The sequence below is a fragment of the Xenopus laevis genome, chromosome 7S (genome assembly GCF_017654675.1).
Source record: "Xenopus laevis strain J_2021 chromosome 7S, Xenopus_laevis_v10.1, whole genome shotgun sequence".
NCBI classification, from domain to species: domain Eukaryota; kingdom Metazoa; phylum Chordata; class Amphibia; order Anura; family Pipidae; genus Xenopus; species Xenopus laevis.
In genome coordinates, this window is record NC_054384.1 from 111,843,671 (window position 1) to 111,897,545 (window position 53,875).

Consider the following 53,875-nt stretch of genomic DNA (forward strand, 5'->3'; position numbering starts at 1 on the left):
TGGGAGTTTTACTTTGAAAGCAGCGAGTAAGTTGCAGGTAAAACTTAGTCCCTGTGTAAAATGTATAATGAAGCAATAGAATTCTTAATGAATCAGATAAAATTGAGCATAGGACTGGCCAGATATGGGATGAGTTTATTATTAAATATATAATACACAAAAGCCATGAATATCCTGTAAATTATATCCTTATAAACGGTGAGTAGTGATGTCATCAGTTATAAACGGTGAGTAGTGATGTCATTTCTGTCACATGACTCACTAAAATTTGTGTATTATAATAAATAAAGTACCCCCAGTTGTTAAATATGAGGATATTAGAAGTTACCTCGGAGTTCCATGACCTGTATAAAAACACTCGGCCTTCGGCCTCGTGTTTTTATATGGTCATGAAACTCCTCGGTAACTTCTAATATCCTTATATTTTACAAGAGGGGGTACTTTATTCACTATATATTATATATTCAATATATTGCAATATATGGACAAACAATCCCTGTTTTGTTTAAAGGGTAAGTCATTTTTCAGTAGCAGTAGCACAAAATGTCTCTGTCTTAAATATATTGATAATGGGTTGAGTGCAGAGGAATCTTGTATTTGTATATATATATATAGACAATGATGAAGGAACTGCTTATGAAATCCCACCCTGAATGAAACAGAAGACCCCTGCCAACTTCACCAACACCCTTTTGGGTTGACAGAACTTTATGTTATGTTGCCGAAAGAGAACGTGAACATGTCAGATAGAGGTGCGGAAGCCTGATACAGAGACGTAAGCCACTGACATACAAAAGATGGGGCTGCATTGAATCCAGTAATGAGAGAACACAATGCATATAGTCCAATGCTTCTTCTATTAAAAAACATAAAAACTCTATGGCACATCCTATAAGTGAAATGTGACTTGTTAACCACACAGTGGTGCTGTTGTACCAATGGCAATTCTGTTTTTCATTGTTATTATCTCTTCATCTTCTATTACACTGTGTTGTATTAGACCAGCGCTGTCCAACTTCTGTGGTACCGAGGGCCGGAATTTTTCTGGCCTACATGATGGAGGGCCGATAATGGAAGTCAGTGTTGACCACTCCCTGTTTTTAAACCACACCCAATTTAAACCACACCCATGTTACCACAAGGCCATGTATACATTAAAGGTGGTAGCACACCAAAAGACCAAATGATTACTGCTCACTGTTGGGATATCATATACTGTATGTGAAAAAAGTTAATATTAAAGGAATTGTTCAGTATAAAAATAAAAACTGGGTAAATAAATAGGCTGTGCAAAATAAAAAATGTGTTCAATATAGTTAGTTAGGCAAAAATGTAAAGTAAAAAGGCTGGAGTGAGCGGATGTGTAACATAATAGCCAGAACACTACTTCCTGCTTTTCAGCTCTCTTGGTTTCCTTTGATTGGTTACCAGGCAGTAACCAATTAGAGACTTAATGGGGGGCCACATGGGACATATCTGTTGCTTTTGAATCTGAGCTGAATGCTGAGGATCAATTACAAACTCACTGAACAGTTATGTCCCATGTGGCCCCCCTTATAGTCACTGACTAACTCAGAGTTAGAGAGCTGAAAAGCAGGAAGTAGTGTTCTGGCTATTATGTTACACATCCACTCACTCCAGCCTTTATACATTACATTTTTTGCTAACTGACTATATTAAATACTTTTTTTATTTTGCACAACTTATCTATTTACCCAGTTTTTATTTTTAAATCCATATGCCTCCTCCCCTGTGGATAACACAGTACCTAACAATAATTTTCAAATGCTAACAAACCCCCAGAACAAATAACAGGCTTATGTTCCACAGGCAGAGCAGGGCACACGCAGGCAGAGTATGTGACACACAGGGATCATTGGTGGTGAGAACAGGAGAACAATGTGGCAGTTTCAGTCTGGGTCTCAGGTAGAACAGTACAGGGGCTTTAGGATAGAAACAATAGAGGGGTCTCAGGTAGAACAGTACAGGGGCTTTAGGATATAAACAATAGAGGGGTCTCAGGTAGAACAGTACAGGGGCTTTAGGATATAAACAATAGAGGGGTCTCAGGTGGAACAGTACAGGGGCTTTAGGATATAAACAATAGAGGGGTCTCAGGTAGAACAATACAGGGGCTTTAGGATATAAACAATAGAGGGGTCTCAGGTAGAACCAGTACAGGGGCTTTAGGATAGAAAACAATAGAGGGGTCTCAGGTAGAACAGTACAGGGGCTTTAGGATATAAACAATAGAGGGGTCTCACGGTAGAACAGTACAGGGGCTTTAGGATATAAACAATAGAGGGGTCTCAGGTAGAACAGTACAGGGGCTTTAGGATAGAAACAATAGAGGGGTCTCAGGTAGAACAGTACAGGGGCTTTAGGATATAAACAATAGAGGGGTCTCAGGTAGAACAGTAACAGGGGCTTTAGGATAGAAACAATAGAGGGGTCTCAGGTAGAACAGTACAGGGGCTTTAGGATATAAACAACTAGAGGGGTCTCAGGTAGAACAGTACAGGGGCTTTAGGATGAAACAATAGAGGGGTCTCAGGTAGAACAGTACAGGGCTTTTAGGATATAAACAATAGAGGGGTCCTCAGGATAGAACAGTACAGGGGCTTTAGGATAGAAACAATAGAGGGGTTCAGGGTAGAACAGTACAGGGCTTTAGGATAGAAACAATAGAGGGTCTCAGGTAGAACAGTACAGGGGCTTAGGATAAAACAATAGAGGGGTCTCAGGTAGAACAGTACAGGGCTTTAAGATATAAACAATAGAGGGGTCTCAGGTAGAACAGTACAGGGGGCTTTAGGATAGAAACAATAGAGGGGTCTCAGGTAGAACAGTACAGGGGCTTTAGGAATATAACAATAGAGGGGTCTCAGTGAACAGTACAGGGGCTTTAGGATAAAACAATAGAGGGGTCTCAGGTAGAACAGTACAGGGGCTTTAGATAGAAACAATAGAGGGGTCTCAGGTAGAACAGTACAGGGGGCTTTAGGATAGAACAATAGAGGGGTCTCAGGTAGAACAGTACAGGGCTTTAGGATATAACAATAGAGGGTCTCAGGTAGAACAGTACAGGGCTTTAGGATAGTAACAATAGAGGGGTCTCAGTAGAACAGTACAGGGGCTTTAGGGATTAAACAATAGAGGGGTCCTCAGGTAGAACAGTACAGGGGCTTTAGGATATAAACATAGAGGGTCTCAGGTAGACAGTACAGGGGCTTTAGGATATAAACAATAGAGGGTCTCAGGTAGAACATACAGGGCTTTAGGATAGAACCAATAGAGGGGTCTCAGGTAGAACAGTACAGGGGCTTTAGGATATAAACAATAGAGGGGTCTCAGGTAGAACAGTACAGGGGCTTTAGGATAAAACAATAGAGGGGTCTCAGGTAGAACAGTACAGGGGCTTTAGGATATAAACAATAGAGGGGTCTCAGGTAGAACAGTACAGGGGCTTTAAGGATATAAACAATAGAGGGGTCTCAGGTAGAACAGTAACAGGGGCTTTAGGATATAAACAATAGAGGGGTCTCAGGTAGAACAGTACAGGGGCTTTAGGATATAAAACAATAGAGGGGTCTCAGGTAGAACAGTACAGGGGCTTTAGGATAGAAACAATAGAGGGGTCTCAGGTAGAACAGTACAGGGGCTTTAGGATATAAACAATAGAGGGGTCTCAGGTGAAACAGTACAGGGGCTTTAGGATAGAAACAATAGAGGGGTCTCAGGTAGAACAGTACAGGGGCTTTAGGATAGAAACAATAGAGGGGTCTCAGGTAGAAAGTACAGGGGCTTTAGGATATAAACAATAGAGGGGTCTCAGGTAGAACAGTACAGGGGCTTTAGGATATAAACAATAGAGGGGTCTCAGGTAGAACAGTACAGGGGCTTTAGGATATAAACAATAAGAGGGGTCTCAGGTAGAAACAGTACAGGGGCTAGCGATATAAACAATAGAGGGGCTCAGGTGGAACAGTTACTAGGGGCTTCTTTAGGATAGAACAATAGGAGGGGTCTCAGGTAGAACAGTACAGGGGGCTTTAGGATAGAAACAATAGAAGGGAGGTCTCAGGTAGGAACAGTACAGGGGCTTAGGATATAAACAATAGAGGGGTCTTCAGTGTTAGATCAGATACAGGGCTTTTAGGATATAAACAATAGAGGGTCTGCAGTTAGAACAGTACAGGGGCTTTAGGCATAGAAAACCAATAGGAGGCGTTCTCAGGTAGAAACAGTAACAGCGCGGCTTTAGGATATAAACAATAGAGGGCCGTCATCAGGTTAGAACAAGTACAGGGGCTTTAGGGATATAAACACAGAGGGGTCTCAGGTAAGAACAGTACAGGGGCTTTAGGATATAAACAATAAAGAGGGTCTCAGGTAGAACAGTACAGGCGGCTTTAGGATTTAGAAAAACAAATAGAGGGTCTCAGGTAGAACAGTTTACAGGGCTTTGGATATCAAACAATTAGAGGGGTCTCCGGAGAACAGTACAGGGTGCTTTAGGATAGAAACAAAGAGGCGGTCTCAGGTTAGACAATACAGGGGCTTAGTATATAAACAATAGAGGCGGCTCCAGGTAGAAAATCAGTACAGGCGGCTTAGGATTATAAAAACACTAGAGGGGTCTGCACGGTTAGAACAGTACAGGGGGGCTTTGGATAAAACAATTAAGAGGCGGGGTCTGCAGGTCATAGAAACAGTACGGGGCTTTAGGATATAACAATAGAGGGGTCTCAGGTTAGCACACAGTACTAGCGGTGCTTTCAGGATAGAAACACTAGAGGGGTCTCAGGTAGAACGTTACCAGGGGCTTCTAGGATAGAAAACAAATAGAGGGGCTCAGGCTAGAACAGTACAGGGGCTTTAGGAATATAAACACTAGAGGGGTCTCAGGGTAGAAACAGCTACAGGGGCTTTAGGATAGAAAACAATAGAGGGGTCTCAGCGTAAGAACAAGTACAGGGGGCTTTAGGATTATAAACCAATAGCAGGGGTCTCACCGCGTAGACAGTACAGGGCCTTAGGATATAAACCAATAGGAGGGGTCTCAGGTAGAACAGTACAGGGCTTTAGGGATATAAACACGTAGAGGGGTCTCAGGTAGAAACAGACTACAGGGGCTTTTAGGATATAAAAATAGAGGCGGTCTCAGGGTAGAACAAACAGGGGCTTTAGAGATAGAAACCAACTAGAGGGTCTTCAGGCTAGAAACAGTACAGGGGCTTTAGGGGTGAGAACAATAGAGGTGTCACAAGTTTGAACAATACAGGGGAATTACAGTCTGAATTTGACAATGTAGGGGCCAGTTAATCTCTGTAGTGATACCTTTTAAATCTTAAACATGGTAAACAGACACAGCAGGCAGACTTTCATGTTGGGGGTCACACAAGAGGGGGTCACCAGTTGGACAGCCCTGTATTAGATGACCCAGCATGCCACTATGACCCCAGGCAAGCAGTGTGGGGCAGATCTGTAGTAGGGTCAGTAATGAGGACAATAATCTGTTTGGGCCCAGTGATATTGTTCTGTTGAGCTGGACTCTGAGTACATAATATGCCCAGATACTTGAGCTACTGTCTCATCTTTTTGTGGGGATATTTTTGGAGGAATATAATGTTAGTTTTTATTTCCACACTGTGGATATTAGGGTGATTAGGGATATTAGGGGTACTAGGGTTAATAATTATATTAGGGTTATAAGGGATATTGAAATTGATTAGGGTTATTAGGATGATAATGGATATTAGGGGTACTAAGGTTATTAGTGATAGGGTTATAAGGGATATTGAGATTGATTAAGGTTATTACGGATATTAAGGTTGATTGAGGATATAAGAGTTATTAGGATGTGTTGTTATTGTTTCTAGCAGAATCTCGCTAGTTCAGGGGTGCCCAAAAGGTAGATGGGATGTACCATTAGACCTTTAGCTGGTCTAAATCACCCTCCTGTTTCATGATTTTCATTCAGATATTTATTATGTTACGTTTACATAAGAAATAGTTGTTTAGTAAATATAACAATATACATTTTCCCAATAATCAGTATTTAAGTAATATTTTCCATGGAATATAATGCTGACTATGCTTTTATGTCAGTAGATCATAATGGGACAACATCACTAAAAGAAGACCCCACATTAGTAAAGTATGGGCCCTCCTGCTCTAGTTATTAGACCTACTAAGCCCCCCCCTTTTCTCATGCCATTATGGCTATGTAGGGTGTCAATGACGTCATAGAGTTTATAGTGTATAGGAATGTCAGACTAGAGGAGGGCAGGGGTATATAGTGTATAGGAATGTCAGACTAGAGGAGGGCAGGGGTATATAGTGTATAGGAATGTCAGACTAGAGGAGGGCAGGGGTATATAGTTTATAGGAATGTCAGACTAGAGGAGGGCAGGGGTATATAGTGTATAGGAATGTCAGACTAGAGGAGGGCAGGGGTATATAGTGTATAGGAATGTCAGACTAGAGGAGGGCAGGGGTATATAGTGTATAGGAATGCAGACTAGAGGAGGGCAGGGGTATATAGTGTATAGGAATGTCAGACTAGAGGAGGGCAGGGGTATATAGTGTATAGGAATGTCAGACTAGAGGAGGGCAGGGGTATATAGTGTATAGGAATGTCAGACTAGAGGAGGGCAGGGGTATATAGTGTATAGGAATGTCAGACTAGAGGAGGGCAGGGGTATATAGTGTATAGGAATGTCAGACTAGAGGAGGGCAGGGGTATATAGTGTATAGGAATGTCAGACTAGAGGAGGGCAGGGGTATATAGTGTATAGGAATGTCAGACTAGAGGAGGGTCATCACAGCCGATCTCTCATATTAACAACTCTTGCTCCTTCTACCACCTGTCACATTTGCCCAACTAAACCCCAACCCTGATGCACTAGTGTAACTCGGAACCTCAGAATATGTAGTAGATCAGCTGAATGACGGTGGAGAAAGTCACAAACTGATCCTCTCCTTCTTCTTCTTCTTCTCCTGCTTCAATAGCTAAAGAACTGCAATTGTCTTCTTTAATAGAGTAGAACTAAACCCTAAAAATGAACGTGGCCAAAAATGTCCTATTTTCTATAGTGAACTTATTGCACGAGGCTAAAGTTTGAGCTTGTCAATAGCAGCAATGATCCAGGACTTCAAACTTGTCACAGGGGGTCACCATCTTGGAAAGTGTCTGTGACACTCACATGCTCAGTGGGCTCTGATTGGCTGTTGAGAAGCTAAGCTTAGGGCTCGTCACTAATTATCCAGCAGCAGAAAATGACCTTCCCTGGCTGTAATATAAGCTGATGCTACAGGTTTGCTGATTATTCAATTCTGATGCTAATTGCACTGGTTTCTGTGCTGCCATGTAGTAATTATGTGTATTAATTACTAATCAGCCTTATATTGTGACATTTCTATTCTATGTGTACTGTATATTGTGAGTGGCTCCCTAAGCTCAGTAAGTGACAGCAGCACAGAGCATGTGAATCAGTGAATCAGCAGAAAAGAAGATGGGGAGCTACTGGGGCATCTTTGGAGACACAGATCTTTACTGCTAAAGGGCTGTGGTTGCCTTGGGCTGGTACAGAAGCACAAACATTTCTAGCTACTTCTTCAGTTAGGCTTTAGTTCTCCTCTCTATCCTTTAAACAGCAGCGACTGTTTGTTACATTTAACTCACTCCTATGCCCCATCCACCCATTAATATAACTGCCCAAGATCTTGCTCATAGACTGAGCATCTTATGTGACAACAATCTCAGACTAACTTGCAGTCCATTCACATCCATGTTACACTCATTCACCCCCACAACACTAGATGAAGTTAAACTTCTAACCTGCTCAAACCCCCACAACCTGCTCCCTTGACCCCATACTCTTTCACCTCCTTTATCCAATCTCTGATACACTCTCTCCTGCACTTACCCACCTATCACTCTCTACTGGTACATTCCATCATTATACTAATAAAGCACTAATCACTCCTATCCTCTAAAAACCTTCCCTTGATCCCAGCTCTCCCCCAACTATTGTTCAGTTTCCCTTTTTCCATTCATATCCAAATTGCTGGAAAGTCTTGTTTACCAACGCCTGATCCAGCATCACAACTTGGGTTGCCACCTTTTTTGGAAAAAAATACTGGCCTTCCTATATATTTAGATTTTTTCCCTATTAATAACATTGAGTTAAAGTATCATTTTTACTGGTCAGGCCGGTAAAATACTGGCCAGGGGGAAACCCTAATCACAACTCCCTCCTCGACCCCCTGCAATCTGACTTCTGCCCAACACACTCAACTGAAACTGAACTCACCAAAGTAACCAATGATCTTCTACTGGCAAAGTCTAAAGATCACTATTCCATACTCACCCTTCTACATCTCTCTGCAGAGACCACCCATTCCCCCTAGTCATTCTATATTCAGCTGATATTCACTGCTCTTTCATGGTTTACATCTTATCTGTCTGACTGTTCCTTTAAAGTTTCCTTCTCTATCTCTACTTCTACTACGTTCCCTCTCTCTGTTGGAGTTCCTCAAGGCTCTGTTCAAGCCCCCCTGCTGTTCTCGCTCTATACTACTTGTAGGAAAATGTATTCAGTCGTTTGGACTTCAGTATCACCTTTATGTGGATGACACCCAACTCTACTTGTCTACTCCCGACCTCTCCTTCTGTCATTTCCCAAGTTACAGACTGTCTCTCTGCTGTCTCCTTCTGGATGTCTCGGTGCCACCTGAAACTGAATCTTTCTAAAAATAACTTGTTATATTTGCTCCAAGATCTTCCCCTGTCCCTCAGATATCACTCACAGTAAACAACACCACCTTTCATTCCACCACACAGGCTGCCTAGGAGTTATAGTAGACTCACATCTGTCTTTTTCTCCACACATTTAAACACTTACAAATTCTTGTCGTATTCAACTGCACAACATTGGCCCAATACGACCCTATCTCAGTCCAGACTCAACCAAAACACTTATTCAGTCTCTTTTCATCTCCCGCCTTGATTACTGCAACTTACTCCTCACAGGTATTCCAACAACTCGCCTTTCACAACTCCAGTCTGATCTAAATGTGGCCGCTAGACTCATTCATCTATCTCACCGCTCAACATCAGCTGCTGCTCCCATATGTCCCTTCACTGGCTCCCAATCTCCTCTAGAATCAAATTCAAATTACTCACACTTACACTTAAGGCCCATCACAATGAAGCCCCTCCCTATATTTCATCTCTGATCTCAAAATTCACTCAACCTTCGCTCTGACCTTCCCTCTCTTCTCCTCTCATCACTTCTGCCCATTCTCATCTACAAGACTTCTCTCTCGTCACTTCTGCCCATTCTCATCTACAAGACTTCTCTCTCATCACTTCTGCCCATTCTCATCTACAAGACTTCTCTCTCATCACTTCTGCCCATTCTCATCTACAAGACTTCTCTGATCACTTCTGCCCATTCTCATCTACAAGACTTCTCCTCTCATCACTTCTGCCCATTCTCATCTACAAGACTTCTCCTCTCATCACTTCTGCCCATTCTCATCTACAAGACTTCTCTCTCATCACTTCTGCCCATTCTCATCTACAAGACTTCTCTCTCATCACTTCTGCCCATTCTCATCTACAAGACTTCTCCTCTCATCACTTCTGGCCATTCTCGTCTACAAGACTTCTCTCTCATCACTTCTGCCCATTCTCTTCTACAAGACTTCTCTCTCATCACTTCTGCCCATTCTCATCTACAAGACTTCTCTCTCATCACTTCTGCCCATTCTCATCTACCAAGAACTTCTCCCCTCTCATCACTCTGGCCATTTCGTCTACAAGACTTTCTCTTCTCATCACTGCTGCCATTCTCATCTACAAGACTTCTCTCTCATCCACTTCTGCCCATTCTCATCTACAAGACTTCTCTCTCATCACTTCTGCCCATTCTCATCTACCAAGACTTTCTCTCTCATCACTTCTGCACATTCTACCTACAAGACTTCTCCTCATCACTTCTGCCATTTCTCGTCTACAAGACTTCTCCTTCTTCATCACTTCTGCCCATTCTCCATCTACAAGACTTCTCTCTCATCACTTCTGCCCATTCTCATCTAACAAGACTTCTCTCACTCTGCCCATCTCATCTAACAAGACTTCTCTCTTCAATCACTTCTGCCCATTCTCACCTACAAGACTTCTATCTCATCAACTTCTGCCCATTCTCTCTACAAGGACTTCTCTCTCATCACTTCTGCCCATTCTCGTCTACAAGACTTCTCTCTCATCACTGATCTGCCCATTCTCTTCTACAGACTTCTCTTCTCATCACTTCTGCCCATTCTCATCTACAAGACTTCTCTCTCATCACTTCTGCCCATTCTCATCTTACCAAGACTTCTCCTCTCACACTTCTGCGCCATTCTCGTCTAAGAACTTCTCTCTCATCACTTCTGCCCATTCTCTTTCTACAAGACTTCTCTCTGCATCACTTCTGCCCATTCTCATCTACAAGACTTCTCTCTCATCACTTCTGCCCATTCTCCATCTACAAGACTTCTTCTCTCATCACTTCTGGCCATTCTCGTCTACAAGACTCTCTCTCATCACTCTGCCCGATTCTCATCTACAAGACTTCTCTCTCATCACTTCTGCCCATTCTCATCTACAAGACTTTCTCTCTCATCACTTTCTGCCCATTCTTTCATCTACAAGACTTCTCTCTCATCACTTCTGGCCATCTCATCTACAAGACTTCTCTCTCATCACTTCTGCCATTCTCGTTCTACAAGACTTCTCCTCTCATCACTGTCTGCCCATTCTCATCTACAAGACTTCTCTTCTCATCACTTCTGCCCATTCTCAGTCTAACAAGACTTCTCTCTCATCATCTGCCCATTCTCATCTACAAGACTGCTCTTCTCAGTTCCACTTTCTGCACCATCTTCACCTACAAGACTTCTCTCTCATCACTTTCTGGACCATTCTCGTCTACAAGACTTCTCCTCTCATCACTTCTGCCCATTCTTCATCTACAAAGACTTTCTTCTCTCATCACTTCTGCCCCATTCTCATCTACAAGATTCTCTTCTCATCACTTCTGCCCATTTCCCTCTTACAAGGACTTTCTCCTCTCATCACTTCTGCCCAATTCTCATCTACAAGACTTCTCTCTCATCCTTCTGCCCATCTTCAGCCGTACAAGACTTCTGATCTCATCACTTCTGCCCATTCTCTCTACAAGACTTCTCTCTCATTCACTTCTGCCCATTCTCCGTCTACAAGACTTCTCTCTCATCACTTCTGCCCATTTCATCTACAAGACTTCTCTTTCTCATCACTTCTGCCCATTCTCACTCTACAAGGACTTCTCCTCCATCACTTGCTGCCCATTCTACGTCTACAAGACTTCTCTCCTCATCACTTTGCTCATTCTCAGTCTACAAGACTTCTCTGATCACTTCTGCCCATTTCCTCATCTACCAGACTTTCTCCTCTCATTCACTTTTCTGCCCATTCCATCTACAAGACTTCTCCTCTTCATCACTTCTGCCCCATTCTCGTCTACAAGACACTTCTCTCTCATCACTTCGGCCCATTCTCATCTACAAGACTTCTCTCTCATTACTTCTGTCCATTCTCATCTACAAGATTCTCTCTTCATCAGCTTCCTGGCCCATCTCCACCTACAAGACTTCTTCTCTCCATCACTTCTGCCATTCTATCTACAAGACTTCTCTCTCATCACTTCTGCCCATTTCATCTACAAGACTTCTCTCGTGTCATCACTTCTGCCCATATCTCATACACAAGACTTCTCCTCTCAGTCAACTCTGCCCATTCTTCATCTACAAACTTCTCTCTCATCACTTCTGCCCATTCTCATCTGACAAAGACTTCTCCTCTCATCCACTTCTGCCCATTCTCATTCTACAAGACTTTCTCTCCATCACTTCTGCACATTCTCACCTACAAGACTTCTCTCTCATCACTTCTGCCCATTCTCATCACAAGACTTCTCCTCTCATCACTTCTGCCCATTCTCGTCTACAAGATTCTCTCTCATCACTTTCTGCTCATCTCATCTACAAGACTTCTCTGATCAACTTCTGCCCCATTCTCATTCTACCAGACTTCTCCTCTCCATCACTTCTGCCCATTCTTCATCTACAAGACTTCTCCTCTCATTCACTTCTGCCCATTCTCGTAACAAGACTTCGTCTCTCATCACTTCTGCCCATTCTCATCTACAAAGACTTCTCTCTCAATCACTTCTGCCCATCCATCTACAAGACTTCTCTCTCATCACGTCTGCCCATTCTCATCTATAGACTTCTCTCTCATCACTTCTAGCCCATTCTGTCTACAACTTTCTCTCTCATCCACTTCTGCCCATCTCATCTACAAATTCTCTCTCATCACTTCTGCCCATTCTCATCTACAAGACTTCTCTCTCATCACTTCTGCCATTCTCATCTACAAGACTTTTCTCTCTCAATCACTTCTGCCCATCTATCTACAAGACTTCTCTTCTCATCACTTCTGCCCATTTCTATCTACAAGACTGCTCTCTCATACTTCGCCCATTCTCGTCTACAAAGACTCTCTCTCATCACTTCGTGCCGCATTCTCATCGACAAGACTTCTCTCTCATCACTTGTCCCATTCTCATCTACAAGACTTCTCTTCTCATTCACTTCTGCCCATTCTCATCTACAAGACTTCTCCTCTCATCACTTTCTGCCCATTCTTCGTCTCAAAAAGGACTTCCCTCTCCATCACTTCTGCCGATTCTCGTCTACAAGACTTCTCTCTCATCACTTCTGCCCATTCTCATCTACAAGGACTTCTCTCTCATCACTTCTACCCATTCTCATCTTACAAGACTTCTCCTCTCATCACTTCTGCCCATTCTCGTCTACGAAGACTTCTGCTTCATCACTTCTGCCCATTCTCATCTACAAGACTTCTCGTTCTCATCACTCTGCCCATCTCATCTACAAGGACTTCTCTCTCATCACTTCTGCCCATCTCACCTTGACAAGACTCTCTCTCATCCACTTCTCCCATTTCTCATCTACAAGACTTCTCTCTCATCACTTTCTGGCCCATTCTCGTCTACAAGACTTCTCTCTCATCACTTCTGCCCATTCTCAACCTACAAGACTCTGCCCATTCTCACCTACAAAAAACTTCTCTCCATCACTTCTGCCCATCTCATCTACAGACTTCTCTCTTCATCACTTCTACCCATTCTCATCTACAAGACTTCTTCCTCTTCATCACTTCTCTTCCGTCTAACAGACTTCTCTCTCATCACTTCTGCCCATTCTCATCTACAAGACTTCTCCTCATCACTTCTACCCATTCTCATCTACAAGACTTCTCCTCTCATCACTTTCTGCCCATTCTCATCTACAAGACTCTCTCTCATCACTTCTGCCCATTCCATCTACAAGACACCACTTCTGCCCATTCTCTCTACAAGACTTCTCTTCTCATCACTCTCACCCATTTCTCATCAATACAAGACTTCTTCCTCTCATCACTTCTGCCCATTCTCATCTACAAGACTTCTCTCTCAATCACTTCCTACCATTCTCATCTACAAGACTTTCTCTCATCACTTCTACCCATTTCTCATCTAACAGACTTCTCCTCATCCACTTCTGCCCATTCTCCTCTTACAAGACTTCTCTCTCTCACTCTGCCCATTCTCATCTACAAGACATCACTTCTGACTTCTGGCACCTACAAGGCCCATTCTCCCTACAAGACTTTCTCTGGGCTTCTGTTTTTCTCTGGAACTCTCTGCCTCCAGCTGTCAGTCTGTCTCCTTCTTTCCAAACTTTCCAGTGCTCCTTAAAGACCCGCCTGTTAAGGGAAAAGTATTAAATGTACCTTAATTAATTAATCATTGCTGTGTCATTAATCAAATATATGTTTCTAAAATCCTAATGTCTCAATTGTACCCTAACCTCTATTGTACTCTGTAACCTTGTTTGTTATTCATTATAAACTAAGCAAATAAATCTGCCCATTCGGGGGCAAGTTCCGCCCAGTTCTCCCACACCTTCAGGCGGTTTAGGAACATTGATCCGGTGGCTCCAGAAATACAAGTTCCAGACAAACACTTGTCACACTTAGTGGGAATTATTCAGATAGTTGTTATTATTATTAATATTATTATTATACAGTAGTTATGCCATTTATACTGGTTCTACTCGCTCAGCTTCATGCCACAGCCTTTGCCTCCCACTTCTGTGGTTGCACATTAACTCCATGACCACAATAAAGGCAGTTTGGGTCAGGGAGTTAATGTGCAAAATAAAATGCGGGAGGAGTAATTTGGCTGCTGAAGATGAAGGTTATTAAGGTCGACATTAGTGACTAATGGGATCCCTCTTTATGTAACACTCACCCTGTACTGGAACATGACGACTGATTCAGAAGTCTTTTCTTATATATCAGACCCGCCAGTCTGCTACAATCAGCACCAGTACACAAAGCAATTAAAGGCTATTTACACCACAGTGATGAAAGAAAAGGTCATTCTAAGCAACTTTCTTTATATTCTTTGCACTGCTGGTGTTGACTCGTGAAATTATGTAGCAGAAGGTAACTGAGTAAGAGAACTGACAGTGTTACAGTGTATCAAGAACCAGATCCAGAGAACAGAAAGGGACAAACAGGCAGCTATTCCCCTGTACTAAGCACAATTAAGCAGGAACAGCCCCCTCAGTTAAATGAAAATATATGTATAATACACATTGATAAATAGACCCGAGTTGTATCCATCTTACATTTCTGAACATATATCCCATAGTTATACCGGTATGGGACCTGTTATCCAGAATGCTTGGGAGCTGGGGTTTTCCAGATAACAGTTCTTTCCATAATTTGGATCTTCATACCTTAAGTCTACTAGAAAGTCATATAAACATGAAATAAAGCCAATAGGCTGGTTTTGCTTCCAATAAGGATTAATTATATCTTAGTTGGGATCAAGTTCAAGCGACTGTTTTATTATTACACAGAATACATACATACAGCTTTCTGTAATTTGGAGCTTTCTGGATAACTGGTTTCCTGATAACAGATCCCATACCTCGACTCCTAAACTAGAAAAGGATAAAGATGAAGGCAGGATCATATGATCTCCCCAGGTGAGGGGCAATATGATAACAATGAACAAACACTGTAGGGTGAAACATGACACAAAGTTGTCTTTTTTTCAGCCCAAATTCACTGTATAACTATGTAAAAACACCGGTTCTGGGCTGTATATCTAACATTTTGGATATATCACTGCAATGAACGCAAGGAATTCACACATTAGAGCTGGAAGGTTTGTGTAGTATTATAATTAGTCTGACAGTCATTTCCTGAATTAATATTCAGCATCAGTGATATTGGGCTATTTGCACCAGATTAGCCATTATTTTCCTCTAGAATCATCCGGATAAAACATTTTATATTTATCTCAGCCCTAATTTTCTGCTGAATGTTCAGAGCAATTTAATTTGAAATTCCATTGGTCTGTGTAATAATTCACTTCTTCCCGTGTAACATGTAACGTGCAGATACAGAGCAATGCTGAGCAAGTAAGTGAATCCAATCTCCCCCAGTACTTACCCAGGTACAGAGCTCTGATTCTCTGTACTTCCTGCTCCTGGGCTGTTCTCTTTCCCATGGTCAGACAGGAACCTCCCCCTGGGTAAGTGAATCCAATCTCCCCCAGTACTTACCCAGGTACAGAGCTCTGATTCTCTGTACTTCCTGCTCCTGGGCTGTTCTCTTTCCCATGGTCAGACAGGAACCTCCCCCTGGGTAAGTGAATCCAATCTCCCCCAGTACTTACCCAGGTACAGAGCTCTGATTCTCTGTACTTCCTGCTTCCTGGGCTGTTCTCTTTCCCATGGTCAGACAGGAACCTCCCCCTGGGTAAGTGAATCCAATCTCCCCCAGTACTTACCCAGGTACAGAGCTCTGATTCTCTGTACTTCCTGCTCCTGGGCTGTTCTCTTCCCATGGTCAGACAGGAACCTCCCCCTGGGTAGTGAATCCAATCTCCCCCAGTACTTACCCAGGTACAGAGCTCTGATTCTCTGTACTTCCTGCTCCTGGGCTGTTCTCTTTCCCATGGTCAGGACAGGAACCTCCCCCTGGGTAAGTGAATCCAATCCCCCCAGTACTTACCCAGGTACAGAGCTCTGATTCTCTGTACTTCCTGTTCCTGGGCTGTTCTCTTTCCCATGGTCAGACAGGAACCTCCCCCTGGGTAAGTGAATCCAATCTCCCCCAGTACTTACCCAGGTACAGAGCTCTGATTCTCTGTACTTCCTGCTCCTGGGCTGTTCTCTTTCCCATGGTCAGACAGGAACCTCCCCCTGGGTAAGTGAATCCAATCTCCCCCAGTACTTACCCAGGTACAGAGCTCTGATTCTCTGTACTTCCTGCTCCTGGGCTGTTCTCTTTCCCATGGTCAGACAGGAACCTCCCCCTGGGTAAGTGAATCCAATCTCCCCAGTACTTACCCAGGTACAGAGCTCTGATTCTCTGTACTTCCTGCTCCTGGGCTGTTCTCTTTCCCATGGTCAGACAGGAACCTCCCCTGGGTAAGTGAATCCAATCTCCCCAGTACTTACCCAGGTACAGAGCTCTGATTCTCTGTACTTCCTGCTCCTGGGCTGTTCTCTTTCCATGGTCAGACAGGAACCTCCCCCTGGGTAAGTGAATCCAATCTCCCCCAGTACTTACCCAGGTACAGAGCTCTGATTCTCTGTACTTCCTGCTCCTGGGCTGTTCTCTTTCCCATGGTCAGACAGGAACCTCCCCCTGGGTAAGTGAATCCAATCTCCCCCAGTACTTACCCAGGTACAGAGCTCTGATTCTCTGTACTTCCTGTTCCTGGGCTGTTCTCTTTCCCATGGTCAGACAGGAACCTCCCCCTGGGGTAAGTGAATCCAATCTCCCCCAGTACTTACCCAGGTACAGAGCTCTGATTCTCTGTACTTCCTGCTCCTGGGCTGTTCTCTTTCCCATGGTCAGACAGGAACCTCCCCCTGGGTAAGTGAATCCAATCTCCCCCAGTACTTACCCAGGTACAGAGCTCTGATTCTCTGTACTTCCTGCTCCTGGGCTGTTCTCTTTCCCATGGTCAGACAGGAACCTCCCCTGGGTAAGTGAATCCAATCTCCCCCAGTACTTACCCAGGTACAGAGCTCTGATTCTCTGTACTTCCTGCCCTGGGCTGCTCTCTTTCCCATGGTCAGACAGGAACCTCCCCCTGGGTAAGTGAATCCAATCTCCCCCAGTACTTACCCAGGTACAGAGCTCTGATTCTCTGTACTTCCTGCTCCTGGGCTGTTCTCTTTCCCATGGTCAGACAGGAACCTCCCCCTGGGTAAGTGAATCCAATCTCCCCCAGTACCTACCCATTTACAGAGCTCTGATTCTCTGTACTTCCTGCTCCTGGGCTGTTCTCTTTCCCATGGTCAGACAGGAACCTCCCCCTGGGTAAGTGAATCCAATCTCCCCCAGTACTTACCCAGGTACAGAGCTCTGATTTTCTGTACTTCCTGCTCCTGGGCTGCTCTCTTTCCCATGGTCAGACAGGAAACCTCCCCCTGGGTAAGTGAATCCAATCTCCCCCAGTACTTACCCAGGTACAGAGCTCTGATTCTCTGTACTTCCTGCTCCTGGGCTGTTCTCTTCCCATGGTCAGACAGGAACCTCCCCCTGGGTAAGTGAATCCAATCTCCCCCAGTACTTACCCAGGTACAGAGCTCTGATTCTCTGTACTTCCTGCTCCTGGGCTGTTCTCTTTCCCATGGTCAGACAGGAACCTCCCCCTGGGTAAGTGAATCCAATCTCCCCCAGTACCTACCCATTTACAGAGCTCTGATTCTCTGTACTTCCTGCTCCTGGCTGTTCTCTTTCCCATGGTCAGACAGGAACCTCCCCCTGGGTAAGTGAATCCAATCTCCCCCAGTACTTACCCAGGTACAGAGCTCTGATTCTCTGTACTTCCTGCTCCTGGGCTGTTCTCTTTCCCATGGTCAGACAGGAACCTCCCCCTGGGTAAGTGAATCCAATCTCCCCCAGTACTTACCCAGGTACAGAGCTCTGATTCTCTGTACTTCCTGCTCCTGGGCTGTTCTCTTTCCCATGGTCAGACAGGAACCTCCCCCTGGGTAAGTGAATCCAATCTCCCCAGTACTTACCCAGGTACAGAGCTCTGATTCTCTGTACTTCCTGCTCCTGGGCTGTTCTCTTTCCCATGGTCAGACAGGAACCTCCCCCTGGGTAAGTGAATCTCCCCCAGTACTTACCCAGGTACAGAGCTCTGATTCTCTGTACTTCCTGCTCCTGGGCTGCTCTCTTTCCCATGGTCAGACAGGAACCTCCCCCTGGTAAGTGAATCCAATCTCCCCAGTACTTACCCAGGTACAGAGCTCTGATTCTCTGTACTTCCTGCTCCTGGGCTGCTCTCTTTCCCATGGTCAGACAGGAACCTCCCCCTGGGTAAGTGAATCCAATCTCCCCCAGTACTTACCCAGGTACAGAGCTCTGATTCTCTGTACTTCCTGCTCCTGGGCTGTTCTCTTCCCATGGTCAGACAGGAAACCTCCCCCTGGGTAAGTGAATCCAATCTCCCCCAGTACTTACCCATTTACAGAGCTCTGATTCTCTGTACTTCCTGCTCCTGGGCTGTTCTCTTTCCCATGGTCAGACAGGAACCTCCCCCTGGGTAAGTGAATCCAATCTCCCCAGTACTTACCCAGGTACAGAGCTCTGATTTTCTGTACTTCCTGCTCCTGGGCTGCTCTCTTTCCCATGGTCAGACAGGAACCTCCCCCTGGGTAAGTGAATCCAATCTCCCCCAGTACTTACCCAGGTTACAGAGCTCTGATTCTCTGTACTTCCTGCTCCTGGGCTGTTCTCTTTCCCATGGTCAGACAGGAACCTCCCCCTGGGTAAGTGAATCCAATCTCCCCCAGTACTTACCCAGGTACAGAGCTCTGATTTTCTGTACTTCCTGCTCCTGGGCTGCTCTCTTTCCCATGGTCAGACAGGAACCTCCCCCTGGGTAAGTGAATCCAATCTCCCCCAGTACCTACCCATTTACAGAGCTCTGATTCTCTGTACTTCCTGCTCCTGGGCTGTTCTCTTTCCCATGGTCAGACAGGAACCTCCCCCTGGGTAAGTGAATCCAATCTCCCCCAGTACTTACCCAGGTACAGAGCTCTGAATTCTCTGTACTTCCTGCTCCTGGGCTGTTCTCTTTCCCATGGTCAGACAGGAACCTCCCCTGGGTAAGTGAATCCAATCTCCCCCAGTACTTACCCAGGTACAGAGCTCTGATTCTCTGTACTTCCTGCTCCTGGGCTGTTCTCTTTCCATGGTCAGACAGGAACCTCCCCCTGGGTAAGTGAATCCAATCTCCCCCAGTACTTACCCAGGTACAGAGCTCTGATTCTCTGTACTTCCTGCTCCTGGGCTGTTCTCTTTCCCATGGTCAGACAGGAACCTCCCCCTGGTAAGTGAATCTCCCCCAGTACTTACCCAGGTACAGAGCTCTGATTCTCTGTACTTCCTGCTCCTGGGCTGCTCTCTTTCCCATGGTCAGACAGGAACCTCCCCCTGGGTAAGTGAATCAATCTCCCCCAGTACTTACCCAGGTACAGAGCTCTGATTCTCTGTACTTCCTGCTCCTGGGCTGTTCTCTTTCCCATGGTCAGACAGGAACCTCCCCCTGGGTAAGTGAATCCAATCTCCCCCAGTACTTACCCATTTACAGAGCTCTGATTCTCTGTACTTCCTGCTCCTGGGCTGTTCTCTTTCCCATGGTCAGACAGGAACCTCCCACATGGTAAGTGAATCTTAGTACTTATCAAGGTACTGAGTGTTGTATTTTATGTTCATGGGCTGCTCTCTTTCCCATAGTCAAGCTGTCTAATCTGAAATGGTATAAACACTATAAAAGTCCCCCCCCCCGACACACAGACACTTTTATGCCAGAAATCACATCACATTCGCATTGTATCGCCAGGTGACTTTTCGCTCTGTCGAAAGGTCGTTACTCCGCAATTCAGTAGAGTGCGGATTTTACTGAACGTTTCCTCTTTTTTGACTTCACCACCTCAGTCCAGACGAAGTGCTAAAAAGAAGCTTCATCTTCCTCAATCTTCTGTCACTTACATCATATCCTGTGAGCCAAAAATGCATTAAAGTTCCAAAACGTTGGCGACTTTTCCTTTTTTTAAGCGGGATTGGCTGCAAAAGTCCCACTTTTTTTTGGGTAACCAGTTTTCCCCAGACATTTCATAACATGTGGAACATTCATTTTACCGTGGGCTCATGTGTAGGGCATTATATTAACTCTCTTGTCTTTATTAAGGTTCCCTGGACATTTGTAATAAAAGTGGTAACTTCAAGCATTTGCACCAATATCTCTAATAAAGACGTGCATACACCTTTAAATTACCCGCCGTATGCAAATTGACCTAAGCGCACGATCACTAGTGAATTTTCGAACGCTAGCGCATCTTCGCTATGAAATGCTCGCACTGCCGAAGTAACGCTAGCGAAAAGTCGCCAGCTTCCAGCGCCCAAGGCTCAACTTCACATATTAGTGAATTAACGAGGTGGTAACGAAATTACGTCTGCGAGGACTTCGAATTGGTCGCTGGCGGCAGTTCGCCTTTTAGTGAATGTGCCCCATTGACTGCATCTAAACGAGTAATAGCTACTGGAAAACGTACAGGCCCCCCATCACTGGAGTTGAACTACAACACTACAAGAAATCTGACAGGTGGAATACTTAGCGGCACTACACCGCTCCCACTACCACATTTTGAGAAAGTCTGGTCGCTATGGGACTCATTGCACCCCTTAATTACATAGAAACCTGTCACCAAATAACAATACGTCCCCAGATTAATATCATAGACTGAGGTCATATAAGTATCTTCCCCTCTCCCCAAATAATCCCCGGACTCAGATGGTGAAAAAAAGTTTTATTTTGCTTATTTATTTTATGTATTTCTTTTAACCTTCTCCTTTTTGTTTCTTTTATTTCTTCTAATCATATTATTCACATCATTTATCATTCTCTCACTGGGACGGGACGTGTAACAATAAGTAGAATTTAATTAGAAGTATCTCCCAGGTCTCTGTTGATTCCTCAGCCTCACTGGGTTGGTAGTTATGTGTCTGTCTGTCTGTCCCTTTCTGATATCTAGTTCTGACTCCAGAAACAATGTAGCTGAAGGCAACTGATTAACAGTCCAGGTAGAGAACTGGTTTCAAAGCAATTACATTTACAAATTACACCTTACAACTGGTTAAATCAAATGGTTAAATCAGACAAAAAACAAAGACCATCTGAAATTATCTCAGAATCCCCCATCTACCAATTAATCAGAGGGATTGTATTCACAAGCTTCTTACTAATTGCAGAAATATCTGAGACAGCTCCGCCCACAATATGCTAATTACACCGTGCCGAAAGGGAATGACTTACTGTAGACTGAGAGAGGCTGAGCCAGTGATACTGCAGGAGGGCAGCAGGAGGGACTCAATATAAAGAGAGACTGAGCCAGTGATACTGCAGGAGGGCAGCAGGAGGGACTCAATATAAAGAGAGACTGAGCCAGTGATACTGCAGGAGGGCAGCAGGAGGACTCAATATAAAGAGAGACTGAGCCAGTGATACTGCAGGAGGGCAGCAGGAGGGACTCAATATAAAGAGAGACTGAGCCAGTGATACTGCAGGAGGGCAGCAGGAGGGACTCAATATAAAGAGAGACTGAGCCAGTGATACTGCAGGAGGGCAGCAGGAGGGACTCAATATAAAGAGAGACTGAGCCAGAGATACTGCAGGAGGGCAGCAGGAGGGACTCGCAGTCCAGACACTGATACTGCAGGAGGGCAGCAGGAGGGTACCAGTCAGCAGGAGGAGATACAGGCACACCGGTCACTATATTGGAATATAGAGGAGAATCATGACCCAGAGATCTGTATCAATCTCCCATCAGGGACCCACCTATGATGTGTGTGTGGTTGGACAAGAGCTGACACTCGATATTTACAGGTAAGTGCCCTCTGTGGTGAGTCAAAATAAAAACTATTCTTTATTCATATTCTGGGGCAAATCAAAACAACAACAAAAAATTCCCATCAGATCCAAAATAAAATTTGGTCTTTGGACTGGCAGCATTAAATGTCAGCTCTTGGCACCAATCCCTTAGAAAACGGACAGGGGGGTGTGAGTTGTGCCCAGTTATGTCAATATTATAGTCTGCAAAATATACAACTGGGAACATATACAGGTATATAGATGATATTATTATGGGGTGGGGGAGACCCCTATAAAAGTTCTAGAGAAGAGTCAATGTGGGTACAATTTGCACCCGTGTGGAATGGCACCAGTATGGACTCTCCATTGTGCAGCTGCAGGTGGGTTCCTAATTGACCCCTAACTGACGAGACAGACTGCAAGCTCTGTGGGTGAGGGTTTGAAACTGAAGAGCAGTTATAGAGTAGAGGTAGATAGGGGTAACACTGTCATATAGATAACTGTCAGTCCCATGGCCAAGCAGATACTTGCTCTTATTATTATGAAAGCAATAGACCAATAAAAGCTAAATTCTGATTGGCTGTTACTGGGCTGTGTGCTCATAAGTTCCCACTGTCACATATAAACCCCAACGGGGCCCATTTAGTAAGTGCCCAGCGAGTGGGGTACAAGTGAATATGTCTGGATGTCTTATTTACACAGGGGCAGAACATCAGCAGAGCCAACAGGTGACCAGTAAGGAGATGCCCTGTGTCTGCCCAATTTACTACCAGTTGTTTCTGCCCAAACACTAACTTCACTGGTGCAACAGAAACTGAATATTACACACAGGGAGGGGCTTATTAACCAGATATAAGTACATTATTCCTTCCTTAACCCTTATAGTGCCAGGGAACCACTCTGTCACAGGAGAACCAATCATATTGTAACGATCCATTGCCTTTACTTCCTTTTCTCTTTTATAAACCTATTCTCTCTTGTCTCTCCAGCTTCTCCTATCTGCTTTTATCCACCTACTGTATTTCTCTCTTCTTACCCTTTCTATTCTCCCCCCCATCCTCCCTCTTCTCTCCCCTTCTATATTTCTCCTCTCCCCCATTTGTCTCTCTACTCCCTAACCCCCTTTCCCTTCTCTCCTTCTGTCTCTCATCCCCTCTCCTTTCCTTTTCTCTCCCAACTGTTTGGCCTTACTCTCCCCCATCCTCCCTCTTCTCTCCCCTTCTATATTTCTCCTCTCCCCCATTTGTCTCTCTACTCCCTAACCCCTTTCCCTTCTCTCCTTCTGTCTCTCATCCCCTCTCCTTTCCTTTATCCCCCAACTGTTTGGCCTTACTCTCCCCCATCCTCCCTCTTCTCTCCCCTTCTATATTTCTCCCCATTTGTCTCTCTACTCCCTGACCCCCTTTCCCTTCTCTCCTTCTGTCTCTCATCCCCTCTCCTTTCCTTTTCTCCCCCAACTGTTTGGCCTTACTCTCCCCATCCTCCCTCTTCTCTCCCCTTCTATATTTCTCCCCATTTGTCTCTCTACTCCCTAACCCCCTTTCCCTTCTCTCCTTCTGTCTCTCATCCCCTCTCCTTTCCTTTTCTCCCCTAACTGTTTGGCCGTACTCTCCCCCATCCTCCCTCTTCTCTCCACTTCTATATTTCTCCTCTCCCCCATTTGTCTCTCTACTCCCTGACCCCCTTTCCCTTCTCTCCTTCTGTCTCTCATCCCCTCTCCTTTCCTTTTCTCCCCCAACTGTTTGGTCTTATTCTCCCCCATCCTCCCTCTTCTCTCCCCTTCTATATTTCTCCTCTCCCCCATTTGTCTCTCTACTGCCTAACCCCCTTTCCCTTCTCTCCTTCTGTCTCTCATCCCCTCTCCTTTCCTTTTCTCCCCCAACTGTTTGGCCTTACTCTCCCCCATCCTCCCTCTTCTCTCCCCTTCTATATTTCTCCCCATTTGTCTCTCTACTCCCTAACCCCCTTTCCCTTCTCTCCTTCTGTCTCTCATCCCCTCTCCTTTCCTTTTCTCCCCCAACTGTTTGGCCTTACTCTCCCCCATCCTCCCTCTTCTCTCCACTTCTATATTTCTCATCCCCCCCATTTGTCTCTCTACTCCCTAACCCCCTTTCCCTTCTCTCCTTCTGTCTCTCATCCCCTCTCCTTTCCTTTTCTCCCCCAACTGTTTGGCCTTACTCTCCCCCATCCTCCCTCTTCTCTCCCCTTCTATATTTCTCCCCATTTGTCTCTCTACTCCCTAACTCCCTTTCCCTTCTCTCCTTCTGTCTCTCATCCCCTCTCCTTTCCTTTTCTCCCCAACTGTTTGGCCTTACTCTCCCCATCCTCCCTCTTCTCTCCCCTTCTATATTTCTCCTCTCCCCCATTTGTCTCTCTACTCCCTAACCCCCTTTCCCTTCTCTCCTTCTGTCTCTCATCCAGTCAGCAGGGTTTGCCAAGTTCCTTTTAGTTTACACAAAAGGTTTATATGGCAGTAAATGTGATGTTACAGTTGGCACAGGTACCAGTAGGGCAGTAAATAAAAACAAATATGAGCAGCTTGAAACTCATTGCCTATTCCTGTGTCACATTGTAATTAGCTCCTTGTTTCCTGACCTTCATTTATCTCTTCCAACTGTTCAGACAATATATACTCACCTCCCCGCCCCTCAGCTCAGTATATAACATACATCAATTGCAGGTTATGCCTGTTTGTTTTATGTACTGCTGAATCTGGTGAGTCTTGTGCAAATGATTGTGTTCCAAATAGTATGGGCTGTTCTCTTACCCACGGTCAGACAGCAACCTACCCTTAGATGAAACAATCCACTCTCCCCCTACCCCAGTACTTACCCAGGTACAGAGCTCTGATTCTCTGTACTTCCTGCTCCTGGGCTGTTCTCTTTCCCATGGTCAGACAGGAACCTCCCCCTGGGTAAGTGAATCCAATCTCCCCCAGTACTTACCCAGGTACAGAGCTGTGATTCTCTGTACTTCCTGCCCCTGGGCTGTTCTCTTTCCCATGGATGTACTGAGGAGTAGCCTGCACCTCGGTAAGTTATGGGGGAGATTAGATTTACTTACCCAGGGGGAGGTTCCTGTCTGACCATGGGAAAGAGAACAGCCCAGGAGCAGGAAGTACAGAGAATCAGAGCTCTGTACCTGGGTAAGTACTGGGGGAGATTGGATTCACTTACCCAGGGGGAGGTTCCTGTCTGACCATGGGAAAGAGAACAGCCCAGGAGCAGGAAGTACAGAGAATCAGAGCTCTGTACCTGGGTAAGTACTGGGGGAGATTGGATTCACTTACCCAGGGGGAGGTTCCTGTCTGACCATGGGAAAGAGAACAGCCCAGGAGCAGGAAGTACAGAGAATCAGAGCTCTGTAGCTGGGTAAGTACTGGGGGAGATTGGATTCACTTACCCAGGGGGAGGTTCCTGTCTGACCATGGGAAAGAGAACAGCCCAGGAGCAGGAAGTACAGAGAATCAGAGCTCTGTAGCTGGGTACATTCATATTAAAGTTATACTCCTCAAGTTATTGTTAAAATAAATTCAATATTATATAAATATAAAAGCATAAACACAAAAAAAAAAAACCTGTATACCCTTCTCCCGTCTGCAGGTCGGTTCCTTCAGGGGCTGAATCCTTTGAGATCTTGCGGACCCCCTTGATAGATATCAGTCTTATCTACAATGAAAATCACATTGAAAAGGCTCAGAAAGGACAGAAAGTGGCACTTTATAAGTCACCCCAGATTGTCATGTCCTGCAGTGAAGCCAGCGATGAGCTGAACGACTCTAAGGTAAAATATGGGGGAGCCCAGGGCTGAGCGTAAGACCCAGTTGTGCTAGTTTGGGGGGGGGGGGTAGAATTGCGATGAAGGAAATATAAAGTCCCAGGAAAAGACAAGACTGTCGTCCTACAGATCATTGGGATCCCTGGGGAGTTCACTTGTGCCTGATTCTCAGCAGGGACCCCATATCTTGTCAAATCTAGGGGTGGTACCTCTGGCTTCATATGTGAGTGTAGTCGTGGGTATTACGGCTTTCACTAGGTTAATACAGGAGTATTTTTTGGGAGGGGTGGGCCCTATCCAGTGCATACACTAATTCTACATATTGCATATATAGCCACTAAGTCATCCAATACACCCAATAGACACACAGTAGGGCAGGACTAGGGGTACACAGAGTAGACACGTGCCTAGGGCACAAAGCTGTGGGGGCACCAGGCATTTCATACCTCCCAACTGTCCCGTTTTTAGAGGGACAGTCCCTCTTTTGACAGCTCAACCCACAGTCCCTCATTTGTGCTTAAAAGTCCAGTTTTTCTCTGCACTGAACAGCCAGAAAACAATGTTTGTAACTTAATTTTCCTTTTGGTAGAGAGCCCAGAACAGCCACAGCTGCAGCTAAGATACTTTTGTAACAATTTTGAGATAAGCAAAGTCATTGTAACACTATAAGATAACAGGTCCCTTGTGCAAACTGTGACTCACAGCTTAAAGGGCAATTCACCTTCATTAGCAAAACTGTAATAAATGGAAAAAAAACAAAACACAGAAATATGTTCAAACTTTCATAACCTGCCAAATTTTGTAAAATGAACATGGTAATTAGGGGGTGTGGCCACACAAATAGGTGTGGTCAAAAAAATTGCCACGCTACTCACACCAACTTTTTTGTCCTTCTTTTTATTTCCAAAATGTTGGGAGGTTTGGGCATTTACCTTCTCTGTCGCTACCCCTAGACCGGTCCCCTGTCTGTTCTATCTGACTATTTGCTCTTCTGTTGTTTAGGGCCCATAGGGGAAAGTACCTGTGGGAAGTGAAGGGAAGTTGCTAAGGAGAACATTCAGGGTTGGACTGGGCCGGTGGGACACCAGGAATAAACCCGGTGGGCTCTGCTGGCCCAGACCTGCTCCCCTGACTAGCGCTGCTCTGTTTGCTCATGGGAGTATTGCACTGCTGTTCGCACGGGGGGCAAAGTTTCAATATAAGGAGGGGGCCCCATGTAACTGCCAAGAGGGCCCTTTGGGTTGCAGACCCAGTGGGCCCCTAATGCTCCAGTCCGACACTGAGGCAACTTCAGTCCTTCAGAGCCTGAATAACAACTTTACTGACTGTTCTATGGAGAGGGTCTCCTCTACTGCCAGTGTAGTTAAGGCAGGGGAGGGAGTAACAAATTGTGCCCCGAATATGTGACGGATTTGAAATTATCTAAATAATTGGAGACTCCCGGTGGTTCATTTGGATTGGAGAAAATCCTATGAAAGGAAAGTATCATTCTGCAAAGGGCACCCGGGTATTTGATCCCCTGCCTGGGCCAATATAAGAAATCCTCCAAGTTGTGGCAATGGATAAGTTGCCCCATAGTGGCAAGTAAGGCTTGAGACAGTGGGGTCTTTTTTGAGGAGATTTGACACTTAGGTCCAGGCTTTATGTGGTAATGGTAGACAGGGTCGGACTGGTGCATCTGGGGCCCACCATGTTCAAAATCTCGGGCGCCCCAGCATGCATGCGTGAAATCCAACCCATCCGTTTTTTTCCCAGTGTCCCGTTGGCCGAGTCCGACCCTGATGGTAGATGGAAGACAGCCCAGATCAGCAAGTTTGAGGTGGAGTAAGTTCTTTAAAGGGATCCTGTCATCAGAAAACATGTTTTTTTTCAAAACACATCAGTTAATAGAGCTGCTCCAGCAGAATTCTGCACTGAAATCCATTTCTCAAAAGAGCAAACAGATTTTTTTATATTCAATTTTGAAATCTGACATGGGGCTAGACATATTGTCAGTTTCCCAGCTGCCCCTGGTCATGTGACTTGTGCCTGCACTTTAGGAGAGAAATGCTTCCTGGCAGGCTGCTGTTTTTCCTTCTCAATGTAACTGAATGTGTCTCAGTGGGACCTGGATTTTACTATTGAGTGTTGTTCTTAGATCTACCAGGCAGCTGTTATCTTGTGTTAGGGAGCTGCTATCTGGTTACCTTCCCATTGTTCTGTTGTTTGGCTGCTGGGGGGAAAGGGAGGGAGGTGATATCAGTCCAACTTGCAGTACAGCAGTAAAGAGTGATTGAAGTTTATCAGAGCACAAGTCACATGACTGGGGGCAGCTGGGAAATTGACAATATGTCTACCCCATGTCAGATTTCAAAATTAAATAAAAAAAAATCTGTTTGCTCTTTTGAGAAATGGATTTCAGTGCAGAATTCTGCTGGAGCAGCACTATTAACTGATTCATTTTGATTTTTTTCCCCCATGACAGTATCCCTTTAAGCTTTCTAATGATCCCACTAATGGCTTGCAGTGCCAAATTGGGATTGTATGGGCCAGGTGCTGTCAATAGCAGGGTGTGGGCCCCTTCAGAAACGAGACTAACCCAGTTGTTATACAGTCTAGTGGGCTGTCAGAATAGAGATCAGGCTGTTACTTAGCTGTTATTTTGTTACTACGTGTCCATGGTATTAAGCATTAGTGGGGTGTCCCAGCATATTAGCAGAAGTGCCCCTCCTGGTGAATAAAAGCGTTGCCAGCAGGTATGGTCTTAAGGTGGGTAGGAGTCTTGGTCCATAGTCCTCAGGCTGTGCCAGTCTGATGGGTGAGAGATGCCCCACCTGATACCTCACACAGGCTAATACTTTCTCTGCCAGTTTATTCTCAAGGCAAGGTAGGAGTCTTGGTCTATAATCCTTAGAATGAGCCGGACCAATGAGTAACAAATTACTTGGGTCCTGGAGGGACTCTATGAGCTCTGAACAGTCCCTTCAACCAGGATTCTGTAAACTGTTTAGGGTCTTTTTTAGTAGCCAGACGTTCCGTACATTGTCTCAAGTGTGAGACTCTATTCTCGGCCTCCTTTGTTCTCTCCCTTATGTTCTGCAGGTCTTGTCGCAGCAATGATGTATCTACTATATCTACTATATCTACTATATCTACTATATCTACTATATCTACTATAAGAGCTTCAAGCTGTGCAGGGGCAGAGGTTCTCCAGTATTGCTCCCAGCACTTGGCTCTGGGCTAGTCAGGTCAGGCTGTAGTGAGAGAGTCATGGCTACTGTCTTTGTCAGCGTCTGTTGGGAGCTGTGTTGCCGTTTTAGACTGTATTTGCCCATAGGTGTAATCCATGAATGGTGTCTCTCGGACTGTAGTGAAGAGCTGCTGAATAAACAGTTAAATAACTCAAAAACCACAAATAAAAAAATGAAAACCAATTGCAAATTCCCTCAAAAAATCCCTCTCTACAAATGTAAAGGTAAACAACCGCTTTAAGTCATGTTCTTCTCTGTTTTCTATAGGTTAAAGTCTATTATTATGGGAAAGAAGATTCTCCCCTTGGCAAGTCACTGCTGTATTTGACCTGTATCCGTAAGTACCAGTAATGGTTGTACCTCATTGTGCTTTCCACCTAAACGTGGTATCCGTGTCCATCAAACAACACTGGGGAAACTACAATAATAAATATTTCTGCAATACTGAGCCAAGTAGGTGCCCCTTCATCACATCATCATCAGAGAATTGGGAGCTGATCGTTGAATTGATCCTCTGTTGGCTCAGTGGCTTCCCTGTGAGTCCTAATTGGTTTCTCGTTTAGATGTGTCGTTGGATGCAGATGTGAACCGGACCGGAGCTGTCAGTCGGGGGTCGAAAGACAAGGTAAATGTGATGGAATGTTGTGGAACTTGCAGGTTGGGGCATTGGGGCCACTACTATTATAATACTATTATATTATTATTATTATATTATATATTATTATTATACTGCACCATAATGGAAGACAGTCATGTATAGGCTACATCCATCCCTAGGGCTCGTGGATGTGGGGCCCGGATGGAAGAGGCGCAATACTGCTTGTTAACTGCGACCAAGATCGTGATGGCAGTGGTGGGACGGACAGCACAGATGTGGGGGGCCCCAATGCAGCAGGTACACATATGATAACATTGTTTCCATTGTCTTACATTAATAAATGCAGGGGTGTAACTACAAAAACAGCAGACTGTGCGGGGGGGGGGGCCCCGGAGTGTAGAAGAATCATTAAGGCCGTAATTAGGGAGCAATTCCAATATATCTTGGTTTAATTGGTCAACTTGGCTCTTTGCATTTGCTCTGCAGCCCAGTAGACCCAGATTTGTAGGAAGGCCACATCTAAATTTTTTGAAAGAGTCTCGCATTGGGTCGGTACACGCAGAATACCCACAAAGTGGTCAGGTTTTGGGCAAAAAGTCCACAATTCCTTGGCCATGTGGGCAGTCAGTGGGTAACCCGGCTGGGGACCCAACAAAGGTGAGGGCTTGAGAACCTCCAACCCACCCTTGTGTCCCCTGGGTCAGAAGGTTAGTTTATCTATTGCAGGTCGGGTCAGGTAGCGGGAACATGCGGTTCAAATTGCAGGTTGTGGGTTCAGGTTGTTGGTTCAGATTGTGGGTACAGGTCGGGTACAGGTTTCAGAAAATGGACCCACGCAGGACTCTATCTGAGGGCACACAGCTCATTAAATTGACTGCACAAAAGCTGCACTAGTAATACTCTTGTCTTTGTTGTGCATGAATAAATGAGCATTAAAGAGAACATTAACTTGCCCCCCTCAAACAGATATAAAAGACATGTCCCCAATGGTCCTGACAGTGAAGGGTCCCAAGAAGATCTTCAAGTTCCACCAAGTGATCCTGCAAATCCCCTCTTCCCAGGCAACCAAAGTGCGAGTCTATCACAAGGGTAAGTATTTGTTGTAAATATTTTATGGCCATGTCTAAAGGGGTCACAAGCCGTAATTGGGGGTTCAAACATAAGCTCAAACATGTTTCATTCATCCCAGGCTCTTTACATGTTACACCAACAGTATAATAACTGGGTGTATATTTATATATTTCACACAATACTACCTGACAAATGAGTCCAAACATGACTGGCCTTGGTAATGGGTTTATTAGATGGGAATATGTGGACACAGTATTGATGGAACCAGTAGGGGAAAACTTATATTGATGAATATAATATTATCTCTCTACTATGTTCCTGTAAGGAGTTCTGGTCATTGTATTCAGTCCATATTCACAGGGGGTAATAGAAAACCCAAACTGGGTCCTGCTAAAGGTGCTTCTCTCTCACGTCAAGTTACCCGTGCCCCTGAAATCCATAATAAATCAGCTGAAGTCACGTGCAGCAGAAAGTGCGATTTTATGACAAATTAGTGGCAGCAGCGGGATTTCTGTCCGAAAATAGTCATTTGGGTCAGACATGACTTTAGTTGTGATTATAAGGGGGTCACACACTCTCACCCACCTGCACACAGGTTAGACTAATGTAACAGCACCCCAAAGACCAACCAACACCTGCGCACCCACACAATACAGACTGCCACCATTCTTACACTAGGGGACAGATTTATCAAGGGTCGAAGTGAATTTGAGGGATTTTTCGAAGTTAAAAAATTCGAAATTCTAAGTCATTTTTTGAATACTTCACCCATCGAATAGGATACTACGACTTCGAATTTACTTCGACTTTGATTCAAAGTAAAAATCGTTCGACTATTCGACCATTCGATAATCGAAGTACTGTCTCTTTAAAAAAACTTCGACTTCAATACTTCGCCAACTCAAACCTGCCAAAGTGCTATATTAAAAGTTTATAACATAAAAGGGAAAAAAATAGAAACAATTACCCAAAGATATCGACTTTTCTGGTCCTTGAGGAAAGGGGAGTCATAAATGGGATGAATTCCCAAGTGAAATTGGTCGTCCAAAGTAAATCCGTATCTTAGCCAGAAGAGCTGACAGTCCCACAGGAATGTAAGGGGGAGTCACCCAGCAAGAAACAATATGGGGGTGGAGTTGTCGTTGTATTGGGGGATATAAAGTGTTACAACGTATCACTGTTACTGAAGGGCCATGACATGAGGAATATAGTCCCCCCATTACTGAAATCCTGGAGCCTGGAATATGGGATTGTGGGTACATGAGCTGTACCCTAAAATGAGTCTTGGGCTGTTTGTTATCTCAGACCTGCAATGAAAAGGCTGTGTAATGATGGAACTTCTTGACTACTAAGTTGCACAGACAGTTTCAATACATTATGAAAAGCTGAGCTGCCTGTGAGCCATGAAAGGGGATATGATACATTAGGGTGTTATTATCACTACCATAATATTGTTTTCTGTTGATTTTAATGTAGGTGAATCTGGTTACCTGCGTGTTTTGGGGGGAGCTAAACTGTCCTATGAAGTCCAGAGAGGGGACAACAGTGAAATGGGATTCTTTGTGGAAGGTCTGGATTTCCCCGATGTTGACTTCCCTGGGCTTGTTCATATCACTGTGTCTCTTCAGAGAATCTCTGATTCAGTAAGTTCACAGATCAGAACATTCCCAGGACTAGGCCAACCTGCAGCCAATCAGAACATTAGAAAATTCCCAGGACTAGACCAACCTGCAGCCAATCAGAACATTAGACCATTCCCATGACTAGACCAGCGTGCAGCCAATCAGAACATTAGACCATTCCCATGACTAGGCCAACCTGCAGCCAATCAGAGCATTATAATATTCCCAGGACTAGACAAACCTGTAGCCAATCAGAACATTAGAACATTCCCAGGATTAGACCAACCTGCAACCAATCAGAGCGTTAGAATATTCCCAGGACTAGACAAACCTGTAGCCAATCAGAACATTAGAATAGTCCCAGGACTAGACAAACCTGTAGACAATCAGAACATTAGACCATTCCCAGGACTAGACCAATCTGCAGCCAATCAGAGCATTAGAACCTTCACAGGACTAGACCTACCTGCAGCCTATCAGAGCATTAGAATATTCCCAGGACTAGACAAACCTGTAGCCAATCAGAACATTAGAACATTCCCAGGATTAGACCAACCTGTAGACAATCAGAACATTAGACCATTCCCAAGACTAGACCAATCTGCAGCCAATCAGAGCATTAGAACCTTCACAGGACTAGACCTACCTGCAGCCAATCAGAGCATTAGAACCATCCCAGGACTAGACCAACCTGCAGCCAATCAGAGCATTAGAATGTTCCCAGAACTAGATTAACCACAGGGGGTGTAACTACAGAGGAAGCAGACCCTGTGGCTACAGGAGGGCCCAGGGGTTAAAAGGGGTCCCAGGATGTCCTAATTAATGAGCAATTTCAAGATATATTTGTAAAAAAGGACAACTTCTGGATATGTTGCTGGCCCTAAAATTAATTTGCTGTGGGCCCAGTAACATTTAGTTACGCCACTGATCAACCAGAGCATTAGAACGTCCCCAGGACTAGATCATCCTGTAGCCAATCAGAGCATTAGAAGTTCCCAGGACTAGATCATCTTGTAGCCAATCAGAGCATTAGAACGTTCCCAGGACTAGATCATCCTGTAGCCAATCAGAGCATTAGAACGTTCCCAGGACTAGACAAACCTGTAGCCAATCAGAACATTAGAACATTCCCAGGATTAGACCAACCTGCAGCCAATCAGAGCATTAGAATATTCCCAGGACTAGACAAACCTGTAGCCAATCAGAACATTAGAATAGTCCCAGGACTAGACAAACCTGTAGACAATCAGAACATTAGACCATTCCCAGGACTAGACCAATCTGCAGCCAATCAGAGCATTAGAACCTTCACAGGAATAGACCTACCTGCAGCCAATCAGAGCATTAGAACGTTCCGAGGACTAGATCATCCTGTAGCCAATCAAAGCTTCAGAACATTCCCAGGACTAGATAGACTGTAGTCTGGCTGCTGAACAGGCACTGACCAGATATCACCTAAATGGAATCCTTAATGGGTGTTACCTGGGCACCCAGAGAAAACCAGGCCCTTCAACCCCAAATAGGTGAATATTTCTAATGACATAACCCTGCCTAATGCGTTTCCTGTAAATACTGCCCTTCCTGAGAGACTCCAGTCCATACAGTAGCGCCCCCTGTTGGTATTTGTAGTCTACTATATTTCTCCAGACCATACAAGAAATACAAGGTTAAATTACCCTGAAAAATCTCATGGTCTCTAGAAGCCTGGGGAACCCTCCCAACTGACCAATGATATGAGCAGTGGGGACACATGGAAGCAGCACTGTTAGTAACTGAAGATTTTTGGGGTCCATCACATGGAGAGGCCTTTATTCCCTGCTCACTACAGGTTTACTTCCCCTTTTATCCAACACGAGGATTGTCTGTTGCACAACTATAAAGATACCTAAAGCTTTTGGAGGGAATATTGGGGAAAATGGGACTGAACTTTTTCCTTTGCATCACCCGTCAGCTCCCTCTGACCCCTTATATATAGTGAATAAAGTAGCCCCTCTTGTAAAATATAAGGATATTATAAGTTACCGAGGAGTTTCATGACCATATAAAAACACGAGGCCGAAGGCCGAGTGTTTTTATACAGGTCATGGAACCCCGAGGTAACTTCTAATATCCACATATTTTACAACTGGGGGTACTTTATTTATTATAATACACAAATTTTAGTGAGTCATGTGACAGAAATTACATCACTACTCACCGTTTATAACTGATGACATCACTACTCACCGTTTATAAGGATATAATTTACAGGATATTCATGGCTTTTGTGTATTATATATTTATATACACCTGTCCCGCCCCCTCCAGTGACATCACAATAGGACAGGACAGGCGATGGCAAACAAGCAAGTGGGTAGAGTGGTCTTCAGATTGGGAGCAGGTGGGTTTTTGTTGACCCATCCAATTGGAGTGCAGAATCTGCGCAAAATGCGTTAGGCAGGGTTATATCAATACAAAGAGACTTTAATCCCTATGTAACAATGAATTCTTATTGGTCAATACCGTGTTTGGGTTTGGAGTGGCTTTGTTTCTCTGGATACACATGGATTACCCATTAGGGAACCATCTGACCCCTGCCCGTGCGTGAGGAAGGGGAGGAGCATGCCAATCGTAGCGCCATAAACGTTCTGTAACCATTTTGTCCCTTTCCCTTTAGCACGAATTATTTGCTGAGAAAGTGGCTTTCAGGCTGACGCCATGGATAATGACCCCCAACACCCAGAAACCCCTGGAGGTCTATGTCTGCAGGTACCGTGGGGCAATTCTCCCACTCACACTCATTCTTAGTCTCATTTAGCAACTCATCTATTCAGCAAGAACCTTTTGTCAGGCTTCAAACTTCCACTGCTCCTTCTCCTGCCTTCTGTTATATAACTATATATATATATATATATATATATATATATATATATATATATATATATATATATATATATATATATATATATATATATATAACTACATAGAGTAGAACCAGCTCCAATAAACCTTAATTGCACTAATCTCTATTTTCTCTTCTAACTCCCAGAGACCATTCTAATAAGTGTAAGTTTATATTTGCATTAGTCCTATTATGAACATTACTGGGATAAGTAAATCCAGTCTCTCCATAGTATATATCCAGATACAGCGCTCTGATTCTCTGTACTTCCTGCTCCTGGGCTGTTCTCTTTCCCATGGTCAGACAGGAACCTCCCCCTGGGTAAGTGAATCCAATCTCCCCCAGTACTTACCCAGGTACAGAGCTCTGATTCTCTGTACTTCCTGCTCCTGGGCTGTTCTCTTTCCCATGGTCAGACAGGAACCTCCCCCTGGGTAAGTGAATCCAATCTCCCCCAGTACTTACCCAGGTACAGAGCTCTGATTCTCTGTACTTCCTGCTCCTGGGCTGTTCTCTTTCCCATGGTCAGACAGGAACCTCCCCCTGGGTAAGTGAATCCAATCTCCCCAGTACTTACCCAGGTACAGAGCTCTGATTCTCTGTACTTCCTGCTCCTGGGCTGTTCTCTTTCCCATGGTCAGACAGGAACCTCCCCCTGGGTAAGTGAATCTCCCCCAGTACTTACCCAGGTACAGAGCTCTGATTCTCTGTACTTCCTGTTCCTGGGCTGCTCTCTTTCCCATGGTCAGACAGGAACTGGGTAGACTGGCACATATTTTGTGGTGTCACCAGATTATTGGTCCCTGTATATTATCAGGAAATATTGTCAGGAATGAGAGTTTCCCCTTTTTCTGGAGTCTGCTCCTTACATGTTCCATTTCCCCCCAGTGTGCAGGATAACGGGCAATTCCTGAAAGAGCTGGTGGCATTTGTGAAGAAGGCGCAGTGCCAGCTGAACATTTGCCCAGAATTTGAGAATTTTGGCGATCGGTGGATGCAGGTGGGAATATCATCTGTTGTTATTAGGGAGCTACATGTTTCTGCCCTCCATTGTATCCTCACTTGTACTCATCTATTTCCCTCCCAGGTCACACTGCCCATTGTTTCCTCACTTCCACTGATCCATTCGCCTATTGCCTTCCCTCAGACTGTCTTTCCCCAACGCTCTCACCCCTCTTTTTCCCTCACACCCCCTCTGTCTCTTCCACACCCTCACCCCATTCTCTCCCCACAGCTTCCACCACTCCCCCCCACACCCTCACCCCACTCTCTCACTCATGCTCTTTCACCCCCATTCTCTCCCCACATCTGTCTTTTTCCCCAACACCCTTACCTCTTCTATTTCGCTCACACCCCACCATCACCCCCCACCCTCTACTTGCTTTATGTCTTCCACCTGATCCATTGCCCCCCTTCACCTCCCACCCTCCCTATCGAACCCCCAAGTCCCTATTTTACTCCTCTTACCCCTCCAAGAAATATCAATATTCCATAGATAAATTCTTGCAGGTTTTTCACCGTTCTCCTGGATTGTTCTGTCTATTCCCAGTTACACCCCAATCTCTCAACCTCCCTTCCTTCCAGCACTCACTGTATTGGGAGCTTTAGGCCCCACCCCTTCCAGCACTCACTTGTACTTCCCCTCCCCCCCAGGATGAGATGGAGTTCGGGTACATTGAGGCTCCGCACAAGCGATTCCCGGTGGTGTTGGACTCCCCGCGGAACCGGGGACTGAAGGAAATTCCTTTCAACAAAATCCTGGTAGGAATATATTTTGGAATATGTGGGAATATGTGGGAATATATGTGGGAATATGACCCGGCCATGGGATTTAATAAGAGTCTGGAGAAGGTGGTACAGGGGGGCTATTGCGTTCCCGGCACCTCCCACAGGGCAGAACCCCGACACTGCCTTGTGTTGGACTCAATCATTTCTACATATATATTTATAGCTCAGGCTATTCAATTTGGAATGGTTTCCCCAGGGACGAGATTTTGGCTACGTGACCAGAGAACCAGAGCACAAAGCTGACGTCTCCGACTTGGACTGTTTTGGGAACCTGGAAGTCAGTCCCCCAGTGAAATCGAAAGGGAAGAATTATCCCCTGGGAAGAATCCTGATTGGGGGCCCTGTGGCCGAGTACGTAATGTTTTTTATTTCATTTCTGTAAAAGCCAAGTTGTTCTGTGACTCTTGGGAAGACTCCAATCTGTGACCCACAACCAGAACATTTCATCCCAAGCCACAAAAGCTTTAGCCAAACTCTCTGCCTGCTGCCCACCCTAAAACTGGAGGTTATTCCTTGCACCCATCTCACCCAGCGCTTGGCAAATACTTGTGGTTCCACATCCGCCCTCTTCAGCTTCAGCATTTGGGCAGCACTTTAGACCCCACAAGGAGCCCCAGGTCACTGGAACAATTATTCTAGACCATGGAACCTCCCTTGTCCTGATTAATAATTCCAGTTTGGCTGAGACCACGGGAAAGTCATAATTAGTAGAAATTCTGGGGATGAAGGTCCAAAGGAACAAGATAGTGATCCATGAGCTAAACACAAGCCTAAGACCCAATGTTGGATCGTCAGTAGAATCATCACTGGTCCATACACAATGAATATACACATTAATCAGCACAAATTCCCTCTCCTCTCAGCTCTGACCACAGTCCGACCATCACTCGGAGAATGAGTAAAGTCATGAAGGATTTCCTCGTGGCTCAGCTGGTGCAGTGCCCGGTGGAGCTCTACTCTGATTGGCTACTCGTGGGGCACATCGATGAGTTCATGTCCTTTGTACCCGCCCCTGATAAAAAGGTAACAGGGAAATAGAGTTGCTCCAACACTAATACACTGCTCGTCACAGCAGTAGGGAACTCAATAGGCCTCACTGGTCCTTTGTTCTGTCCCCAGGGATTCCGACTGCTCCTGGCCAGTCCAAATGTGTGTCTGGAGCTGCTCCGAGAGAAGGAAAGAGAAGGTTATGGCGGCTCCATCATGTTTGAAGGTACTTTTGGGATACATGACTCTCCTTGTTCAGCCTGTCTCTGCCCTCTATAGATCTAAATAGAGAGATCAGTGCCAAGGGCCCGGGCTGGGGTTTCCCTGAATAAAATTCCAACCAGGGTGAGTTGAAATGATTTCTACGGGCAGTGTTTAGTGATAGTAATTACACAGAATCAGAGCTCTGTACCTGGGGGAGATTGGATTCACTTACCCAGGGGGAGGTTCCTGTCTGACCATGGGAAAGAGAACAGCCCAGGAGCAGGAAGTACAGACAATCAGAGCTCTGTACCTGGGTAAGTACTGGGGGAGATTGGATTCACTTACCCAGGGGGAGGTTCCTGTCTGACCATGGGAAAGAGAACAGCCCAGGAGCAGGAAGTACAGAGAATCAGAGCTCTGTACCTGGGTAAGTACTGGGGGAGATTGGATTCACTTACCCAGGGGGAGGTTCCTGTCTGACCATGGGAAAGAGAACAGCCCAGGAGCAGGAAGTACAGAGAATCAGAGCTCTGTACCTGGGTAAGTACTGGGGAGATTGGATTCACTTACCCAGGGGGAGGTTCCTGTCTGACCATGGGAAAGAGAACAGCCCAGGAAGTACAGAGAATCAGAGCTCTGTACCTGGGTAAGTACTGGGGGAGATTGGATTCACTTACCCAGGGGGAGGTTCCTGTCTGACCATGGAAAGAGAACAGCCTAGGAAGTACAGAGAATCAGAGCTCTGTACCTGGGTAAGTACTGGGGAGATTGGATTCACTTACCCAGGGGGAGGTTCCTGTCTGACCATGGGAAAGAGAACAGCCCAGGAGCAGGAAGTACAGAGAATCAGAGCTCTGTACCTGGGTAAGTACTGGGGGAGATTGGATTCTCTTACCCAGGGGGAGGTTCCTGTCTGACCATGGGAAAGAGAACAGCCCAGGAGCAGGAAGTACAGAGAATCAGAGCTCTGTACCTGGGTAAGTACTGGGGAGATTGGATTCACTTACCCAGGGGGAGGTTCCTGTCTGACCATGGGAAAGAGAACAGCCCAGGAGCAGGAAATACAGAGAATCAGAGCTCTGTACCTGGGTAAGTACTGGAGGAGATTGGATTCACTTACCCAGGGGGAGGTTCCTGTCTGACCATGGGAAAGAGAACAGCCCAGGAAGTACAGAGAATCAGAGCTCTGTACCTGGGTAAGTACTGGGGGAGATTGGATTCACTTACCCAGGGGGAGGTTCCTGTCTGACCATGGGAAAGAGAACAGCCTAGGAAGTACAGAGAATCAGAGCTCTGTACCTGGGTAAGTACTGGGGAGATTGGATTCACTTACCCAGGGGGAGGTTCCTGTCTGACCATGGGAAAGAGAACAGCCCAGGAAGTACAGAGAATCAGAGCTCTGTACCTGGGTAAGTACTGGGGGAGATTGGATTCACTTACCCAGGGGGAGGTTCCTGTCTGACCATGGGAAAGAGAACAGCCTAGGAAGTACAGAGAATCAGAGCTCTGTACCTGGGTAAGTACTGGGGAGATTGGATTCACTTACCCAGGGGGAGGTTCCTGTCTGACCATGGGAAAGAGAACAGCCCAGGAGCAGGAAGTACAGAGAATCAGAGCTCTGTACCTGGGTAAGTACTGGGGGAGATTGGATTCACTTACCCAGGGGGAGGTTCCTGTCTGATCATGGGAAAGAGAACAGCCTAGGAAGTACAGAGAATCAGAGCTCTGTACCTGGGTAAGTACTGGGGAGATTGGATTCACTTACCCAGGGGGAGGTTCCTGTCTGACCATGGGAAAGAGAACAGCCCAGGAGCAGGAAATACAGAGAATCAGAGCTCTGTACCTGGGTAAGTACTGGAGGAGATTGGATTCACTTACCCAGGGGGAGGTTCCTGTCTGACCATGGGAAAGAGAACAGCCCAGGAGCAGGAAGTACAGAGAATCAGAGCTCTGTACCTGGGTAAGTACTGGGGGAGATTGGATTCACTTACCCAGGGGGAGGTTCATGTCTGACCATGGGAAAGAGAACAGCCCAGGAGCAGGAAGTACAGAGATTCCATTAACCAAGGGTAGGTTCCTACATGACAATGTGGGTGACAGCAGCCCGGGAGTTACAGTGGACACTAGTAATTGGATTGGATTTACCTATTCACTCTAAAGTGTTTGTAGATCACTTCATGATTCGTAGAATTAGGGAATGAGATACTGATACTCAAAGGTCTGACAGAAGGTAAGGAGGCAGAATAGAGTGGATTCGACCAGACTGTTCTATCACTAAGCCTCCGTCCAATGAAGCCAATATCAAATAGAACAAGAAAGTGATGAATTTCAGTCCAACGCAGTGGGTTGCTGCAAAATCAGTGCTTTATTCGACACAACATGTTTCGAGCTAGGCTCTTTGACAAAGAGCCTAGCTCGAAGAAGGTAAGGAGGGTTTTAACTCCTGGTACAGTCATATCATCTAATAAACACTGTGAAAATGACTCCTAAAACCATGGACTACAACTCCCAGCATCCTGACACTGGGTGGGACACTGGTTTGGTGCCACTTCTGGGAGCCATAAATTGTTCTTCTTTGCAGGACTGGATATTGTGCCTTATTCCATCACTGAAATCCTCTCGGATGATAACGTGCTAGAGGGTTCCGCCTACGCTCAGGTAATCTGGGGGCCACTAAAGTGTATTAATGGCAACACATTATAGTAACAACTCAGGGGTCTGTATCTGTATTTGTTCTCTACACTGCTGATATTAGCATGGTTACTAAAGGCCTTTATCTGATACCCAGTCCTTCCTTTGCCTAGAAATGCATTGACCAAAACAGAGACATTATGAAGGAAGAACTTGGACTCTCCGAGGAAGATATCCTAGATATACCCGCACTCTTCAAACTTGTCCCAGATTATAAAGCGGAACCCTTCTTCCCTAATATGGTGAGTTTCTGAGATTGGTGGGGGGCCACATTGCACCAAGAAAGAGGGATGTAGTAATAATAATTTGGAGCTCCAGCTTCACCCAAGATGGGACCAGATGGTGGTACTTCTATTAGTCCCTTGCTGATGGATTCCAGGTGAACTTGAATACAGACTTGTGATTGGCTAAGCCAGCTACCCCCAATCCATAGATGTTGTTGAACTGTATGTTGCATAAAGGTTTAGACTATATGCTTGCTTAATTGATAACTGCCTATTGATCTGAGTGCAGGAGAATCATCAAACCTTATCATTTAATTACAGGGGGATTCTTTTTGGGGGTTTTGCTCTCATGTAGGAAACTGCTGTGAGTGCAAAGTGAGAGCGAAGTCCTCTAGTGAAATGTGAGGAGATCATTTTGGTCACTGGGCCTCACGGTTTTATTTTTATCTCCTCAGGTGAACCTGTTGGTACTGGGGCAGTTCCTGGGAATTCCCAAGCCATTCGGACCCAAGATTGATGGGAAGTGCTGTTTGGAGCAGAAGGTTTGCTCTTTGCTGGAACCTCTGGGGTTGGACTGCACCTTCATTGATGACTTTGGACCCTACCACCAGCACGCGGGGGAGGTGCACTGTGGCACCAACGTGATCAGGAAGCCTTTCTCTGACAAATGGTGGAACTGCCTCCCTTAGAGACCAACTGCAGGAGCAACAGATGGACACAAGCTATGAAATATAAAGTATATACATTGCATTGCTCCAGCCAAGTGAAATGTGGTGATTTTCCAATATCATCCCTCAAACCCCTCACCTCACTCCTCTGTCTCATGTGTCCACCATAAGATATCTCCCCCGTGTGTTACCCGCCAGCCCCCGTCTCCCCCAGTGTGTTACCCACCAGTCCTCTTTGTTTCCCGCGTGTTACCCTCCAGCCCCCCTGTGCCAGCCTCTGTGTACCCCAGTGTTTTACCCCTAGGCCCGTCTTTGCCAGTGTTTTATCCAGCGACCGCTGCCTCCCCTGGTGTGTTACCCTCCAGTCATGTCCTGCAGTGTGTTCTCCTGCCCCATCATCTCCAGTTTGTTATCCACCAGCCCCTGTCTCCCCAATTTCTTACCCACAGACCCGGCTCCCCCAATGTGTAACCCACCCGCCCCTCTCCCAAGTGTATCATGGAAATGAAATAAATAACGTAAGAGACGTCTGACTGTTACGGATTTATTGTTTCATGTTGTTTTCCCTTCAAGTTTCTTTCTTTTCAAGTTGTATGTGGGGGGTTGTAGGAGATAATGCTGATCATAATATTTTGGACACTTAAATCTTTACTACTGTATTGAAAGGGGAACAGAATTGCCATTGTGATTCCAACACGTGATATTGTCAGTGTGTGAGTGGAATGTGTAAGTGCAGAGTGTGAAGTTTGTTGTGACTATAACACAATGTAGCAAATAGCGACACATTAACAGACCTGCAGGAGAACTTGTGTTACTTTGTTTTCTAGAGTCTGAACAAACAACTCAAAACTGAATGAGGTTTGGGGTTATTTGTTGCTATGGTAACATACAGAATGTGGGTCCTCTCTACCCAAACAGTGAGGGAGAATAGTAAGAGGACTCGGCCTTGTTATGGGATTGATGCTGGAATTCCCATTCTATGCTGGGGTTGTTGGTTAGTATTGAGATGACAGTGTATTGTGTGTATAGTGTTCCCTGTGTCCCAGCATTGTGTGACCCCACTAGTTACACCTGAGGGGAGATTGTGGGGGGAGGGTATAACATATTCCTGGACTGACAGTGATTGATCCCCAATATATTCCTATAGCTGTTTATGGTTTGAGGGACTGGGGGGATTAAGGCCAAACATGAATAAACAGTGTATCCAAGTCAGGGACCCCTGGGCCCCCCCAACCTCACACATTGTCCCTCACAACATGACCCCACTTCAGTTGTACAGGGAGCACAGCATTTACATTACTAGACCACTTCAACTGAACCTCAAAATCATCATGTACTAACGTGCCTCACTCAATATGGAGTGCCATTGTACTGTGACCTTAACAACATGGCGCCTGCACCCAGTCAATCTCCGTAAGCGCCGGCTAATACTGTTTAGGTGCGTAAGACACGACAAGATGCGCGCGCAGTTCGCTTATATTCCTGTCACGTGGCTTTCTCTGTGCGTAAATGCGTTTTCGACGTTGACGTCAGCGTGCGGGCGCATGCCCAGTAAAGCTGAGCGACTCGGGGCCTGGTTTCCGGTTGGTGGTGAGCGGAAGATGGATGAAGATGAGGTCGCGGAGAGTTGGGAAGAAGCGGCCGATAGTGGGGTGAGTGGGTTTCTGGAGGGAAGGGCCGGTTATTGATTTGCTGATACTTCCTGTACCGACCTCCCGCCAACCTGTGCACGTGACATAGGACCTTCCGGTTGTTTCGGCCGCGAGTTGAGGGAAGGGCTGGCGGGACTGTAATCCGTGAGAACCGGGGCTCCTCCCCCTTCTCATCCCCCAATGTTTTCCTTCCCCTCCCCCGTGTCACACTATTGGGAATCACTGAGACTCAAATCTCATTGTAGCCTGGGGGCCCCTTGTCTGACTCTGAGATTCCCTGAGCCGCTTTTATCTCAATTCACCTCTTGTGCCACTAATCTTGTGCCCCTCAGTCACATTCACATGTAAAAAGATTTGGGGAGAGACACAGTAATAAGTAATGTCATTGGATGATAGTCGCCCCTGTATGGACTGTGATTGGCAGATAGTGGCCCCTGTGTGGACTGTGATTGGCTGACAGTGGCCCCTGTGTGGACTGTGATTGGCTGACAGTGGCCCCTGTGTGGACTGTGATTGGCTGATAGTGGCCCCTGTGTGGACTGTGATTGGCTGATAGTGGCCCCTGTGTGGACTGTGATTGGCTGATAGTGGCCCCTGTGTGGACTGTGATTGGCTGATAGTGGCCCCTGTGTGGACTGTGATCGGCTGGTGGCCCCTGTGTGGACTGTGATTGGCTGATGGTGGCCCCTGTATGGATTGTGATTGGCTGATAGTGGCCCCTATATAGACTGGCAGACGCAGGAGCAGCACAACTGATTTTTATGCACCAAACTTACCCCCAAGCCTAGAACTGAACTATAAACACCTGCTTTGGGGTCACTGGGAGCAACGTCCAAGGGGTCGGTGACATGTGCACCAGAGCCACTGTTTGGGGGTCACTGTTAGACTTTTCTAAAGGCCCCAAACCTGATCCTATTGCCCCACTTCTGAATGTCTCGTTGCCCTCAGCCCTGGGCAAGGAATTCCAAGCTGAAAGTCTGATTTCTGCTTTTTATTCCGTGGCCTTAACATTTTATGTCTTGGCTGCCGCTGGGGTCCTGTTTAGCTGCTACTGAGTATAACCCTGAGCGGCTGCTTTTGCTTCTGTGTCTCCTGATTCAGTTCATACCGTGACACACTGGAGCTTTATTTGGCTGCCGGGAGATGAGCTGAGAGTGCGCATTGCTGAGCCGCAGGAGAACTGGATCCTTGGGGATCAAGTAACAAGCGCTGGGGGTGCTGCTAAATCTGGGACCATTAACCCCTTGCTGGCTGTAACTTGTATGGCTTCGGGAGATCTGTCTCTTGCAGATAATTTACTGTCTCTTGCAGGAAATAGACAGACAGCTGGAAAAGAAGCTGAAGATCGCTCAGAGGGAAAAGTAAGTTTGTGGGGATGTGGCAGTTTGATGTAAATGCCAATGAGGGGGAGTGGCCTGTATTTATAGCCCACTGTGTGTATATACAGCATTCCTTCTGTGTCTTTTTCTGGGTGGAAGCTGCCATATTGATACCCCATCCCACATTCAGCCATTGATCTGTATCATTGATCAGTTTTCATGCTCATTCTCCCTTTCACTTCAGCAGCAAAACAAAGTCTCCTCCCAAAGCCCCCGTGGTTATCCAGGACGACTCCCTCCCATCGGGCCCCCCTCCTCAGATCCGAATCTTGAAAAGACCAACATCAAACGGCCTTGCTAGTAACCCGCATGCCTGCAGCCGGCCCGTCGCACCCGTGAAGTCATTGGCTCAGAGAGAGGCCGAATACGCTGAAGCCAGAAAGCGAATCCTGGGCAGCGCCAGCCCCGAGGAGGAGCAGGAGAAGCCGGTTACAGACAGGTGAGTGAACCTCAACATGAACATCTGGGAGTAGGGGCCCCTCTCTTCTTTCAAATGGGGGTGTTTTATTAAAGGGCATGTAAAGGTAAAAAAATAAAATCCCATTTTTACTTTCTTTAATGAAAAAGAACTCAAGCAGCTTTGTTTGTTTCCCTGTAGAGCAGTCGGCGACTGTGTAGAGATTTGTATTGGATTTTATTTTTGCCTTTACATCCCCTTTACTGTTTCCAACTCCAGCTGCAGGGACAAAGATCATGGAGCCAGATTTAAACAGATAAACTGGGATTCTATTTGGAGGATTATTTTGCTGCAGCCACTGGTTCTGCAGAGTTGGAGAAAGTTTATATTAAACAATACAAAAACTGTAAAATCCACATTAGATTACATGACAACACAGGAGCCAGTGCAGTCTGTATATTCTGATTATTAATCAGTCTTGTTGTATCGGCTTCTGGCAGATATTATTTGACTTGTGCTGTTTTGATCATTTATGACGATCCCTAAGCAGCCCAGATCACACTGAGCATGTGCACAGTCTTGGTCTTGCAAAGATGTATAACAAAGTTACAAGATGGTGACCCCCTGTGGCCAACTTTGAAAGCATAAATCATTTGTTTGATTAGACTTGTGGTGCAGTAAGCTCATGTTTATGTTTAGTATACAAAATACAGCATTTCTGGCCTTATTCTATTTTACACTTTACTTCCCCTTTAAGCATAAAATGCTACTAGTGTAGTTATAACAGTCCTGTCCCATTAGAAAGACATGCTAAAAATTAAAGGGGAAATTAACCTATAAATGACTGTTAGAATCATGTAGATAAGGACACTGTGAGAGAATCAATTTCAATTGGTCTTTGTTTGGGAAGGATTTGCCTTTCTGTTGTCTCTCTCTGATAAACTGCTCTCCTGTATCTAAGCACCGTGTCCCCGGCAACTATAAAACTCATTCAATATCAGGCAACATTTATATTGTATTTAATCACTTTGACCCTTAGTTTCAACTGAAAACTGAGGAGAAAATTTTAAACCATTAAGGTCAGTTGCAAATTTTAGTAGACTAAATACAGCATTTCTAGCTTTATTCTACACTTTACTTCTCCTTTAAGGCCAATACTCTTTCCTTAGTGTCAGTTGCATTACTGCCCTTGGCAACTAGGTGGCAGCGCAGCCTTTATTTTTGGGACATGCGTCTGTGCAAACTGACCCAGTGTATAACACGGAGACGACTTGAGCAGCTGCAGGCGGTTACCCCAACATTTCTTGTGGAAGCTGCTCCCCCCAATGTAGCGTTTTCCTCCTAGAGATACTTCCTATGTATAATATGATGAGCTGCACCAGGACTGTAATACGCAGCCTCAAGCTGAATGCAAACCTGCAGCTTATTGGATCTGCCTGCTCCATAGGCTTTAGGCTCAACTTTGTAGAAGACCCAAAGCTCCCCCCACTCTTTAAAGTAATAATAAAACCCGACTGTGAGTGTCCAGACTTTTCACTGTCTTTCATTGGCTGCAGTGGATTCCTCTCCAGCTCTAGGAATGTTCCATTTAATCTTCCCCGTGTTCTTGGCCCTGGTACCATAACAATAAAGCAGCTTAAAGGACAAGGGAAGTTAAACTAAAGAAGTAGGTAGAAATGTTGTACATGATGTTTTGTGCTTCTGTACCAGCCCAAGGCAACCACAGCCCTTTAGCAGTAAAGATCTGTGTCTCCAAAGATGCCCCAGTAGCTCCCCATCTTCTTTTCTGCTGATTCACTGATTCACACGCTCTGTGCTGCTGTCACTTACTGAGCTTAGGGAGCCACTCACAATATACAGTACACATAGAATAGAAATGTCACAATATAAGGCTGATTAGTAATTAATACACATAATTACTACATGGCAGCACAGAAACCAGTGCAATTAGCATCAGAATTGAATAATCAGCAAACCTGTAGCATCAGCTTATATTACAGCCAGGGAAGCTCATTTTCTGCTGGATAATTAGTGACGAGCCCTAAGCTTAGCTTCTCAACAGCCAATCAGAGCCCACTGAGCATGTGAGTGTCACAGACACTTTCCAAGATGGTGACCCCCTGTGACAAGTTTGAAGTCCTGGATCATTGCTGCTATTGACAAGCTCAAACTTTAGCCTCCTGCAATAAGTTCACTATAGAAAATAGGACATTTTTAGCCACATTCATTTGTCGGCTTTAGTTCTCCTTTAAGTGATGGTGACTCAGTGCTTGTTGCTTCCTCATAGGCCGGCGCGGACCAATCAGGTGGAAGAGATCAGGCAGCAGAACAATGTGATCCGGCAGCCGCTGGGTCCCGACGGTTCTCGAGGCTTCAGACTGGGCAGATAAACCTAGAGGAGCGACGCCACAATGGGTGGCTCTGCCCTGTCACAACAATGGACCTGAGCAGAGGGAACGACTTGGTTTTCTTGCACTTTGATGTCCTTTTTGCTCTGCCCACTGTGACCTTAAAACCTGTGCACTGTGACCCCCTCCTGCCGCCCCTATAGCTCCGACCACTGTGATTGGCTCATCCTCAGGCTCCAGTTCCACCAGGGGCAAGTGCGACTGAGCAACTGCCATATGGGGGCGGGGTATTTTAATGAGACCACCCCAAGTGTAGAGGAAGCAAAGGGGGTGCCGCGTGCCTCTGAAGTCACCGCCAGCAATAATGTTCATAATCTTTAATTGTGTCTGTGTGGAGGGGAGGGGCTGCCCCATCCCTCGTTACATCGAGATTATAGGAATGCCGAGCCTTGGGGGGGGGCATGGGAAGGATCATTTTAATGAAGACAATTTGTTTTAACAGATTCTAGTGATGTAAAGGGCAAGTGGGGAGGTTTTGTTGCCCATGGATTGGGGGCTGCAGTGGACAGTTCTGGTGCTTGGCCAGTTTGGGGGGTTCAGGTTGGGGCATTGAGCTTGTTAGATTAACCCCTTGTGTGCTAGAGGGGGAGATGCATGTGCTGCTGCTGAGCATGGCTTTGGAATCAGGAACTGCCCCCAGTGATGGGGAAGAGGTATTTCTGCTGGTATTGACTGGTAATGACTGGGATTGAGTGGGGACAGGAGGAGTCTGATGTTGGGCACAAGACTGGCATCTCATGGCCTGGGCTGTCCCCAGTACAAAGAAGTGGGATGTGGAGAGGCCGGCAGTGTTGTGCCCCAGTGCTGGAAATTACTGATCCTGCTGCAGCCGTGATTGGGCAGTTGTAGTAATGGGGAGGGAGGGAGGGGAGCTGCTTGTACCATTTAGTGCCAGTGCTTTGTAGTCGGCTGCATTTGATCGGCATTACTGAGAGCCATATGGGGGCCCATCAGGCTATTACCCCGGCACCAGCGCTGCGCCCAATAAACCGCTCACTGTCTGGGCCTCAGAACCTTCAGAACAAACTGCTGAGTAGAGAAAATGTCCCTGTGTGTGACATTCGAGTAAAATAAACGCAGTATTTTCCTCCTCTCGTTTGCAGCCATTTGTATTCTGAGGGAGGGGGAGCAGCTGATTGGTCTAAATAACCCAATAAAGTGTCATGTTCTTATAGGGGCGTCCTTAGCATGAGCTTGTTTATTCCCCACACTGTTACTCCTGTACTGGGCACAAGAACTGACTGCTCCCCCGCCTGTTGCTCTTTCTCATGATCAGGCACCGGGTTTTTGTTTGAAATGATTGTACTAATCTCTAAGGGCCCGTGAATATACAGTTAGGCCCAGAAATCTTTGGACAGAGACAACTTATTTCTAATTTTGGTTCTGTACATGAGCACAATGAGTTTTAAATGAAACAACTCAGATGTAGTTGAACTGCAGACTTTCAGAGGGAAAGGGAAACCCCGGCGGGTTCTCCCATCAGCAGAAAACGGCACCGGCCCGGGGTTATACCAGTGAGCAGCACGGAGCCATCTTCTTCTGACTTCACATTTCCCGGGGCAGATGTAGTTGAACTAAATAGCGACAGTCACGTAAAGAAGGAGGAAGACCGACCCCTGTCACATCATAGATAAACACTAGTGTGTTTGTATTAAAGCTGAAAGTCTGCAGTTCAACTACATCTGAGTTGTTTCATTTCAACTTCATTGTGATCATGTACAGAACCAACATTAGAAAAAAGTTGTCTCTGTCCAAAGATTTATGGGCCTGACTGTAAATATGACTTTTATTTTCAATTTAAAAACAAAAAAACAAACAGAGAAAACGTACGCGGCTTAGACAATCGGACTTGGCCGTTACTTATATGAACAGTTTCAATACCTGTTAATTAAAGACTTAATATATTCCAATCCCTGTCGTTCCACCAATCACATGAATTCTTACATACTAAAGTGCAGTGCTACAAATTAATTATACACTTAATAAGAATTAGACGATTAAAATGAATTCTAGATAAAGTGCAATGGAATTCATTCAATTAGATCAAATTAACGAGTTTGTTTAAAAAACCATTAGATCATTTTGCCCACAGTAAAATCAATTCTAAATTGTGGGAATATTATTTAATGAGTGAGTCTTGTACCTGCGTCCAAATTGGACTAGAAATTAATTAATAAAGGTTAAAGTGCTTTCCAGTACCTCCCAAAAAAAACCCCAATGATGTATCAGTTCACAAAGCTGCCGGTCACTTTAATTGATTCAATGACCTCAGTTCCAGTTGGCTGTAATGTTTGTAGTGAGTAAATGTAACAAATACCCTAATTCCCTTAGTCCCTCCGGTGACAAACCTTGTTGTCTGTGTTGGAGCAGTGGAAAGAGAAAAGAGTTAATAACCCCCCCCCCCCATAGACAGGAGTTGCTGAAGAGGGTCAGTCGTGAATAAAGTGTCACAACACAAAGTGTCGGGTTGCTGAAGGGACTGGGAAAAGTGAATTATAGTAAATATACATTTAATCCCATACAGCAGCAAACCATGAGAGCTAGCAATCTAAAGTGTGGCTTCTCTGGTTCTGTGGCCCTTCAGAGGACCTTACTGGCCCAGGAAGCTTTGTGAGTGGCCAAGATGCCCCCCTGTAACACTGTAGGAAGGTGTTGGGGATACTCCAAGTAGATATGATCCATAGACACTCCTGTAACCTCAGCTCAAAACCTACACAGTGTTGTAGTAGAGCGAGACATGATCTGCTGGATTCAGCCTGTGCTTCATGTATTCCTGGTCAATGGTTTCCTTCTTCCATCTGGACAAAAGAGCTTTAGGACCTTTTTGACTGACAAACTGATTTCCATCCTTTGTGAAGCTCTTCCCACAGACCTTTAAGGTTCTTCCGACATCCAGAAGAGGACCTCCTTCCCGAATCTCTTGATTAACATAGTCTAATCTCCTGATTGATTTTAGAAGAAGTAGCCACCTTGGGTCTGAAACATGGTGTTAGGACTACATGATCCTGAAAAAATATCAGATTAGTTTTCTGGACAACAGAGCTTGCAATTCTCCAATTTGTTTACCAGATGAATGGCTACTACGACCAGAGCTTTGAAGAAGAGGCACTTGATCTGTATGTAGGGAGACTAGCTTAACTTCTTTATGACCAGAGAGAAATTCCATGAAAGGTTTATGAACGTGAGGTGAGATCTTTGTTGTAGTTTAACAAACCCATTTTCTAAGAGGAAATGATGTAATGGGCTTATCCTAAAAGGTAGAAATTTGTACTGACCACCACCAAACCCCTCCTGAAGAAACACAAGGGGAACCAGAATATCTATGATCAGATTCCAGGCTGGCAACTGTAGTCTGTAAAGATATTGGCAAACAAAAGCTCCAGAATTTGAGGCAGAATTCAGAACTCCTTCCTTCCTTCCTCCTACAATCTCCCTTGGTTCTCATTGCTGATGGAAGTGGCCCGTCATCCATGAGAAGGAAATTTGGCCAGAAGGAAGTTATCAAGATGGTTCTCACCTGTTTCTCCCTGATCTTCTGAATGACCAGGGGAACTGGAAGGAAGTTGCTTTAGAAGTTCTTCAGGCAAGTTCAACAGAGGAGATAGTGAGTCAGCGTCATGGCCTCCATCTTGGTTCAACAGACGCTTGCGTCGGCCATAGCAAAGGGGCTCCGTCCCAGCCCTCAAATCTTCTGCCCCTTGAGGTAATTCAATCTTGCGTTTATCCAACAGAAGAACTAAATATCCATGAAATAAAAAATCATCACATAAAAAAACACTAATGACCTCTTGGGGTCACTCCTATTTGGGGTTTATTAACTCTTTCTTTTCTGTACTGGTCCAATACAGCCGGAAAGAGAATAATGTAATGTCATGGTTTGTAGCTGTATGTTTCCTTTCTCCTTCCTTTCAGTTCTGTCACCCCCTCTCTGATCCCTCTATTCCCATTATTCCCACATCCTGGGACATTTAGTTGTATCCGGGTGTAGCCAACTCGCTGCCTCCACTTCCTGTTCCCTGTGCTCCCTCTTTCTCTTCCCCCTGTATCTGCTCACGTTGGACAATTTTCTTTGCACTTGGAACCTTTTCTCCTTTGCCGTGTCACTCGGGGATCCTACAGTCTCTGGCTTTTCCCACAATTATTGGGTCTTTATCCACTTAATCCACTAATGCTGTGTCTCCATAGCAACAAAACCTCAGAGCTGCAGAAGCAATAAATAAACTGACCAATTGCAAACACTCAGATACTCTCATCTTCCACTTTTTTATGGTCTCCTCAATATATTTCCCTGATTTTGCACTTGCCTGGATTTTACACCATATTTGGTTCCCTGAAAAATGTAAAACTGGGTTCTACCATATTCTAAGAATTCTGCCATAAATAACCCCAATAATGATACCCCAACTGGCCCAACCCTTCTCTCCATCCACTATTTGGGGAGGCTGCTTCCTGACTTCTGCTCAGCCAATCAAAGGCTCAATGTCACTAAAGGAGTTGTAGGTGGAGGCTCTTATTGCCCCCCAGAAATCAATGGTTTGAGCCTTAGTCTGGGGGATTCACTTGGCTCTACACCGAGGGATTGATTTGCATTAACACTGTGTGGCCACCAGAGGGCGCATTCATTCCAACATATCAAAATACATGACCCTATAGATTTAAAGGGCCAGTAACAGCAGGAAGTGATGGTACCCCAAAGATGTTTACATCAGCAGTTAAATCTGGAGGCAATGTCTGTATTGAATTTTTTTTTATCTTTTTCTGTTCAGGCCCAACCCAAGAGATGGGAAATCAGTATTTGATTAAAGGACCATAACATAAAAAATGTTTTTAAAAAATTTGTTTGTATACTACGAAAAAAAACCACCAACACATATTAAACTTTAAAATCGCAAAGTCTTTATTTAGAAATAACTTACAAAATCTCCTCTTCAGAAAAAGGCGTCAGGGTGACGATCCATCGTGCGCCCCCCAATTTCTCCTCCCTTGGTATCGCCTATAAGGAAGGCAGTGAGGAGAAACCGAGCACCGCACGCTGGATCACCGAATCGCCTTTTCTGGAGAGGAGATTTGGTAAGTTATTTCTAAATAAAGACTTTGCGATTTTAAAGTTTAATATGTGTTGGTGGTTTTTTTTCATAGTATACAAACGATTTAAAAAAAAAAAAAGTTGATGTTATTGATCCTTTAAATAAAATGCTTTAATGAAAGATACAGAAGATGGGCAAAAAATATGGGCTGTTCCTGCTGAATTGTGCATAATACAGGAGACGCAAGACCTCTTATTGCATAATGTGTGTGCAAATTCTGTTGCTTGTGTTCACCATTAATATAATGGGCAGTGACTGCAGTGCTGGGGTCCTTATTGGAAGGCTGTTGGCTGCCTGGCAGTGCAGGGGTTAATGGGATCTGTAGGTGGGGATCAGTGTAAAACAGACTGGGCTCTTTGCGTGGGTCTGATGGTTCTGATCCGCATGAGAGTGCTTAGGAAATGGCTAATTTGCCATAGAGGCTAGGTAAAGGGATATGGGACTGACAGCTCTGGTGATAGAAGCCTCTATGACAATTAGAGATTAGACATTTACATGAAAAAGTATAGGATCACCCAATCCCTCCCATGATATAATCTGACTTTACAACACCAGGCCATGTGTTGACCTGTGCCTACTAAACCTCAACTTCCCTATCCCGTAATACCATAGGGAGAGAAAAAACGGCAAAGTCTTCTTCATTTCCATATCGGTCAAAGTTGACCAATCACAAGAGGATTTTCCAATCCATGTTAAAGACTGCCTGTCAAACAACATAGCCCTTTGCCTATAACATACAAACCACTTACATGAAAACCAACAGGAAGACCCAACCCATACCTCCCAACATTTTGGAAGTAAAAAGAGGGACAAAATTTTTTTTCCCGCACGTAGCGCAGCAATTTTTGACCACACCCCTTTATGTGGCCACACCCCCTAATTACCATGTTTGTTTTACAAAATTTGGCAGGTTATGAAAAGTTTGAAAATATTTCTCCTTATCTAAACTGTGTTTTTGTGTCTCAAAATTGTTACAAAGTATCTTATTTGCACCTGTTAGCTGTTCTGGGCTCTCTGCTAAAAGCCAATTAAGTGAGAAACTTTGTTTCTTTTTCTGGCTGTTCAGTGCAGAGAAAAGAGGGACTTTCCAGTACAAATGAGGGACTGCAGGTTGAGCTGTCAAAAGAGGGACTGTCCC

General features: G+C 45.2%; 2 protein-coding genes across 3 annotated transcripts; both read left to right on the forward strand.

The window, feature by feature from the left end:
• The first annotated feature begins 21,682 nt into the window (after positions 1 to 21,682).
• Positions 21,683 to 42,340, forward strand: LOC108697859 (protein-arginine deiminase type-1-like). The gene is made up of 16 exons (XM_018228315.2): positions 21,683 to 22,088; positions 25,676 to 25,856; positions 29,348 to 29,417; positions 29,644 to 29,705; positions 29,858 to 29,975; positions 30,645 to 30,767; positions 32,226 to 32,392; positions 35,028 to 35,119; positions 36,141 to 36,252; positions 36,906 to 37,013; positions 37,237 to 37,391; positions 37,904 to 38,063; positions 38,160 to 38,253; positions 40,813 to 40,889; positions 41,036 to 41,164; positions 41,602 to 42,340. Exons 1-16 carry the CDS (start codon positions 22,000 to 22,002, stop codon positions 41,833 to 41,835), a joined length of 1,971 nt encoding a protein of 656 aa, XP_018083804.2. The 5' UTR covers positions 21,683 to 21,999; the 3' UTR covers positions 41,836 to 42,340.
• A 972-nt stretch (positions 42,341 to 43,312) lies between these two features.
• On the forward strand, positions 43,313 to 48,741 carry szrd1.S (SUZ RNA binding domain containing 1 S homeolog). Of its 2 annotated transcripts, none has more exons than XM_018228317.2 (4): positions 43,313 to 43,466; positions 44,778 to 44,827; positions 45,030 to 45,284; positions 47,530 to 48,741. In XM_018228317.2, the coding sequence occupies exons 1-4, from the start codon at positions 43,359 to 43,361 to the stop codon at positions 47,630 to 47,632; spliced, it is 516 nt and encodes a 171-aa protein (XP_018083806.1). In that variant the 5' UTR covers positions 43,313 to 43,358; the 3' UTR covers positions 47,633 to 48,741. The 2 variants fall into 2 exon arrangements, with proteins under 2 accessions (XP_018083806.1, XP_018083807.1); XM_018228318.2 differs by having other exon boundaries at positions 45,033 to 45,284.
• Positions 48,742 to 53,875: the final 5,134 nt, after the last annotated feature.

Coding starts and splice junctions, on each gene's coding strand:
- LOC108697859 (XM_018228315.2), top strand. CDS start 22,000: ATGACCCAGAGATCTGTATCAATCTCCCATCAGGGACCCACCTATGAT. Junction 29,706..29,857: donor GTCGGGGGTCGAAAGACAAG/GTAAATGTGATG, acceptor ATCCATCCCTAG/GGCTCGTGGATGTGGGGCCC. Junction 36,253..36,905: donor TTGGCGATCGGTGGATGCAG/GTGGGAATATCA, acceptor CCTCCCCCCCAG/GATGAGATGGAGTTCGGGTA.
- szrd1.S (XM_018228317.2), top strand. CDS start 43,359: ATGCCCAGTAAAGCTGAGCGACTCGGGGCCTGGTTTCCGGTTGGTGGT. Junction 43,467..44,777: donor AAGAAGCGGCCGATAGTGGG/GTGAGTGGGTTT, acceptor TGTCTCTTGCAG/GAAATAGACAGACAGCTGGA. Junction 45,285..47,529: donor GAGAAGCCGGTTACAGACAG/GTGAGTGAACCT, acceptor GCTTCCTCATAG/GCCGGCGCGGACCAATCAGG.